Genomic DNA, 72,089 nt, shown 5'->3' with positions numbered 1-72,089 from the left:
AGAATGTTAAGATTAATGTAATAAAAGCAATACCTAGCGGTAATGTGGCAGCAGCTGAGGCGGGGTCTGATCCAGGGAGTACCAGGGTGGTAGCCTGTGACACAGCAGCTGTGCTGTCCTCCGTGGCGCAGTCTCGCTGTCGGCCTGACCCAGCGATCCCGATCAGTACATCCGTTGCTGACAATGCTAATGCTACTTATAATGCTAATATTATTGATTGTGCTAATGTAGCTGATAATGCTAATATTACTGACAATGCTAATGTCACTGGTAATGCTTGCGTTACTAATAATGCTAATATTATTGACAATGCTGGTGTAGTTATCAATGTTACTGACAATGCTAAAATTGCTGATAATGCTAATGTCGCAGATAATGTTAATGTTACCGATAATGCTAATGCTACTGATACGGTTGGAGTAGTTAAAAATGCTGTCTCGGTGTGTACAGATGAGAGGGTGGTTGCGATTGAGCATAAGGAGCGGGGGGGGGGGGGGTAATTTGAGGAGTGAACTCAGCCCGACTCAGGCCAAAATCATTGATACTACATATGGTCCCTTATGCATAACAGACAGAGCCAGGAAAGCGGCTGCTTTAATAGAAAGTGCGTCTAAGACTATGCCTAACATGTTGGTTGGTGGTGATGTACTAGTGAGCAGTTCTGGAGTCTGTATGACAGCCTCAGAAGAGGCAGGCCCTTCATCGCGTCAAAACTTGTGGGGGGGTAGCAGTCTTAGGGTACAGGGAGATATTGTTGTCCAGGGCTCGATTATGAGGTCAAAAGATCCTCTCCCGGGGCCAAGTACAAGTTCTCTCCCGGGGTCAGGCCAGGTAGATCCAAGTTCCCTCCCAGGGCCAAATACAAGTCCTAAGAGTCCTCTCCCGGGGCCAAGTATTCACCCAGGGATGATGTCATATGCGGGTGCAGTATCTAACTTAGGTTTAAGGCCCAGTATGAATACCCAGAATATAGGGCCTGGCCCAACGGCGGCTCAGCCCTTCAGGCGTCGCAACGTTGTACAACTAATATATATGGGGAAAGACCCCCCTAACAGACCAGATTTTTTAAAAATTTTCCTAGAGTCATTTAAGTTTGTCCCAGCGGATCTCTTTGCCTGCATCCACACTGTTAACACTGCGGAGTATGATGTAAGCTTCGTGTCATATCAGGGCCTGCAGACTTTCTGGAGCAGGTGGGGTGGGTGCAGGTCGAGAGATCCATGGGTTAATTATAAGGCTATCGCCATAACTCGCCAGGAGCGAGTTAAAATTACTATATTGGTAAGAAACGAGTCTATACCAGCAGCGGACCTTGGGTTTTGGGTGGGGAGATTTGCAAAGATGGTTTCGCCTCTGGTCAAAGTGCCAGACCCAAGTCATGGCGTCTGGGGTGGCGGATGGTCCACCACAGTAGATCTAAAATGCACGGAGGCTGGCCTAGTACACTTGCCGTCCGCGGCTTTCATTGGTCGCGATAGGATCCAATGTTTCTACCCGGGCCAGCCGAGGATGTGCCACAGATGTGGGGACTTCCGCCACCTCAGTGCCAACTGTCCCCAACAAAAGTGTGGGCATTGTGGGGGCATGGGCCACGAAACCAGGACATGCAACCAAATCAGGTGCAATTTATGTGGCACAATAGGCCACCCCTTCAGTAAGTGCCCCCATGCGGCTCATAACGCCGCGGTTACAGATGAAGAAATAATGAGGGCAGTCGAGGTGGTAGAAAATGTGGAACCAGTGGAGAAACGGGCAGAAGCCATGGAAAGTCCTGCTCCTCCGCCAAATCCCCCGCCCCTTGTAACTAAGTTATCAGTACCTTCGATGGCCAAAGTTCAGACAAATGAATGGTCCAAGCAAAAGAGCAAAAGCAAGAAGAAGGGTACGGGGAAGGAAGGGTTAGTTCTATCAAACAGGTTCCGGTTCTTGTCAAGCGAGGAAGAAAGTATGGAGGAGGGGGAGATTAGGATGAATAGGGAAGGTGCTTTAGTCCAAGCAACCAGGCAAAATAGGAAATCACAAAAGTCAAGGGACCTGCCTTTAGGGGAGATAGCAAAAATAATGAGAAAGACCAGTGTCAGGAAAACTGCTAGGCTCTATTTGAAGGATAAGGTGACAACCCCATCTGGGCCTCCTTCGGTAGAAGACCTAGTTCCCCCCTTGATACAGGATCCCCCCCTGGCCATCCCATAGAAGCCGGCCCCCCTAGTGGGGTGCCAGAGTCCCCGATGGTGAGAGATCGGTCTTCAGGGAGTGACCCGGTCCTTGTTCCTCAGAGTCAGGATCCTCCCGTGTGTCCTGTACCTCCTAATCAGAAACCCCTTGAGGTCCCCCATAGCAAACCCTCTGGTTTGCCTCATGATCCGGTTAAGTTGTTGGGAGCAGGGCCCCTGGGTGGCGGTGATCCTGGTGGATCAACGGGTAGGATGCTAGGGTCAGGCGGAGTCCCTCCCTTGGGGGAAGAAGTTGTCCTCAGGGGGGAGGAGTCTCTGCAGGCAGGCCTTAGTTATAAAAGGTTTGGCTCCTCTGATGAGGATTCAGGGAGGAAAATAAAAAAGAAGTGAGTTGTTACTACTGTCTAAAGCTCTGAAGGATGGCTTCCCAGCCCATTAGATTTGCCACTATTAACGTGGCATCTATTCTTTCCGAACGAGCTCCTTATCTGGCCTTTGATTTTTTCAGCACGGTTGAGGCTGATTTTTTATTTTTGCAGGAGACCAGATTAGGTCAACTAGCCGACCTACATAAAGCCAAAAGAGAGTGGAGGCGTGGGCCCTCCTACTGGTCTCTTGCGGCCAAGCCGTACGGTGGGGTGGCGGTGCTTTTTACCGGCATGATAACCATCCAGCGAGTCATTGAGCTTGAGGTAGGTAGGTGCATGGTGATAGATGTCAAACTGAGGGGGCATGACTTAAGGCTGATTAATATTTATGGACCCCAAACAAAGTGGGGTCGGAAATGCCTCTTCAGCGCCATAAAGCCATACCTTTTTACAGCCCGGCAGATAGTCTTTGGTTGTGATTTTAACACCGTCACTAGGACAAAAGACAGGGGAGGCTCAAGGACTTCTCTGGGCTATGATTCCCTTTTTTTAGTAAGTATGGTCAGGCAGGCTGGTCTGGTGGATGCACACATTCGTCATTTTCCAGACCACACGGGTTTCACTTTTTATAGAGGTAGTTGTAGGTCTAGGATAGATATGTTTTTTGTTAAGGAGAGCTCGAAAACCTTGGCTCCAGAGCTAAGGCCGGTAGAGTTCTCCGACCACGTTTACCTATCTATGTCCTTGAATGCTTCGGAGACTCTTCGGAAGGGTAGGGGTCTTTGGCGCCTGAACTCTAAGCTCCTAGAGGAGGAGTTGATAAGACAGTCTTTTAGGGACTTCTTTGAATCCCAGGAATCACTTTTGGAGGCAGGTTGGAGTAGGTCTGAATGGTGGGAGATGCTGAAGAAAAGGACCCAGAGCTTTTTTCGGGGCCTTGTAGCCAGAAATAACTTGTTAAAAGAGAGCACCTACATGGCACTGAGGAAAAAACTTGGGTTCTTGATCTCTAGCCAGGGGAATAGTGGGGAGATCCCCCGGGTGAAGGCTCAGATGAGAGAGATACAGTATGACCGGTATGCATCCTTGGTTCTGGAGAGGGATTATGGGAGGTACCATTCGCCCGATCCTTTCCAGAGCTGTAGGAACTCGGTAGATGCTAAGGAGGTGAGGGGCCTGCGCGATGCTGAGGGTGTCCTTAGGGAGGAGAAGGAGGGCATTCTTGGTGTTGTGCGGTCCTTCTATTCCGATCTCTTATCGGAGAAGTCACTTGACAAAGAGAGGATGGACCAGTTTTTGAGGGAAACTCCTGGCCTTGGTGATTTTAGCGGCCTGCTTGAGTCCTTGGGCGATGAAATAACGGTGGACGAGGTCAGGATGGCGATAGATGGTTTATCTGTCAAGAAAGCCCCAGGCCCAGATGGTCTTACATCTGAGTTCTTTAAAATCTTTGGGGACATCCTGGCTCCGCGTCTCGTGGAGGTTTTTAATGAGAGCCTGGGCAGAGGTTTATTGCCTCCCTCCATGAGGGTCTCTGCCCTTATCTTACTCTCCAAGGGGAAAGATCAGTCATGTATTGAGAACTGGCGCCCCATCGCTCTTCTCAATACTGACAGGAAGATTCTGGCGAAGGTGCTTTTTAATAGAGTGATGCAGGTTTCCGGCCAGTTGCTCTCTCCTTCTCAGCACTGCACTGTGAAGGGCCGAAGCACTTTCAGTGCTGTCCTGACGGTGCGGGAGGCCTTTGAGCGGTGCCGTGCGGAGAAGTGGGGGAAGTACCTTTTAGCCTTAGATCAGTCGAAGGCTTTTGATAGGGTAAATCATGAGTACCTTTGGGCTCTACTTCTGTGGTATGGTCTTCCAGTGCGGGTGGTGAATTGGCTCCGTACCATTTATAGACAAGCCGAGAGCTTCCCTCTTGTGAATGGTTGGGTGGGTCAGTCCTTTGAGGTCAGCTCTGGAGTAAGACAAGGTTGTCCCCTGAGCCCCCTCCTGTATGTGTTTGCCACAGATCTCTTCGTCAGAAGGGTTGGTGGCAGCTCGTTGGGAGGTGTGCTGTTGGGTCCGGAGTGCCCCTTGAAGGTAGTGGCCTACGCTGATGATGTTACTGTTGTCTTGTCGAGTTCCGCGGAAGCTGAGGAGGTAACGACTCTGGTCCGTGGGTATTCTGAGGCCAGTGGCTCATTAGTAAACCAGGAAAAGTGTTAAGTTTTCTGGATGGGGGAGGAGGGTTGTGAATTCAACCTTCCAGACAGTCTTCCCCGGGCGAGTGAGAAGATCAAAATTTTAGGGATTCATTTCGGCCCTGGTGATTATGCCAAGCAAAATTGGGAGTTAAGGCTGGAGGAAGCTTCCCGGAAGGTAGTGAGCTGGAAGAGGTGGAAACACTCTCTCCGGGAAAGGGTGGACCTGATCAAGACCTTCCTGATCCCGGTATTCCTGTACATCAGCTATGTGTGCCTTTTGCCGAAGTCTTTATGGTCTAGGGTTTATGCAGTTTTTTTCCAGTTACTCTGGCGGAATAGGCTGAATCTGGTCAAGCGGGCTGTGACCTACCGACTGAGGAAGGATGGGGGCCTGGGTATGATTAACCCTGTGCTGTTCTTTATGTCAACCTTTCTGAAGTTGCACCTTAGTAGTCTCCTAGTTGAGACCCCTCCTCAGTGGGTGGGAGGCTTCAGGGTATGGGTGGATCCCTTCCTCAGTGCATGGTATGGGGGAGGCACCGTTAAGAGTTTCCGGGTCCGCCATGGGTATCTCCCGACCTACGTTTCCTTGGGATTGAAGGTGACAAGGCGTTGGGGCTTAGGGGCGGGGGAAGTTGGAAGCTCTTCTAGAAGGGAGTTGGAGAAGAGAGTCCTGCACTCCCACTTTTGGGTTCCGCTGTCACTGAGAGACTGCCCAGGTGATGTGAGTTCGGTGGGGCTTTCCTTGATTAATTCAGAGAGAATCCCGTTGAAGCTTCAGGACATTGCCTGGCTCTCCTTTCACGGGAGACTTTATGTAAGAGGGAACCTCAAGCACAGAAATGCTGATGATCGTGGCTGCCCACGGGAGGAGTGTCTAGGGGTGGAGGAGACTATGGACCATTTCTTGCTCGAGTGTCCCTTTAATGTAAAGGTTTATAAAAGAGTTTCCAGGTCGCTGGGGATCCCCTGCCTTTCGGGGCTTAGTTACCCTGAATGGGTCTACGGGGCATTCAAGGCAAGGTGGAGGGCTTTTGATTTCTGTACACTTTTTTTAGTCAGTTTAGTGGTCAGGTATTTCACGTGGAACGCACGGTGTCAGGTCAAAGTCCTTCCCTGTGAGGTAGTGGTGGAAGATATTCTTCACGAGGTGTGGAAATTGAGGGGCATGGAGGGTCGCCGGATGTCCAATGCTAACTGGCTCAGGCTGTGGCGGAGTCTGAGACCTCCTTAGGGGGTCAAAGTCTGGTGCCTCTCCTTTCTAAGTGGCTTCTCTTGCTGTCCTTTCACCCCATTAGATTTTGTGTGGTGGAAACATTTTTCAAGTATGGCTTACATGCACCTACAACTTGCTTCTTAGTGGGATACGGTGATGTATATGAGTTGGGTTTGTTGTTTGTATGGTGGCACCTTCTTGTTTTATGTGATTTTATCCTTTTATATTTACTGGACTTATGAATTGGGCAAATAGCCCTTCTGGACTTTCGGTTAAGTTAGGCAAATCAGCCTTTGTTTTAGTTGGTCTTTTTTAATATAGGTTGGTGCCACCTTTAGTAAAGTTTATTGGTTTTATTGTTTCATATGTAATGTTATGTTGCAAGTTTTAAATAAAAAACATTAGCAGGACAGAGCACAGGACAAAAGCACCACTGGACTCAGCAGGACAGAGCACTGGACAAAGCACCACTTGACTCAGCAGGACAGAGCACTGGACAAAGTACAAAGAACCACTAAACTAGGGATGTGCACCGGCCACTTTTGGTCTCTCGTGTTTTGTGTTTTGGATTTGGATTTGCTTGAGGTTTTGGGTTTGGATTTGTTTCGCAAAACACCTGACGAAAGGTTTTGGTTCGGATTTAAGGTTTTGGATTCGGATTTATCTTGAAAAAAACATAAAAAGTGTTAAAATCAAGTTTTTTTGGTTTATTTTCACTCCTACGCTATTATTAACCTCAAAAACATTCAATAACAATCATTTCCACTAATTCCCAGTCTATTCTGCAGAATCAGTGAACTTTGTAATATTGCAGTACCAATGGACTTATACTGCAGGATTGTTTTTGGATATTTTTTTTTAATTTATTTTTATAATTATTATTTTTTTTATAACTTTTTTTACATTTTTTCGTGCTGTGCTGTGCTGTGCTGTGCTGTGTTCTGCTCAGTCCAGTGGTCTGTCCTTCTGAGTTCAGTGGTGCTGCTGGGTCCTGTGCTGTGTCCTTCTAAGGGCATTGTTATTTCCCCAGCACAGCACAGCACGAGATATAGCAGGACAGAGGACCACCTAACACAACCTCCCTCTACCCTGATCAATGCCCGAGTGAAGATGGCGGAGGCTAGCGGGGAATTTATAGGATCCGAGTATCGCGAGATCCGACAGCGGGATTATGACTCAGAGACTCGGTTTCAGTTTTGCAATTGGCGGGAATACCCGGATCTGTCTCGGATCCGGCTCGGATCGGCAACGTTCGGGTGGGCTCGGATTTCAGATATCCGAGCCCGCTCATCTCTACACTAAACTGATAAGGAGCTCCCTAACTCCCTCACGAGTGATGACAGCCAGAATGAAGATGGCGCCCGCAAGGTGAGTATTTATGACATCCGAGTCTCGCGAGATCCGACGCGAGACTTGGATGTCATAGCCTCGGTTTGGCTCTGTTTGGCGCCCAGACGTTCCCGAACAGTGCTCGAATCCCGTCGGATCCGCACTGTTCGGGTGGGCTCGGATTTGCGGAATCCGAGCCCGCTCATCCTTATCCATAATGTCACAAATATCTTATAACATCTTGCTTAGTAAATCATATTGTATTATATATACTGTATGTGAGGACTCTATGTACCTTGTATATCATCTTGAAGTTATCCTTGTATCATGTTTTTGTCCCTATACTCCTGATAACTGAGAGAATGGATGAATGAATACTTTATTGATATTTATAATACATTATGTTGAAGTTGATGATGGACTTGCATGTACTTATCGATTAACACGCAATTTGGGGCTACTTGGCTTGGAGGTCCCGAGATTTGTGATACTTGGATGGTATAGTACCTGGCCAAACAAAGGAGTCATGTGGGTATCTCCTGGAGGTGAGGGGTTCAGGCAATGTGTACCACCATGCTGCTTTGCACAGTGCATACACTTTTCAGTCTTCTTAAATTAACATTAGATTATTTTTTTCTTTATTGCAACTAATGTAAATAGTGATTATCGCTAAAGAAAAACATATGAAAAACTAAAAGTTTAAGCCAATCTCCACATGGCATAATAAATAATGAAAAGCAGAATTTAGTTAATCATATTAGTTAATCCTAAATATTGTAATTATGCTTGTAACAAGTCCACTGACATGTTATTCACAACCTCTGTGTGTAACCGTACCTTTTTTTTTTTTTAAATCCAGTATTTTTATTTAAATTTTTTAAGATATGAACATACCAAACAACAAAAAGAAAAGAAAAACAATCGCATACATATCAGACTTAAATGACGGAATTTACAAGATTACAATAAAGCATAATAATAATAAATGTGCTTTATTCATTCAGGATCATACATCGTAAATGCTTATACATAAGTATGTTACACATGCAGGGTTTATTACATGGACTCAGATACTTATTATAAGAACTGCGGTAGCCATACATTTAAGTAAATAGAGCATCTGTACTAGATGACACAGGATAGAATGGAGACTCTAACCATCTGTACCATATATTCTCAAATTTCTTCAGAGCCTGTCTGCTAGTATAAACAAATCTCTCATGTCTTATGGTAGCCTTCCAATTTTTAACCGTGGGACTCGTCGGGGCCAACCACAGTCTCGCTATACAGACCTTAGCCAACATCAAAAACTGTGAAATGTACATTTTTGTCAGTTTATTAACTTTCCCCTTCAATCGGAGCCCAAAGAGACAAGTGGCCGGTGAACTAAGAGACACTTCAATTTCAGTAACCTGAATACATCTCCTGATCCTTCGCCAGAAGATTTGTATACATGAACACTCCCATAGAAGGTGCCAAATGTTAGCATTGAATTGCATTTCGGACAGTTAGGGGTAACATCCAGGCGAAATTTTGCCAATCTTATAGGGGTAAAGTAGGCCCTGTGTAAGATAAACACCTGTATTTGTTGAAATTTTAATGATGAAGTATAACCTTTAGTACTGTCTGTAACCATTCCCCACTCCTTGTCTGATAAAGGGCCAATATCTATTTCCCACTGATTCCTCAAACTATCCAAATCATCTGCAGTGGATTCATACAGAAGACATGAATACATTCGAGAGATCAGACCTCTATAACCCAAGGCCTGTAATTGTTTCCTCAGTGGATCCACCCCAAACACCAATGTCTCCCCTTTAGGGCGTGTCGTAATTGAAGGTAAGAATAAAACATTGTTCTGGGTACAGAGAATTCCCCAACCAACTGTTCGAAGGATTTAAGTACATTTGTGTCATAAAGTTGACCTACTGACACTACACCCAACCGAGACCACTCCCTGGCCCTCTTCACTGTATTCAACTTCTCAAATTTCTTTGCCCCCCATATAGGAGTACATGAATCAATGTCAGTTTGTTTCATTATTTTATTACAGATTGTCCAAATCTTAACTGCCTGAATCAGGAGCGAAGGAGCCCGCATACCAAGCCGCCCCGCCAGCAGTGATTGTAAGGGAGTGTGATTAGAATTAAATTGGTGTACCAACACCCAATGTAGCTCATGATAATCGGGGTCCGAAACCCATGCCCTAAGGTGGACCAACTGAGAGGCAAAATAATATAGTTTCAAGTTAGGAAGTGCAAATCCACCAGAAGATCTGGATCTATACAGCGAGCTGAGCTTGACCTTAGCCCTTCCCCCTCCCCAAACCAATGAAATTAAATAGCTATCAATGCCTTGGAAAATGGAGGGTGGAATATATACAGGTGACTGCTGGAGTATATACAAAAACTTTGGCTGCACCATCATCTTAATTAAATTTATCCTACCTGAGACAGAAAGTGGGAGCTTCTTCCATACATGAGTTTTTTCTTTAATGTATTTGATCTGGGGCCGCAAATTAAGTTCTACATATTCAGCGGGGGTATGAGAGATCCATATTCCCAAGTATTTGAATTTCGATGCCCATTTTAACTGCAAGCCTTCTAGCATTGTCACGCGACACTCCCATCCCAGAGGGAACACGCTAGATTTATCCCAATTAATTTTTAGGCCGGAAAAAAACCCAAATCCATTAACCACCCGCAGTAAATGTTTTAGGGAAGTGTCGTGATCTGAAAGGAACAGCAGCATATCATCTGCATATAATGCCACCTTATCCTCTCTGTGCTCTGATCTAAGTCCCACAATTTCTCTATCATGCCGGATCCTACAGGCCAGCGGCTCTATTGCTAATGCAAACAGGGCCGGAGACAACGGGCAACCCTGTCTAGTACCCTGCTCTAATTGAAATTGTTGAGAAAGATGCCCATTCACACAGACCTGCGCCACTGGATGTGAATACAAAAGTTTAACCCATTTTATAAATTCCGGGCCCACTCCAAATCGGGACAGTACCTCCCACAGGTATGGCCACTCCACCGAGTCAAACACCTTGGCTGCGTCCAAGGACACCACAACTTCGCTCTCAGTAGAGGGTGACCGCACCTGCAGGAGAGTATACAGCCTTCTAAGATTCATAGACGTGGTCTTGCCCGGCATAAATGCCGTCTCATCCGGATGAATTAATTCCAGCACCACTCTACTTAACCTCAAAGCCAGTAATTTTGCCAGAATCTTAACATCATTTGACAAAAGTGAAATCGGGCGGTAGGACTCAGGGTACAACAAATCTTTCCCTGACTTAGGCAGCACCACCACTATTGCCTTTGCCATTGAAGGGGAAAGAGTGCCAGTCTCACCCAGCTCGCTGAATGTATCCAACAACCTAGACACAAAAAAGGGCCAGTGTTTTTTATATAATTCAATTGGGATTCCATCTACTCCAGGGGCTTTACCATTAGGGAATGACATAATAGATATATCAATCTTTTCAAGAGTAAAGGGTGAGTCCAAAAACTTCCTACTATCATCGGAGAGGACAGGAAGGGAGATACCATTCAAATACCGCTGTAACGTATCCATGTCATATCTGACCTGTGACTTATATGTATTAGTATAATATTTATGAAATACCTCAGCAATATCAGGCATCAGATACCTCTTAACCCCACTGTCATCACAGATAACCGGTACTGCCGCATCCGCCCTCTCCGCCCTTGTCAGATAAGCCAGGAAGCTACTATTTCTATCGCCCTCTGCATATCGTACATGCTTAGAAAACAGAAATTTACGTTTGGATTTCTCAAATATATACTCTACCCACTCTCTCTGGGCCAACTGCCATGTTCCCCTTGCAACCTCAGTTTTGTCCGCAATGTATTGTGCTTCTAAGGATTTACACTTTTTCTCTAATATCTGTTCTTTTTGTCTGGACGACTTTTTAATTTCAGCTATGCCAGCAATTAATGTCCCCCTTAGGAAAGCCTTAAAAGCGTCCCAAACTATAGGTGGCCTTGCTGTTACCAGATTATTTACAAAGAAGCCTTCCCACAGTGTCACCAATGTCGCTCCTGTACCCATCAAGGAGAGCCAGAAGGGATTTAATTTCCAAAAGGACTGGCCTCTATCAATTGCAAAATCAATAGATAGGCAGAGGGGCGAGTGGTCAGAAATTCCCCTAGCCCTATATTCCACGCTCCTTACCAGCGGTACCAGAGAGTGTGACAGCAGAGCCAGATCAATTCTTGAAAATGCATTATGTGATGTAGAAAAGCAGGAGAATTGGACATCTTCTGAGTGCTTCAAACGCCATCCATACATCTTCTAACCCCATTTTCTCAACCAGAACAGAAAAAGCCGACTTAGAGTTGCCAACTACAGCATTTTTCTCTCGCCATCTGTCCACCTCTCCATTTATCCCATTATTAAAATCCCCTAAACAAATGGCTGGAATCTCTGGGAACAATGCCATGAATTCTCCACATTTCCTTAACACCTCACCATTCTACGGTGGGGGTATATATACAGCTAACAGAATCACCGGAACCCAATTAATGACAGCCTTCATCAGTACAAACCTTCCCCCTGCATCCACTTGAATTTTTTCCAAGGAGAAGCAGAGACGTTTATGTACCAATATAGAGACCCCTCGAGAATTAGTCGTGTACGTAGAGTGGTATGCCCTACCTACCCATGCTTTTTTAAGGGCAAGTATTCTATTATCGTGTAAGTGAGTCTCCAATAGACAAACAATTTCAGGATCAATTTTTCTAATTTGTCTTAGTACAAGAGAACGTTTCACAGCATTATTTAGGCCCCGTACATTCCAGCTCCTTATCAGATGTACCAGAATACATATAATAGTAGTCCCTCTTATCCCACTACCCCGCATCCCACACCCCTGCAGAGCATACATTGATATACTTATAAGCACATGTAATCCTTGTCTTTATATTTGCGATAACATTAAAACTACCCACAACTTAAATAACTTTAATACTAAACCCACACCCCCACCCTGTATACTCCACCCAACTTAAGTATACCTTAAACCCTAACTAAAGTTACCTTAAGATATTCAGCAGGCCAGCACACTAGCAAAAGAGGTCACCCGCCAACCCGCAAAATACCAGAAGATAGAGGAAGGAAAAGGAAGGAAGGAAAAGGGGTTAATTGGGACAAGAGAGGAAAAGAACGGCCTTAAAGCCATGGGCTCTCCAGCCCATTACATATTCTTTTTTACAGTGGACCTTTCAACATTAGTTTGAAAATCACAGACCCCACCTGAGCAAAATACATTTTTTTTTTTGTACCACAGAAGAGAAATTACATTATGTATAGCAAATACCATGCATAATATCAATGACAAATCAGCAATGTCCAAAGGACTATGAGGAGAGACATAGAAAAGTACTCATCCAGCATCAGCGTCCAGCAGCAGCTAGGCGGTCCAACCAAATTGCAGCCTCTCGGGGAGCCAATCTCCACATGACATAATAAATAATGAAAAGCGGAATTTAGTTTATCCTATTAGTTATCAAGTCCACTGACATGTTATTCACAACCTCTGTGTGTAACAGTACCTTTTACATTATTCAAACTCATGGCAACATGTTCAAAATTATAGTGAATAAAATGTGTTTAATTTGCATGCTCAGACTGCTGTAGATGACTGAATAGAACTCAGAAAACAGAATACTCATTGCGATATTAATAAAATATTCAATTCTGAGATATTTCTACACTAAAATTCTATCACCTGTCACAATGTGTAGACTAACTTTTCTACTGAATTAACTAATTGATATAAAATAAGCTTTTTATTTAAATTAATTAATTGAGCCTATATTAATTCAATCAGAAAGCAAGCAAATATCTCAATGATAAAAAGGGTCAGGTTCACATTTCTTCTATTTGACCTGGATATGCACATGACCAGTGTTGTCTTTTGGCCTATTTTAACATAGACCATCCGCACTGAGCCCTCATCTCTGGCCCCGGTTTGGTGTTGATGTGAGGAGGAGCAGAGTATTCGCCCAATCTCCTTCCCCAAATGTTTTATCACAGCCTGTGGATTCCTCTCCATTGGTTTCACTGGTCTCTATGTGCCTCCCATTAGATATCTATTCCCCCCTGCTCCCTTCCCTAGAGACATGGTGTCCACGTTGATGACCTCACCAACCCTCGGTCAAGAAAACTCTGCCCAGTATTATGGTGAGGAATTATGTCCATGAGCTTGTGGTGCACTGCTGCATAAGTATTTCAGTCATAGCCTCAGAGGCTAAAGAGATTGACAAAAATACATGTCATCCAGGGTAAGCAACTGCCCATTGCTTAAATTTTGTCCATCACAGTGGTCGTACAATTATGGCGATATATTCATGGACTTGATGAAAATTCATCTACATTTCACATAGATCTTCTGATAATTTGCCCATTTATATATAATGCATAAGGCAGCTGCTAATTACCCATTTTTTAAGCCTCTGTACCATGTGGAACTCTGCAATATAAGAGAGTATGCACCATATATGCCTCTGCACCATCTTGGCCCCTGCACTGTCCACTCCTCTGCATCATATATGCCTTAACACCATCTGCGCCACTGCACTATCACAGAGGCCTCTGCACCATATAGGCCTCTAGTCCACTGTAGATCCTACTTATTCAGTTTGTACTGCTCTCCACTGGCATAGCCCATTCTGCATCTTGCGTGGCCCCACTTCAACTGATGCCTCCAACATTTCCCTGTTACCCCTCAAGGCAATTTGTCTTCATATTCTACTCCTACCTTACAATACCAGCAGCTGTATTATCTCACAGATATCAGATAATTATTATCTCACAGATCGCACAGATAATTGTCACTTGCCCTTCCACAAGCTCATAATGTGTGAACATGACCCTCCCTTCTAGATTGTAAGTATGCAAATGCAGGGCCCTTTTTACCCTCTCTCTTTCTCTCTCTCTCTCTGTCATGTCCATTATGGCCTCATCCATTTAGTATGTAACTTGTCCCCAATGCGCTTTATGCATAACGAGAGTACTCATAAGTTGGCTGCCTCAGCTTCAACCCTCTGTTTCATGTATGTGTCTCTTCTTGTCTGAGTTGGCTGCCTCACGTCTACATACTGCTGTATGTCTCTAGTTTTATGTTTTTGTATCATGTGCTTTTTTATTCTGCAATTATAAAGCTCTTTGAGTTCTATTTGGAGAAAGCAAAATATATTATTATTATTATTATTATTATTATTATTATTATTATTATTATTATTATGTTTGCAGAACAAGTTAGCAGTTTGTGTCTTAAAGAGAAATCCATTGTCCGCGTACAAATTTGTACCTGGCCAAATCATGTTGCAAGCGATGCAAATGCATATTTTAAAATACTGACTGCTTTTGCATGTAACATACTGGTCAGCTTTATTTTAACTGTGCAATTTAAAGTTGAGATAAGTTTCGCTCCCAACAATATTGCAACTTGTAGCTGTATTTACTCCTAAATCTGAGGCCCATGGTATCTCCAGTATTCTCATTCTTAAGTCAGGCCTTTGTGCTTACTGATTAGTATTACTTAATATGCCATGTCCTTTCTTTTAGATTTGTTATATGTTGATATTTCATTACTGCATATTATTTTTATCATCGTTTGCAAAGATTAATGAGTGTTATTTTTATGCAAACACAGGAAATCATGGTACACATGTATTTTACTTAGTGAGTGACCAGATTGTATTTTTGCTATACTTAATTAAAATTGTAGTTTCACATTTAAACACAAGATGGCAATCATGTGCTGTTTTAATATTTGCCCTGGACAATAAGGTTGTATAAAGTTTCCATTTTGTTAATTTAGTCATTAAATTATAACTAATTGCGAAATTAACTACTAATAATATCTACAGTGTTAACAATAACTTATCTAGTGTGCCATGTGTCCAGGTTATCCAAGGTCCAAGGACAGTCCGAGTTTTTGCCACTGGAAAGCTTACTTTCATAAAGAACATCAGATTCAGTTTAATGAAATTAGTGGGGGTATCTTTTTTTAGCTGCTTTTCCACATTTGGCTTCTAATATAAATACTGGCTTTTATGGTAACATTGAAATTGTCACAGGAGAGTACGAGCTTTGTGTTCAGCTCTGAACAGACCAAATAAAACAAATCCACAATTTTTACTTTCTAAGGAGAAATGTTCTTCTCTGCATTTTTTATGAAATTAACTATGACATAAACCTTTTGATGATAAGAGTATCATTTATTTTTAAATTGTGTTTTTTTTTTAGTTGTGTTTTTGACTCCCCCGCTTTACCTCATATGTAACAATGGGAGAATAGTGGGGGAAACATATGGCAGACTGAGCTGTTCTCCCCTACTTCTTCTTGCAGCTTTTTCAACCTGTTGCTGATGTATTAAGCTCTGTTGCTGCTTGTCCAGATCTTGGAAAGTAGGGTCCCTGTTTGGAAAAGGGATAGGTACAACTCATCTTCTGAAAAGTTGAGCAAAGAATAAACACTCTAGGCCTCCGTCCCCTCAACCAGCCTTGACCTTAAATCAATTACACCCACATTTAATAAATAGGCCTCCTCCCCCTAACCAGTCACAAGATTAAATTAAAGAGTAGCAGATAAGCACTCTGCTCTGACTGGTTTTCTATCCCGTCAGCCTAGGTTTCTTGCTCTAAACCGACAGACAGGTAAATATGCCAGTCAGAACAACTACTGTGACAGCTGATAAGTGAGGGGAATGATATGAGGTCTGGGTAACAAAGGGAGATGTAGAGGGAAATACATTGAAGAGGGGCAGCCACCACTATGCTAGGAAATGCACTAGATCCCCCATAACCATTTGAAAGGCAACAGAGCTGCTCATCACAATGACAAAATAAGAAATGGCTGAGGAGAAATAGATGTTGCCTGTGCATAGTCTTGTGTGTGATGGGTGTTTTTTAGGAAGGAGATATTGGGTTCATGGGAGAGTTTGGTGTTGGTGGATGCTTGTAATCTTTACCTATACCAACGGCATGACAGAATGACACATGGTCAAACAGCTGAACTACCTCTGGCGCGCTTTACCTTTCCTGACAAAGAAAGTACCTTGATACCACTACTGCAAAGCTATTACTACGGATTTTACAGGCACTTTAGCCATCTGCACTCTTATTGGATAATAATCATGCTGTGGCTGCCATCACTGAATGTATGATAGGATTCTATCAGTCTGCTTTTTAGATTCTCACTGTTTTACTATTATTTATGCTTATCAACATGTGCTCTATCTCTGCATGAGCTGCTAGGCAAGTATGTCTATTGTAGCCACTAGTAACATTATCGAGCCTTGTGCCCTGATTAGCAATTACATTATATATATGCCAACTCTCAAGTGTAAGCATTGCTTGTTATGAGCCTGATTCATTAAGGTAAGCAAAGCAAAAAAAGGATTATATTTGCACCTTGGCACAACCATGCTACATTGGAGGGAGAGGTAAAATTTAAAATATGGTGACAGATTTATAGTTGCGGTAGGGCATGTTCTAGATCAATTTTGAATGTCAGAGTAAAAATAAAGCTATCAATATTGGTGTGCTGCATGAAAAAGCAACCAGTATTTTCCTTATGTGCCATAGTAATATGGTTTCTCATTTTTACTCAAATTTGCAAATTTACTCATTTTTTTTGCTTTGCTTGCCTTAATGAATCAAGCCCTAAAAGTTCAGTTGCAATTACCTTGGTGCTCATTGCCACTGTTTTAATTGTGTTGACTTTGCCTGAATTTTGGAGTTTGAATGAACTCTACCAGCAATGACATTTGCTTTTTTTAACCTTGCCTTAGCCTGCTGTATTTGTAATTTACTGCTCTTGAGCTTTCTAACTGCAGTTTGAATATGAGTTGCTGTAACACAGGAATGTAGGATTAATGCCAAAAAAAGTAATTTTGCTTTTTACTATATATTTTAAATGGTATTTATTTGTTATTAAACATCTGCTTTATTTATGTTTATATAGGTTGCTGAAAAACTTTTTCATGTATTAATTTTCAGTCTCAGATAGGGGTTAATGCTGGTGGAATATGTTTTTATTTTGTTTGATTTTTTTGATATTTTTGAGGCTTCACAGTGCCTCATACCTCCAGCTTCATCCTTAAATCTGAAACATTGGGCCTGATTCATTAGCGGTCTTATCTTGTGTGGAAGTTGCGAAGAGTATTTTAAGAAAAAACAGGGAGATAAGTAAGTAGCGATTCAACAAGGAACAGAAGTCAAGATGCGAACGAAGATGAATCCCTACTTAAGTGACTTTTACAATGGATAAAAATATGCAACATGAAGATAAGAACAACTACGGATCTTAAGAAGTTCTTAACTCATTTTACAAACAGTTTCTTACTTAAAGATAAGTTCGTATTACGAAACGGTAAAAGTGGGAGGTGCAAAGGGTTTGTTTAGAAATGTTAAAACACAATCTGGCGTGTATTGTGCAGAATTGTTGTTACCTAATTATTTGCATTAGCATATATATAATTCTATTACCTGGGACAAATGTATTTAAAGTGTTATTGTTAATATTAATCGCAAACACACACACACACACCAGTCAGAGAAGGGCTAGAGTGCTTTCATCACAGGGTAGGGAGGGTGGTGGGAAGGCCCACATCTTCCTAACGAATGTGTGGAAAGACCACCTCATTCATTGCACTCATAAGAAAGGAAGGATGTTAAAGTTTGGGTATACCTTCTACTCTCCTCACAACCTTCCTTATTACTAAAAATATATGGGAGTTATGATCAGCACATTACCTTAGTGCAGTGTTTCTCAAGTCCAGTCCTCAGGACCCCCTAGCAGTACATGTTTTCCATATCTCCTTGCTGGAGCACAGGTGTATTCATTACTGACTGACACAGTGTAGCAGGTGGTATAATTATTTCACTTGTCATCTGGCAATCCTGCACTGTTAGTGGGTCCTGAGGACTTGAGTTGAGAAACACTGCCTTAGTTGTTAGCACTTCTGTCTTGAAGCACTGGCGTCATGAGTTCGAATACCAAACATGGCCATTTTATCCGTGTGCAATTTGTGGGCTGGAATCATTAAGGAATGGAACAAAAGAGGAACGTTGCCCAAATGTGATTTTTTTTTTTAATTAGCAAAGGTTGAACATTAGGAATGCACATAAGGAAAATAATGGGTTTTTTTCATGTAACACACAAGGAATTGATAGCTTGATTTTTACTCTGACATTCCAAGTTGTACTACGGCATGCTCTACCTCAGTTATAAATATGTCCTCATATTTTAAATGTACCTCCCCTCAAATGCAAATTTCTTAGGCCAAAGTGCATTGAATGACCTTACGCTTGCAGAGGGGGTTGATTTGGAGGGGACAGGCTCTTTTGAGCTAAATGCAAATATTTTCTGCAAAACTTATTCTTCATTTTCCGCTTCTATGTAATGTATGTTAGTTTCCCTAAAAATCAATGCGGCCAACACTTGAGCACCACGGTGGCCTAGTGGATAGCACTTCTGTCTTACAGCACTGGGGTAATGAGTTTGTTTCCCAATCATGGCCTTATCGGTCTGCAGTTTGGGCCTTACCTTCAGGGGAAAGTAAATAACAAAAACAAATTGTCACATGGCCAAAAGCATGTAGCATTGGCGCGGGGAGGTAAATGTACAATGTGGGTACAAAGATAGAATTGGGTTAGTGCTTGACAGAACTGGACATGTCAGTGTATACATAAAGGTGTATGTTTTTGGTGGGCTGTTGAAGTCAAATAATTGGATGAAGTAAACGAAATTGATTAATATTGTTTTACCGTGCAATTGCGATTAATACGCCACGTGTTATGATGCAATCACATTTGTTCATAACACACACATTTACATTCGCACTTACACTTGTAAATGATACACATTTATTAAGGTTCCAATCCCCATTTATTTATTAGTAAAATGAATTGTATATTTATGCATAGATAATACTATAGTAAAGGTATTTATGGCTCAGGTGTTTTAAAAGGTAAAGAGTTTGGTCTCATATTAAAGCTTATTTCACCAGCATTAACCCGGTTTGGACAGAGTAGCGATCGCAAGATACAAGCAACCTGAGATTAAAACTCAAAAGTACTTTGTGTGTGGGTCAGTTTGAACTGGTTATTCAGAGTGAAAACACGTGGACAATAGTTGGGGGAAGTTGTCCCTCGCCCTTTGAAAGAATCAAATGAAGTAACCTTTGACCAGTGCGCAACTGGTATTTTTGATCCTGGACCTATGAAGACCTCACTAAGTGTTATCTGTATACATCATGACATCATCAGTGTTTTTTTCTATACTGAAGCTACATATAAGCATGCTGCCTATTGTTCTCTCTCTCTGATCCTGACTACATGTGACCATGACTGGGTGAAGCACTTAAGGAAAATGTAATGTATTCTGTGTTTTTATACTTTCCTGCTTTATCGTAACACCTTTAATATGTAAAAATGGTTTGCTGAAAATCCTGCTATACTTTGCAATTAAATATCTTTGTGCTTTGGAACCACAACAATCGCATTGGACAATGTTTTATTGGTAAGCGATAAAATAACTTTAATAGGGGTGTACTGTGTGAAAAATATAGTATTTTCCTTTTGTTCCAAAAAATACACTATTTGCTACCCATTGCTTTGTGACACGGTTTTAGCAAAGGTTCCTAGTGACACATTGATAGTGCTTTTACTTTTCTTAACAAATCAGGCCCTCTTGGTCACAGCATGACCAGGCAGCCATTGCGTATTGTTGACATACTAGTACTAGTGCTACTTAGGTTCAACATGACCATCCTTGGACCTATACTGGAACAGTGTCAAGTTTCATTCTGATATGATTATTATCCCACAACACTGCGAAGGGATATATTATTTTCTGTCCATGGGTAGAAATACCTGTGGGAGGGGTGGGGGGTGTCACATCTCCCTAGGGAATGCGGGCCAGTGCTGACTAATCAGCGCTTGGTCGCCATTATGGCAGGGGGACACTATGCTGTGTGAAGCCAATTTAATTTCTTTATGATAGTGAAATAAGGGTTAACAGATTTCCTATTATTTTTTCATTATTCAATTTTACACGTGTTGAAGCTGCATAAGGGGTTTCAATAGTAACATATGGGTTATCCTGGGTTGTCCAAATGTGGTTTTAGGTAAAGTTTGAATTATGGATTCTGACTAACTTTGTTATAAATGTGCTGATGCCTATAAATGTTTGGTAGTTAATATGTAGTAGGAAGAGAAATGTAAGTTTACAAACAAAGTATGGTACTAATGTACTTTCTTTATTAGATATAATGACATGTTGGAATTTTTGGGCAAACTTAAATATCCACCCTAATTGTTTTCTTGATTAGTATAAGAAGTAATCTTTTATATAGATCCACAACAAATGAGAGGCTAAGTTACTTAATTCCGGTATATATGTCCCTTCTTTGTGTATTTATTTGGTGTTAGGTTTTCAATGTTACAAATTTGGAGAATCCTTTGATTATTTACACAGGGGGGGCTCCACCAGATCCATGACCTTATATTACATCAAAAAAAGAAAATTAAAGCTTCTGATATTTGTAGACCCTCATATATAAACCGGTATATGGACCTAAAATTTTATCCATGATTACAGCATGAAAAGTAGAAAACTTTATGATCAACAATTGTAACTAATTTGATATGGTAATATCATTGACCAAAGGCAAAATATTTAATTTAAAATGTGAGTAAGTGTGAAACTAGTGATTTAAAACCCGAATCTCATGGGGACCACACATCATTGTTCCATCATTATCCTATGTGTGCTCTATATAAAAGGTGTCTTTAATCGATCCCTGATATAGCTTAATCTATAGAAGTGTTAATAATTGCAGAATATAAACATCAGTTCCCACTGATGTGCTATCTTTGTGGCTGCAATAAAACACTAGTTTAATTATAATTTCTTAATACTCTTTCAGATGCAGCTGCATACTCTAGACAGTTCAATCCTTTCCCTTCTGAGCAGCTAGCTAAATACAGACATACAAGGTAGACCCAAGACATACAGACCAAAAAACAATGGCCATTAAGGGCCCGGCTATTAAAGCAAATGCATTCTAAGTGTAAGAGGCCAAGTGGAGTTTGGGACGGTTGTGAGTGTGGATTATGTGTAAATATTGTTCTCGAGGCTAAGCTCACCTGGAACAAAGGGATTTCTTTATCAACTCCATCTAAACATATGACAGGTGTGTGCTAGTCTGATTGAACATGACACAAAAATCCATTAATGGGGAGTAACACAGGAGAACTGTTGTAGGAGGCAGTCAGTAGGTATATTAACAGAGACAAGGCAAGGCGCATGTCAGAGGTAGATGTAAGAGGGCGGGAAGGAGAATGTTTGGATATGAGACTTGAGATGTATGCAGGGGTAGTGTGGTGACTGGTTTGGTAGGTAAAGGAGAGTAATTTCATTTGGATGCTGTAGGACACAGGCAGCTAGTGTAGAGATTGGCTAAGTGGTGCGACAGATGTGGAGTGGTGAGAGAGTAAGATATGTGTAGCGACAGCAGTTAGGATGGATTGAAGCATGGATATATGTGTGTCAGGAATGTCAGATTGAATGAGGTAGCAAATGTCACGATGGGACAAGATGCTAGAAGGGATATGAGTTTTTGAAGCAGGTTGACTAAGAAAAGGGCGAATTGTGTCAGTTCTTTACTGGTGGACTGGGAGAGAGTGCAGATGTGAGGAATAAAGCAGAGGGTGGACTCACGTCGGACAGCAATGTGGCGGCCTTGTTAAATTGGGAATTTTGTGTTTTTGTTGACCGTACAGGAGATTCGTGGCAAAGTGTGGACTCTGCCAGGAGATGAAATAATGAAATCTGGTTTGGACATGTGCAACTTCAGGTAGTGTAGGGACATCCATGTGGACAGAGCATAAACAGATTGGTGGACACAACATAGTGGGTGTGGTACAATGTATTTTAGAAAGGATTATGCATTGTACATGGGTGCATTCTTCCCTCACCCCCTTAACAACAGCGATAATGCCGTCGGCATGCTCAATGATGTCATCAGCTGCAGCCGCCTTCTTGCTTCATTATCATTGGCTGCTGTCGGGGTGAAGAGGAGTCTTGTCAGGGTACTCAGCATCGATATGCTGACTACCATCGCAACATAGTACAGAAGGAGCAAGGTCATAGGGAGGTACATAGATTGTCCAGGCCTCAGCTTACAAGTGGTAGTAGAGTGCAAATGAGCTCAATAGTGGGACAAGATAAGGGAGGAAAAATAGAGTAAAAAAAAAAATTATGTCATCCCAAAAAGATAGTGGGAGTTGAGTCGTGTATGTTCCCGAGGTATAGATAATAAAGGATGTATAAGATACGCAGAAAGTGAACCAGGGGCTCAATGTGTCAATGGAGTTAAGTGTGTGTAGGAGTAGAGGGTGTTAAACAGTGTGAAAAGCAACAGAGAGGTACAGGAGAATTCTTATTGAGAAAAGAAAATATTAATATTTAATTGTAAATGAACACATTTTTCTAAACAAAATAACAAAAAATAACTTTAAAACAAACTTTATATAAAATTTACTTTAGTCACAAAATAAAATGTTTAAATTAATTTACCATTTAAATACAAAGCCATGGATGTTGGTTTATTTGCATGAGAAGAGTTGTTGGACTGCAGGTCATGCTGGACCCCAATCTGGCTGTCTTTTTTAACTGTTTAAAATATGATAAAAAAAAAGGAACAACCTTAGGTCACTTTGATTCCAAATATTACTTGCCTGTGTGTACTTTGTAAACACCTGTTCTTTCCAGGTGTAAAATCCACAATTTATGATGCTTAAACTTTAACGCAGGTCCCCCAATAACCTAAAAGGACTAACATTCTTAACTAAAGATACTTACATGCTTGCAAAGGCAACTCCTTCATATCCCGATCCTCTTCCTCCATGACATTATCTTGGCCCTCATCCCTGGCCACACCTCCTTGGTGTTCCATCTTTCAGCTAGGTCAGAAGGTCTGCTGAAATAAATTAGACACATTTAGCTGTTTACTAAAATGATGTCTCTGTTTCTCACTTATCCATAAAATGACAGATAATATAAGGTATCTCCATTAGAACACATTGACAAATCAGTGCCTTAAAATCTATAAACAGACAGAACACTTACTTGATGTACTTGACCAGGTCAGAAAAGAACATTCACATAGTGAGTCAGATATATGATTAACACAGACTATGGTTGATTGCTGATTCATTTCCAGTCAGACATCTTCCAGCTATGGCCTGGTAGTTCATCAATTAAAGCCTTTAGTTGTTTTTTTAGGCTAAGTCAAGCTTCAACATTACTTTTATAAGTGCTATGGCTAGAAAACTCACATCTGATAATATTAGCAAGGGATGAGGCTGCCGTCTCAACCGGAAAAGAAAATATTTGCAGATTTCAAAGGTAAACATTTTTTGAAGTTAAAATTGTCTGATGCATGCATTTGTAAATGTTTATGTTTTGAAAAAATAACCATGGCTTTACTTTCATCACCAAACTGTATTGTATTTTTACGATCTTAAATAATTTCAAAAGTGTGATATAAACCATATTTGACAAAGAATTTGCCTTGCAAATCAGTCTGGAACCTGAAGTGAGCTGCCTCCACAATTTCAGGAGGGCTGGGGATCTGTTTGATAAACATGTAACATGGGGAAGTGCCAAAACACATAAGAATCGTCTTAATGGATATTAGATTGAAACTTGTTTTAAAATTATAATACAGACAACACACACTAAAATGCACATTACATATGAAAGTAGAGATGCACTGTTATTGAGGAACATAAAATATCTTACAAATACAAACTAAACTTTTAAAGTGTCTATAATACAGTAAAAGAAAATATATACCTCTCAATAAAAGTCCACTATACAAATCCGCACCAGTAAACTCCACTATAGACTCCTAACCAAGTTCAAGTGTGCATGAACCAGTCTTTTATAGTGGATTGTAATGAGACAAATATATGCAGGTGTATGGGCCACTGTGGTATCAGATGACAAGATCTGCTGCTTGGTCTATGCAATGCTCTTTACGGCATCTTCTGGGTATTTATATACTGATAACTATAATGATTGAGTTTATTTATGATTGCGATTTATTCTGACATACATTTGCATAGACATTCTTATTTTAAGTAAAAAAAACAAACATGATCCTTCATGACGGTAAATAAGAAGGTGTGTGCAATTGTTCATTTAATTATGTTTATTAACACTTTTGGTTGTCACTAGTCCCTGTGTTGTGTTGTGTTGTGTTGTATGTTTGTTTTGAGCACATAAAACAATTATATCACATGTGTGCCATATGTAATATCTAGCACTTATATCACTTGCAGCCATGGTGTATTGTTGTGCTTGTCGTTGTAGTCTATATAATGTATGTATTTTTCCATCTGTACGTTGCCTTAGTGGTTAGCCATTCCACCTGCCAACAGTGGGGTCATGAGTTTGAATCCTGACTCATGGGCATATCTGTGTGCAATTTGTGTATTCTCCCCATGTTTCTGTGAGTTCCCTCCTATATGTTGCTTATAGAAGAGTATGCTAGGATTTATTTTGTTCCTGCCCATGTTTAGATGGAGTATTGTATCATCTATGTTTATATATGCTTGAGAATTATTAGTCATTGAATTAGCATCAACATTTATTCCCAAAACAAAATTACATATGATACATTCTTCATATCAGAGAATAAGAATGTGTGTGCAATTCTTATTGTTTCTGTTACGATTTTGATGCCTTAGTCAGTATTAGCACAGGCTTACCTAGGGCGCGGAGTCTAACGGCCTTCCGGTCTGCTCCAAGAACCACCGCAAGGTAGTGTGGACTTTGCTGCCGAAGAACTGCAGGTCGCGACCCCCAGATTAGCCTACTGACGTAAGGGAGAAAGTTCTAAGTGATGGCAGGCAGACAAGCAATAAGACAAAGCGGTGCAAGTACAGGCACTAACCGTTAATTCCAGGCGTTGTAGGTCTGGAACAGTAGCCGGTAGATGCACGGAGCCAATGGGTGCGTGGCAGGATATGGGTCCAGAGACACGACCGGGTCGGTACACAGGTGATATCAGATATACGGTGCCAGAGGGAGATCCAGAGAATAGTTGGTAACACAGCCGAGTTGGTACACAGGAGGTATCAGGTATACGGTGCCAGAGGGAGATCCAGAGAATAGTTGGTAACACAGCCGAGTCGGTACACAGGAGGTATCAGGTATACGGTGCCAGAGGGAGATCCAGAGAATAGTTGGTAACACAGCCGGGTCGGTACACAGGAGATCGTCCAGTTCGTGGTGCCAGGGATAAGCCAAAGAATAGTCAGGTCACAGCCAGGTAGGTACACAGGAGTAGGAGGAATAGAGGGATACACAGGGAGCAGATTCACAGGAGTCAGGAACACAGGAACTGTAGCCAGGAACAGGAAACACATTGCTCTGACACAGGCAGCGTGTCAGAGCAGAGAAGATATAGGAGTTTGAATTCCCCGCCCAGGAGTCACATGATCGGCAGCAGGAAGAACCCGAAAGTGCGGCGACGCCATCAGAAGAAGCGCTGTGTCACTCACCAGACTGTGAGTGCTTCTTCCCGTGTGTTTAGGAACCGTGGCCGTCCACCATCCTGAGGGTCTGCGCATGCGCAGCCCTTTCAAAACCTTCAGTACCTGTTCCTTTAACTTAATTGGCTGATCAGGCAACACTCCCTATTTAAAGCACCTGCTGTCCATAACTCGTTGCCTGATCTTGGAGTCTCATTCCCCATGAGCCTCTGAAGGTGTTCCTGTGTTTCCTCGTGTATTCAGCGCTGCTGATTCCTGTGGTTTCCAGACCACTTCTACTCCTGTGGTTTCCAGACCACTTCAACTCTCCTGTGTTTCATCGTGACTGTCAGCTGATTCCTATCCGTTGCCTCCGTGCACTACAGTCTTCAGACCACTTCAACTCTGCTGTGTTTCATCGTGACTGTAGCTGATTCCTATCCGCTGCCTCCGTGCACTACAGTCTTCAGACCACTTCAACTCTGCTGTGTTTCATCGTGACTGTTGCTGATTCCTATCCGCTGCCTCCGTGCACTACAGTCTTCAGACCACTTCAACCCTCCTGTGTTTCATCGTGACTGTTTAGCTGATTCCTATCCGCTGCCTCTGTGCACTACAGTCTTCAGCTCACCTCAACTCTCCTGTGTTTCCTCGAGACTGCACCAGCTGATTCCTATCCGCTGCTCTCCGTGTTCAACAGTTCCAGCTCAGCTCTACTCTCCCGTGTTTCATCGTGACTGCACCTGCTGATTTCTATCCGCTACCTCCGTGTACCTGCAGAGTCCTGCTGGCTGCTACTCCTCAGTTCTACTCGTGTCTGCAGCAGCTGATCCGCTCTCCGTGCTTCTCAGTGTTCCTGCTGGTCTCTACTAGCCAGTCTGCATCGGATCTGCGCCTCACTGCTTTCATCTCGTTTAGACCATCGCTACTCTTCAGGGTCCTCCAGGAGTCCAGTTCTACATACTACTGCTTCCTGAGTATTTGTTCCCCTGCTGGTCTACCTACCTGTGCGCTGCACCTACTTGATTACCGCTTCACCCTCCAGGGACTTCGCATCCTGCCGGCCTCCAGCCGTTCAGGTATCTCTGCACTCCTGTCTGACAGCCTGCTCCTGAACCACGGTATGCATACTTCTCATTGACTGTGCTGGTGTATTGCATATCTTGCTGGACTGAGTTGTTCTCCTCTGGAGCTTACTATCCGCTGAGACTTTTGCCATCATTGACTGTGTTATCTTTTGCCCGGATAGTATCTATGACTTTGTATTATTGCAGTGCTGTTCAGTCATTACTATATTGTGCATGTCATTGTGGATCAAGTTCAAGGTGCCCGTGTATCCTCTGTATTGCAGTCTCTCCCCGTGCTCCTCCTCACATATATATTCAGTGGTACAACTTGCTAGAGGCAGACCACTGATTCCTGTTTCCAGTGTCACCTGTTCCAGTGTCCTCTCACATAGACAGCGGTATAACTTGCTACCGCAGACCACTGACTACCCTCACGTGTCCTTTGTCCATTCAGTTCCTCATGTATTACTACATATATATTACCAGTGCTGCTAGTCATAGACTTTCCCGAGCATCTCTATCATCTGCTGTCTCCTGTTCCGTGATCACCCCGCTACCAGAGTACCATATTACCACCTATACTGCTCTGGTAAGCTTATCACCTGGTGATCCCTGGGTAAAGACTCCTAGTGCCCGTGACACGCTGCACGGATCAGATACCGCTGTCAGACCACGCTGACAGCGCAGCGGAACGGGGATCAGGTAAGTTCTTAACAGTTTCTCATTAAACCTTGATGTTGTCACTAGTGCCTCTGTTTGATTGTATGCTTGCTAGGAGCACTATTAACTAGCACCTATGGCACTTGTGGCCATGGTGCTTGTCGTTCAAGTCTATATAAGTCCCATTGTCCCATAGATTGTAAGCTTGCGAGCAGGGCCCTTTTACCTCTCTGTCTGTATGTATTACCCAGTATTGTCTTATAAATGTTTGTTCCCAATTGTAAAGTGCTACGGAATTTGCTGGTGCTATATAAATAGATGTTGATGATGATGATGATATAATGTATGTATTTTTCCATCTGCACGTTGCCTTAGTCGTTAGCCATTCCACCTGCCAACAGTGGGGTCGTGAGTTCGATTCATGACCCATGTTAGGGAGTATTCCTAAATTTAATTTTTAATTTGTGTGAAGCTACAACAGAAACAAGCTGCTGATCAAAATAAAGTTAATCCAAACAAATAGAAAATATACACAGATACACAACCAAACCAAGGCAAAAATGACATGCAATAAAGCATGTGAAAACGTATTCCACAGAAAAATAAAACCACATTTTAAAATAGAGATACATTATTATGGCTCACAACAGATTGCATACAGATGACAGAAAAAAACTCCAAGTGACCAAAAAAATGTGCAGAAGTCAAAAAATGATAAACAAGTCTTATTATTATTATTATTATTATTATTATTATTATTATTATTATTATTATTATTATTATTATTATTATTACATTATACATCAACCACTTTACATGGCAATTTATTAAAACTGTTCATCTACCATCGATTTTGGGGTAAATTAGTACATTGTATAATTATTGACATTAATAATAAAAATAATTTACAGTAATTTGTTATGAGAGAAGTGTATGCAGGTGCATGTTATGTATATTTAGTCGTGATTAGGGGCATTTTAAACAAACTACAGTTTTTCAACAGTTTAGTGTTATGGCTTATTCAGCGCTGCTGCTATAGCTTTTGTACTTAAACATGACCCCGAGCTTCCTTAAGTGTTAAGCATTTAAGGAAAACGCTAAATACTGCTTCTTATCTATCCTATGGACCTGGAGGTAAATGCCTATTCTTCTAATGTCACTACGATCTCTGCCCATTTCACCACCCTTTTTTCTTAAGAGGTCGGAGAGCTTCTTAAGTGCAATTAAGAATGATTGCGGTCTTAAGCAAAGAAAGATTTCTTTCTTTAGTCACTGATTTTCTAACTGATGTCCCTGTTTTGCGCATGCGCAGAGTGGATTTCCATAAGATCCGCACAAAATTGTCAGGTAAGACAGCTAATGAATCAGGCCCACTATGTTGTTCTTTACAAATATGCACCCATTTAGCACTAATTTGCCTATATCTGTGTGACTAAAATCTTCCCTTTAGACTAATCTAGACAAATTGCTATTTTGTGTTTTGAAGATGGAGATATAGATTTACATGGGGATAACAGCAGACGTCAGTTGCTCAACTAAAAGACTCTGGGCCCCAGTTCAAAACAAGGTCCCCAGCATATTGATCCAACAACTAGACACACAAACACCAAACTCACTCTTCATGGACTGTACAGCTGCCTCAATCTCTAACCCTGCTATGAATTATCTACACCTTGTGCCTGATTCATTAAGCCACGGAAAACAAATATAAATTGTGTTTTTTTTAAAACACAAGTAATTCGGGCTTATGAAGAAATGTCTCTTGTTGAATATGGGTATAGTTACGCACTGCTCTGACAGACAAGACATTGAAGGATACGTCCATTTCATATGTGGCATCTAAAGACCCAGCAGGACACATACAAAAAAAATTATTCATTTAATATCATCTGTCAATAATATTGTCATTAATAAAAAGAACATTAAAAAAAGTTTTATTCCACTCCACCCCCCCCCCCTTGTATAATTAATGGTGCCTGTCACGGGCACTAGGAGTCTTGCCCAGGATCTCACCAGTTGACTATGCTTACCAGAGGGGCGGAGTTTGCACAGCGGTCCTCTGGCAGCAGGGTGAATAGTGGAACGTATATAACAGCAGATGGAGAGAGGATGCCAATGGAATTGATGATAGTCAGTGACTTGCAGCTATACTGGTAAATGAGTCAGCAACTTGCAGTTATATTGGTAGATGAGTCAGCGACTTGCATCTATAGTGGAAAGGCAGGTTTGAACCACGGAGACCAGGGTGGACGTGAGCAGGTGAAGGAAGGTAACAGGAGAGTCAGTGGTCTACGGATAGCAAGTTGTACCACTGCTGTGAAGGGAAGACTTGTCCAGGTGCAGGTAGGTAGCAGGGAAGTCAGTGGTCTGCATACAGCAAGTTGTACCACTGCTGTGGTGAGAAGACTTGTCCAGGTGCAGTTAGGTAGCGGGGAAGTCAGTGGTCTGCGTACAGCAAGTTGTACCACTGCTGTGGTGAGAAGACTTGTCCAGGTGCAGGTAGGTAGCGGGGAAGTCAGTGGTCTGCGTACAGCAAGTTATACCACTGCTGTGATGAGAAGACTTGTCCAGGTGCAGGTAGGTAGCGGGGAAGTCAGTGGTCTGCGTATAGCAAGTTGTACCACTGCTAGTAAGTGAGGAGTAGTTCAGGTGCGGATGAGTGGAGGCATGAAAAGAGTCAATAACGGTATGAAGACACTGAGAGCACAGAGGAACTTGTTCCAAACAGATATGCAGCGTTTACAGCTAATAGTCTATAACGGTATGTATACCGCTGCTGAGTAGAGAGGCTTGCACAAAGCGGATATGCGAGATAATAACTGATAGTCAATCACAGATATGCATATCTTGGCTGAGTAGAGAAGCTTGTTCCAAACTGATATGCAGCGTAACAACAAATAGTCTATAGCGGGTATGGATACCGCTGCTGAGTAGAGAAGCTTGGGATATGCAGGTACAGCAGGAGCGCTGAACGGCTGTAGCGGGTATGGGAACCGCAGATGAGCAGAGCAGGTAATCCAGCAGACAGCTGAGGACACGAGCAGGATACAGGAGTCTGTAGCGGGTATGGGAACCCCAGGTGAGCAGAGCAGGTAATCCAGCAGACAGCTGAGGACACGAGCAGGATACAGGAGTCTATAGCGGGTATGGAAACCTCCGATGAGTAGATTAGGTAATCAGCAGTAAACTGAAGACACTAGCAGAACACAGGAGACACCTTCAGAGACTCACAGGGAATGAGACTCAAGATCAGGCAATGAGATAATGAGCACAGGTGCCTTAAATAGGGAGAGGTGCCTGATCCACCAATTAGATTAAAAGCAAAGGTTATAAGTTCTTGGATGCTGCGCATGCGCAGTGCATCAAGATGGCGGACGGCCGCGGCTCAGGAGAGACGCAGGCAGGAAGGCTAGAGAACCACGCACCAGCGCAGAGGCACTCACGGTCCGGTGAGTGACAGTAGCCCCCCTTTTAAAGGTGGGTACAGAACACTTGGAGCCGGGTTTGCCCGGATACATGGAGTAGAATTTTTTTTGAAGAGCTGGAGCATTGAGATTATCTGCGCGGATCCAAGAACGTTCTTCTGGACCAAAGCCCTTCCAATGCACAAGGAAGCGAAGAACTCCTCGCGAAATTTTAGCATCTAAAATATGAGTAATTTCAAACTCCTCCTCCTGATGAACTTGTACTGGCCGAGGTGCTGAAGGAGGAACAGAGAAAGGGTTGATGATAAGAGGCTTGAGTAATGACACATGGAAGGTGCTGGAGATACGAAGGTTCTTAGGTAATAGTAATTTGAAGCACACCGGATTTATCACCTGAGTGATTTTATATGGACCAATGAAACGGGGAGCGAACTTCATAGACGGAACCTTCAGGCGAATATTTTTGGTAGAAATCCATCCGCGGTCTCCAATCTTAAGTGGTGAAATAGCTCGCCTCTTTTTATCTGCAAAACACTTGTATCTGGCAGATGTATTCTTTAGGCAGGATTTAACCTGAGACCAGATATTTTTGAAACTCTGACATACACTCTCCACTGCAGGAACTTGGGTGGGAGGGAGGGCAGGAAATTCTGGGAAAGATGGATGGTGACCGTATACCACAAAGAATGGACTTTTTGAAGATGACTCGTGATACATGTTGTTATGGGCGAATTCAGCCCATGGAAGTAAATCTACCCAGTTGTCTTGGTTGGCTGAAGAGAACATCCTTATGAAAGTCTCAAGATCTTGGTTGACTCTCTCGGTCTGTCCATTTGATTGAGGATGGTACGAGGATGATAGTGACAATCGAATACCCAAGGTCTTGCAAAGGGCTCACCAGAATCTGGAGACGAATTACACTCCTCTATCCGAAACAATCTCAGATGGACATCCATGAATTTGGAAGATCTCCTTGATAAAATGGTCAGCCAGAGTAGATGAGGAAGGTAAACCGGTCAAAGGACCGAAATGTGCCATTTTCGAAAATCTATCCACCACTACCCAGATGGTATTGCACTTTTTACTCGGAGGAAGATCGGTGACAAAGTCCATCCTAATATGGGTCCAAGGTTTGGAAGGAATGGGTAGTGGTTGAAGTAATCCCGCTGGTGTTCTGCGGGAAGTTTTAAACTGGGAACACGCCTCACACGCGGCCACAAATTCTTTGACATCTCTCCTCATAGAGGGCCACCAGTAGCTTCGAGAAAGGACTTCTAAGGTCTTGCGTTCACCCGAATGTCCAGAAAAGCGTGAGGAATGATACCAGGACAATATTTTCCTCCGAAGAGATGGAGGCATGAGGGTTCTCCCAAATGTTAGCACCTTGGTGGAAGAATTGGCCAGAGTCACACATTTGGGATCTAATATAGGATGATTAGGACCATCTTCAACATCTGAGGACGCCACAAACGCCCGAGACAAGGCGTCTGCTTTTCTATTCTTGGAAGCTGGTTTGAAGGTTATGATAAGTTCAAAACGGGAAAAGAATAGAGACCATCTTGCTTGACGAGGATTCAAACATTGGGCTGACTGCAAATATGACAGGTTTTTGTGATCCGTAAAAATAGTTACAGGATGACGAGCTCCATCCAGCAGATATCTCCACTCCTCTAATGCTGCTTTTATGGCCAACAACTCCTTGTCCCCGATAGTGTAATTTCTCTCCGCAGGTAGAAGGCCTCGAGAGTAGAAGGCACAAGGATGGAATATTTGTTGCTCCGATCTTTGGGATAGTATGGCCTCTAGGCCAACATTAGAGGCGTCTACCTCCAGGAAGAAAGGAAGTGTCACATCAGGCTGTTGAAGAACAGGAGCGGAAGAGAAGGACTCCTTGAGGAACTGGAAAGCTTGAAGGGCCTCCGAGGACCATTGTTTAGTGTTAGCTCCCTTCCGGGTCAGAGCCACTATTGGAGAAGCGATGGATGAAAAACCTTGAATGAAACGTCTGTAGTAGTTTGCAAAACCTAAAAAGCGTTGGATTGCTCCGAGAGTAGTTGGCTGGGGCCAACGTAGTACATCGTTCACCTTTTCAGGATCCATCTTGAGACCAACTCCGGACACAATATATCCCAAGAATGGAATCTGGGATAACTCAAAGGAACATTTTTCTAACTTGCAGAATAAAGAGTTTCTCCGGAGTCTGGAAAGGATCTCTGCCACATGTTGATGATGAGTGGGCAGATCCTGGGAAAAGATTAATATGTCGTCCAGGTAGACGACGACACGGACATACAACAGGTCCCCGAAGATCTCATTCACAAAACCCTGGAAGACAGCGGGGGTGTTACACAACCCGAAGGCATAACTAGATATTCATAGTGGCCATCCCTGGTGTTAAAAGCTGTCTTCCATTCGTCTCCAGACTTGATCCAGATTAAGTTATAAGCGCCTCGAAGATCAAGCTTGGTAAAGATCCGGGCTCCCTTAATGCGATCAAAGAGCTCGGTAATTAGTGGAATAGGATACCGATTTTTGATGGTAATGGCATTGAGTCCACGATAATCTATACAGGGTCGTAATGATCCATCCTTCTTCTTCACAAAAAAAGATCCCTGCTCCAGCGGGAGAGGTGGAAGGTCGGATAAATCCCCGCTGGAGGTTCTCCTTGATATACTCAGATGTTGCTTGAGTTTCTGGTAGCGAGAGTGGATACACACGACCCCTAGGAGGAATCTTGCCAGGTTGTAAGTCAATCGGACAATCCCACGCCCGATGGGGAGGAAGGCGTTCAGACTGAACCTTATTGAATACATCCGTGAAGGAAGCATACCGTGGAGGAAGACCCGGCGGGCAAGGTGAAATGGAAGACTGATGTATTTTGAGTGGAACAACTTGAGAGAGACATCTATGATGACAATCGGGACCCCAGGAAGTGACTTGAGGAGTGTTCTAGTCAATCTGAGGGGAATGAAGTTGAAGCCATGGAAGGCCAACTACGATGGGAGTGGTGGTAACAGAAAGGACCAGTAAAGAAATTTTCTCTTGGTGTAAGGCTCCAATTTGAAGGGTCAATGGAGACGTACTTTGAGTAATGAGTCCATTAATTATACGTGACCCATCGATAGCAGTAACAGCTATAGGTGCTTTTAAAGGAATCACTGGTAGGGACCATTGATTCACTAGGGAACTAGAGATAAAATTTCCAGCAGCTCTAGAATCTAGAAGTGCTTGAGACATAAATGATTTGGTAGCAAAGGAAACAGTAACATCAAAAGCACAGACTTTAGCATCCATAGAACATGGAGAGGACTCCAGGGACCCTAACCTTACCTCTCCAGAACTGGTTAGGGCCTGGCATTTCCTGACCTTCTAGGGCATGAGTTCAGCATGTGAGTAGAGTCAGCACAATAGATACAGAGTCTATTCTTCACTCGTCGCTCTCTCTCTTCAGATGTTAATTTAGAGCGACCACCTCCATGGGTTCTACTGGAGGTGGAAGATGACGAACTTGGGATACTGAGCGGACAGGCGCTTTGGAGGAAGTTACTCTTTCGGAATCTCTCTCACGAAACCTCATGTCTACACGATGGCATCGAGAAATCAAATCGTCCAAGGAGGAGGGTAACTCTTGTGAGGTCAGTGCGTCTTTGATCTTGTCAGCAAGCCCCTGCCAGAAGGCGGCTATCAGCGCCTCAGTGTTCCACTGAAGCTCAGAGGCAAGAATCCGAAATTGTATGACGTACTGAGCTACAGACCGAAATCCTTGGCGTAGTCGGAGAATACTGGATGCTGCAGAAATAACACGACCAGGTTCGTCAAAAATTCTTAGAAACATAGAAATAAACATGGCACTAACTTCCAGTAAGGGGTCATTTCTTTCCCACAGAGAGGAGGCCCATGCGAGAGCATGTCCGGAAAACACAGAGATGAGATAGGCCACTTTGGAACGATGAGTAGAAAAGTTATGAGGTTGGCGTTCGAAATGAATGGAACATTGGTTAAGAAAACCCCTACAGGTTTGGGGTCTCCATCATACTTAGAAGGAGCAGGCAGGTGTAGTGTGGAAGCGGTAGACACCTGGGATGGCACTGGGGGAGAAGATGGAGGTACTGGAGGATCAACAGTAGCTGCTACATTTTGCTCAGGGATTCCTTGGGCGGCTGAAGCCTGACAACATTGAAACAACTGTTGCTGTCGAAAATCTTCTTGTTCAATCCAAGTGTCTAGGTACAGCAGCATCTCTTTAGCTGTTGGTTCCGATCCTGGGTCTGTCATGGCCTGATCTTACTGTGACGGGCACTAGGAGACTTGCCCAGGATCTCACAAGTTGACTATACTTACCAGAGGGGCGGAGTTTGCACAGCGGTCCTCTGGCAGCAGGGTGAATAGTGGAATGTATATAACAGCAGATGGAGAGAGGATGCCAATGGAATTGATGATAGTTAGTGACTTGCAGCTATACTGGTAAATGAGTCAGTGACTTGCAGCTATATTGGTAGATGAGTCAGCGACTTGCATCTATAGTGGAAAGGCAGGTTTGAACCACGGAGACCAGGGTGGACGTGAGCAGGTGAAGGAAGGTAACAGGAGAGTCAGTGGTCTGCGGATAGCAAGATGTACCACTGCTGTGAAGGGAAGACTTGCCCAGGTGCAGGTAGGTAGCGGGGAAGTCAGTGGTCTGCGTACAGCAAGTTGTACCACTGCTGTGGTGAGAAGACTTGTCCAGGTGCAGGTAGGTAGCGGGGAAGTCAGTGGTCTGCGTACAGCAAGTTGTACCACTGCTGTGATGAGAAGACTTGTCCAGGTGCAGGTAGGTAGCGGGGAAGTCAGTGGTCTGCGTATAGCAAGTTGTACCACTGCTAGTAAGTGAGGAGTAGTTCAGGTGCAGATGAGTGGAGGCATGAAAAGAGTCAATAATGGTATGAAGACACTGAGAGCACAGAGGAACTTGTTCCAAACAGATATGCAGCGTTTACAGCTAATAGTCTATAACGGTATGTATACCGCTGCTGAGTAGAGAGGCTTGCACAAAGCGGATATGCGAGATAATAACTGATAGTCAATCACAAGTATGCATATCTTGGCTGAGTAGAGAAGCTTGTTCCAAACTGATATGCAGCGTAACAACAAATAGTCTATAGCGGGTATGGATACCGCTGCTGAGTAGAGAAGCTTGTCCTAGGCGGATATGCGAAGTAACAGTTGATAGTCAATAACAAGTAAACATACCGCTGATGGGTAGAGAAGCTTGTCCACGAGGATATGCAGGTACAGCGGGAGCGCTGAACGGCTGTAGCGGGTATGGGAACCGCAGATGAGCAGAGCAGGTAATCCAGCAGACAGCTGAGGACACGAGCAGGATACAGGAGTCTGTAGCGGGTATGGAAACCTCCGATGAGTAGATTAGGTAATCAGCAGGAAACTGAAGACACTAGCAGAACACAGGAGACACCTTCAGAGACTCACAGGGAATGAGACTCAAGATCAGGCAACGAGATAATGAGCACAGGTGCCTTAAATAGGGAGAGGTGCCTGATCCACCAATTAGATTAAAAGCAAAGGTCATAAGTTCTTGGATGCTGCGCATGCGCAGTGCATAAAGATGGCGGATGGTCGCGGCTCAGGACAGACGCCGGCAAGAAGGCTAGAGAACCACGCACCAGCGCAGAGGCACTCACGGTCCGGTGAGTGACAGTGCCATATAAATAAATGATGATGATGATGATGTTAATGATGTTATGAATTTCTATTGTACCTAAAAGACATATTTACAGTTGTTGCTGATTGCAAACACATGTTCTAGCCAGGGCCAGATTAAGACACTCTAGGCCCCTGGGCTAGGGGTACTGTGAGGCCCCCATTTGTCAAGCGACGTATGCCCAATACGATATTACTGGGGGCCCCCCCAGTAATATCTGATTGGGCATACGTCGCTTGACAAATGTTTATTTTAATATACCTACTCTGTATTTTTAAAAACCAAAAAGGATATCTATGGATTAATGTACCTTATGTATGTTCAACAATTTGTAGGAGTGCAATATTTTGAAAGCAAATGATTTTATTAAGGTTAAAACAATGCCAACTGGTTTTAGCATAGGTAAATAATAAATGGTTGTTACAATTATAACCAGTTAGCATTGTTTTAACCTTAATAAACCACTATTTGTTTTTGAACTATTGCACTATTGCACAGCGTGTGGGCAATAAGCACTATGAGACCAGCCAGGACCATGCACAGCTCACTCCTTAGAGAGTGGCCTTTTTGGAACTAGTTTCCACCACATCCAGACAATGTTAGTCTCCTAGTGGAATTTGTCATTCGGTTTCACTCTCATTAAAAAAACACTAACACAACGCCAGTAGGAACCTGGCCTGTATCTTTGTATTTTTATAAAATACAATTTTTATTAAATTAATATTGCATATTAAGGAATATCACTTAATGTATTAATGTAATCAAATACATCTTTATAATATAAACATGATATTGTTAGCACTTACAATCTTTATTATATATTTTTTTTATATTATAAAACATTAATTAGCACTTTTTAAGAAATAAGAACACCATTTTCATTACATTAATTGTATTTTCAGGGATTTTGGTTAGGAATAAAATATATGCAGAGCACACACATGACTGTACTTTATGATGTGTTTTTTTCTATATCAGAGTGCTCTGGGACCCTTCTTTGTACCAATGTCTTTCTCCTTAACATATACAACTTACTTTTCAGACATTTCAACAGGAACAGGTCTGGTTACTTCCTGTGTCACATTCTGTCTGCTGTCTGCCTCCAACAGCTGCACAGGGAGAGGCTGCTTCAAGTGCCGGGAAATGGCGGGGGGGGGGGGGGGGAGTACACACTGTTCCTACCAGGGGGCGGTGATTGGCAGCAGCAGAAACCAATTAGGGAGTTGCACAGTGACATCAGTGACTCCCTAATTGGTTGCTTTTCTGGGTACCAGGGAGACAGAGGAATTAAAAGTCTCTGCAATAAGCTGTAAATTTTCTGGAGTGCCCAAGCACCAACGGAGCTGGTGCCCTCGCTGACCCCTACACCCTCCCCCCAAAAAAGAGAGGAGATGCAGTCTCAATATTGATACTGCCCTGTCTGTAATGTACAGCAGGCTGCAGTATGCTAAAGTTTTGGTCCGTGGAGGAGGGGTGCCTTCACTGACAGCGATCGCTGGCAGTATGAAAGATATATATATATATAACGCTGCCGGCAGATCTTAGCTGCCTGAGGCCCCTGGGCTATAGCCCATAAAGCCCTGCTGTTAATCCGGCCCTGGTTCTAGCATGCATATGTGACCGTTTTATTATCAACTGCCACTTACACCTGACTTGTATCTGGTGCAAGTAATATGACAGGAAAATGCGTACCTTAGAGATGCCGAAAGCTTGAATCGGAAACTTCCCCATGTGGACATTTACTTACTGTACATTTACTATGTGCATATACCCATTCCGCACCACGTTACGCCCAAGAAATCGTAGGCTGCGGTAAGGATCTTTTGTGCTTGAGGATAAATTGGATGTCCATGCATTTACTGGTGTATAGACAGGTTCCTGGCATGTGCAGTGCGATTTCACGCAGAAGATGGCACGTATTGGCATTAATGTTCCTTAATGAATTAGGCTCTTCTGTCTTGTTTCCTTCATACCTGTTCACCAATTTCATGTCTGCCTCCTCATGCCAATGTAGCATATATGGGTTGCTGCTAGGCCGTTGTGCGCATGAGCTCTACAGCATTTCCTAGAGCTGTTACATCTATTGCAATGCAACAAAGAAATAGACCAAAAACCCATAATAGTGGTGTTGTTCTTTTTCTCCTGATTTGGTTTTCTTATTGGAGATTTATATTAAAATATTTTATACTGGATCTGCAAGTGGATAGCTGAATCAGGGCAATGTTACAAATCTTACTAAACTCCATTTGCAAAGTACTTTTTACAATGAGCACTTGCAAATGCCTGGAGAACGTTTAATCCGAATGGATCTGAAGGCTAGATGTAGGAGAAGTTGTTTTAATGAACAGATGGAATAGAGTAGGGATGTGCACCGGCGACTTTTGGTGTCTCGTGTTTTGTGTTTTGGATTGGGATTTTCTTGAGGTTTTGGGTTCGGATTTGTTTCGCAAAACACCTGCCGAAAGGTTTTGGTTCGGATTTAAGGTTTTGGATTCGGATTTTTTTTGAAAAAAGCATAAGAAGTTCAAAAATCAAGTTTTTGGGCTTATTTTCACTCCTACGCTATTATTAACCTCAATAACATTCAATAACAATCATTTCCACTAATTTACAGTGTATTCTGAACACCTCACAATATTGTTATTAGTCCAAAACGTTGCAACGAGGTATCTTTCTGGACTGCGTAGTGGAGTGGTCCCCACAATATAATAAGAAAACCATCAACTGGTCTTAATTACACCAAAAATTGTACCTGGACTGCGTAGAGGAGTGGTGACCACAATATAATTTAAAAACCCTGAACTGGTCTGAATCGCACCAACAAATGTACCTGGACTGCGTAGAGGAATGGTCACCACAATATAATTTAAAAACCCTGAACTGGTCTGAATCGCACCAACAAATGTACCTGGACTGCGTAGAGGAGTGGTCACCACAATATAATTTAAAAATCCTGAACTGGTCTGAATCGCACCAAAAAATGTACCTGGACTGCGTAGAGGAGTGGTCACCACAATATAATTTAACAACCCTCAACAGGTCTGAATCGCACCAAAAAATGTACCTGGACTGCGTAGAGGAGTGGTCACCACAATATAATTTAAAAACCCTCAACTGGTCTGAATCACACCAAAAAATGTACCTGGACTGCGTAGAGGAGTGGTCACCACAATATAATTTAAAAACCCTGAACTGGTCTGAATCGCACCAAAAAATGTACCTGGACTGCGTAGAGGAGTGGTCCCTACAATATAATTAAAAAACCCTCCACGGGTCTGAATTCCAAAAAAAAAGTTTCGTGACTGTGTAGTTTGGTGGCCCCGGTACACAATTTTTTACCGGGGCCACAATATAATTAAAAAACCCTCCACGGGTCTGAATTCCACCAAAAAAGTTTATGGACTGCATAGTGTAGAGTTCACCACAATATTATTTAAAAATTTTGCAGCAACAGTCAACGTTGTTTAATATCTGATACACCTCTATCTGGACTGCATAGTGGAGTGGCCCCGGTACTAAATTTGGTATCGGGGCCACAATACCTCCTCCAACTTCCAAGTGTTGTGTTTATAACATATAAACACTACAGTAATTCTAGCACGTCAATACCTCTTGTTTTAAATAATGACAGGGCATTTTACTTTTGGTTTAATTTTTGAATTTGTTGACATTTTGTTTTACTTTTTGAACATGGCAAACGACTGTTGAATGGTCACATAATGCCAAAAAAAGAGTTGCAAGATGGAATTCTCCTTGGGCCCTTCCACCCACCCTTATGTTGTTGAAATAGGACATGCACACTATAACAAACCAATCATTTCAGCGACAGGGCCTACCAAACAACTGTGGCTGAAATGATTGGTTTGTTTGGGCCCCCACACCAAAAAAAAATTCATCTCTCCCTGTACAAACTAAACAGGCTCTACTGAGGAAAGATGTCGTCCTCATCCTCAACCTCTGATTCCTCTCCCCCTACAGTGTGTACTTCCTCCTCCTCACACATTATCAATTCGTCCCCGCTGGACTCCACAACCACAGGTCCCTCTGTACTATCTGGAGGGCAGTGCTGTACTTCATTGAGGAATTGATTATTCATTTTTATAAACATCATTTTTTCAACGTTGTGAGGAAGCAACCTACTTCGTCGCTCACTGACCAGGTTCCCCGCTGACCTAAAAACTCTTTCCGAGTACACACTCATGTAAAATAGAGCCAGTTTGTACAGGGGGTTCCAAACTGCCTTTTTTTCCTGCCAGTAACAATATGGACTGTCTGACATGTCTATTTGGATGGTGTCAGCAAAAAAATCCTCCACCATTTTTTCAATTGTTACAGCATCCAATGCAGCGACAGTAGACATGTCTGCAATGGTTGGCAGGTCCTTCAGTCCGGACCAGATGTTATCAGCATCCCCGCCAACGGCTCTTTTAGGAAAACTGAGCTTTTTCCTCGCAGCCATAGATGTGGAAGAAAATGAGGGTGGAGCTGTTGGCATGTCACGGTCCTCTTCAGAGGACAATCTCCTGACCAGAAGGTCTTTGCTTCGCTGTAGACTTGTGTCCGCCGGAAACAGAGACACAACATACGCTTTAAACCGAGGATCGAGCACGGTGGCCAGAATGTATTCTTCTGACTTTAAAAGAGTGACCACCCTCGGATCCTGGCAAAGCGTACGAAGGGCTACATCCACAAGAGCTACATGCTTAGTGTAATCGCAATGATTTACCAGCTCCTCCCTCACTTTCTCCAGCTGCTTCTGCAACAGCCTGATCAGGGGAATGACCTTACTCAAGCTGGCAGTGTCGGAACTGACTTCTCGTGTGGCAAGTTCAAACGGCTGGAGAACCTTGCACAACACGGAAATCAGTCTCCACTGCGCTTGACTCAGGCGCATCCCCACTCCTTTGCCTATGTCGTAGGTGGCTGTGTAGGCCTGAATGGCCTTTTGCTGCTCCTCCATCCTCTGCAGCATATAGAGGGTGGAGTTCCAGCGCGTCACAACCTGTTGTTTGAGGTGATGGCAGGGCAGGTTCATGCTTTTTTGATGTGCCTCTAGTCTGCGGTAGGCACTGGCTGAATGCCGAAAGTGTCCAGCAATTTTGCGCGCCACCGCAAGCATCTCTCTGCACCACCAAATTAATGGTGTGCTCAAAACATGGGACGTGCTGGAAATTGCCCATATTTAATGCCCGCACAATGTTACTGGCATTGTCTGATACCACAAATCCCCATGAGAGTCTAAGTAGAGTAAGCCACTGGGAGATAATTTCCCTCAGTTTCTCTAATATGTTGTCAGCGTTGTGCCTCTTATTAAAGCCTGTAATACACAATGTTGCCTGCCTTTGCACGAGCAGCCATTTTGTAGATGCTGCTACTGATGCAGCTGTTGCTGTTGCTGTGGAAGGGGATGCATCTACCCAGTGGGCTGTCACAGTCATATAGTCCTTCGTTTGCCCAGAACCACTTGTCCACATGTCCGTGGTTAAGTGGACAGTGGGTACAACCGCATTTTTTAGAGCACTGAAGACACTTGATCGTACTTCTCTGTACATTTTTGGTATCGCCTGCCTAGTGAAGTGGAATTTCGACGGGATTTTTTACCGGGGACACAATACCTTCATCAACCCTCTAAATCCCACTCCACTGATGGCGGACACCGGGCGCATGTCTAACACCAACATTGCAGTTACAGCCGCAGTTATACGCTTTGCAATAGGGTGACTACTATCGTATTTTGTGGTCATGGCAAACGACTGTTGGACGGTCAATTGTTTTGTGAAAGACTTAGCGGTCTTACGACTTCCCCTCTGGGAAGATGACCGACTAACAGCAGCAACAGCAGCAGTGGCAGTAGTAGGCGTACCGCTGCAGGATTCCTCGGATGAATCCCGTATTGAAGAGGACTCAGTCTGGCTGCTGACTTGGGCTGCAGGACTGAATCTAATGGAGATCGTGGAGGAAGTTGACGAGGAGGGTGTTGCTGGTGTGTATCCAACTGGACCACGGGATTTAGGTGTCCCTGTACCGATGAGGGTCCTAGCTCCAGTTCCTGAACTAACCACTGAACTATGAAGGTTATTCAGGTGACGTATAAGGGAGGATGTTCCTAGGTGGGCAAGATCCTTACCCCTGCTTATTTGAGCTTTACATAAGCTACATATGGCCATACATTGGTTGTCCGGATTTGGATAAAAATAACTCCAGACCGAAGAGGTGCATTTTTTGGTCTTCTAAACAGGCATGATGATGGGCTTTTTCATCTCATGGACATCAGCTGTTTCACCCCCTGGTGCCTCATTTTCAATAACCACATCACCATCCTCATCATCAAGTTCCTCTACAGCGCCAGAAACATCATCAATAGCCTCCTCCCGAGCCACCTCTTCCCGTACAGTGATAGGAAGGTCAGGCTTGACAACCACCAACACCCTTGGACTCGCCTTGGGGATTTGTGATAATTTCTCTTTAGAAGGCAGAGTTGTTTGCTGTTTTGTTGCTGACAGCATAACTCTCTTCAATTTTTTGTAGGGGGGGAGGAGGAGGAGGGCTAAGATCCTTGGGTGAAGCTGAACCACTAGTCATGAACACGGGCCAGGGCCTAAGCCGTTCCTTGCCACTCCGTGTCGTAAATGGCATATTGGCAACTTTACGTTTCTCTGCAGATGATTTTAAGTTTCTTTTTTTGCTACTTTTACTTAACTTGGGCTTTTTGGATTTTACATGCCCTGTACTAGGAGATTGGGCATCGGGCTTGGAAGACGACGTTGATGGCATTTCATTGTCTATGTCATGACTAGTGGCAGCAGCTTCAGCATTAGGAGGAAGTGGGTCTTGATCTTTCCCTACTTTATCCTCCAAATTTTTGGTCTCCATTATATGTAGCACAAGATACTGCAGAATGTGTGAACTTGGTAATATTGCAGTACCAATGGACTTATACTGCTGGATTGGTTTTGCAAATTTTGTTATAATTACTTTTTTTTTTCTATTTTTTTTTTATAAGTTTTTTTTAATTTTTTAAACACTAGGATTGGTTTTGCAAATTTTGTTGTAATTAATTTTTTTTTAATTATTTTTTTTTAGAATTTTTTAAAATTTTTTAAACACTTGGGAATAATGGGGAAATAACTATGCCCTTAGAAGCACAGAGCACAGGACACAGCACCACTGGACTGAACAGGACACAGCACAGGACCCAGCAGCACCACTGAACTCAGAAGGACAGAGCACAGGACACAGCACCACTGGACTGATACTGCAGAACACAACACAGCACAGCACAGCACAGAACTAAACAGCACAGCACGAGATCTACCAGGACAGAGGACCACCTAACACACCCTCCCTCTACCCTGATCAATGCCCGAGTGAAGATGGCGGCGACTAGCGGGGAATTTATAGGATCCGAGTTTCGCGAGATCCGACAGCGGGATTATGACTCCGAGCCTCGGTTTCAGCTTTTCAATTGGCGCCAATACCCGGATCTGTCTCGGATCCGACTCGGATCGGAAACGTTCGGGTGGGCTCGGATTCACGAAATCCGAGTGCGCTCATCTCTAGTTTAGAGGGGTTTTGGAAACTACACTTTGCTTGACATTCGAACTTGACATTTTCTCGGTTTGACTTTAAGGTACATTATTGTATGTAATAATGAATGCCACAAAACGTATAGCTATTTTGAGACTGATGCTAAATCATTGTTGATATTTTTGCTAAAATTGCAGTTCAGTTATATGCCACTATTTGTAATTATATAGTATTTGCCATCCTTTGTAATGCTTTTAAAATTTTCAGATAAAACCCTCATACATGATTTGTACATTGTGAAAGTTTGATAATAAAGTATAAAGTGAAGGAAGGCTAGTTATTGAAAGTGACATATTACTGTTACCATTACTGTAAAAATGTCATGCAAAATTGTGCTCTACAATAGTGATGGGCAACAGACAGCCCCTACTTCTTCAGAGTGAAAGAGCTGTGATTCCTGTGTACTACGTTAATGCTAGATAAGGAATTTTTAGGCAGTGTTTTATTAGCCATTTGAAGAATAGAGGGGGACCTGGAGATTTTAGTGTAGTCTGATGAACACTGAAAACTGCCACCTCTCCTGTTTATGGGTGACCTATGGCACAGTACAAAGTCACTGGAGACTTTTCATTCCATTGCCAACCCTATAATGTGTATTTCAGCACTAAAAATTGCCACCTCTCCTGTTTCTGGGTGAGCTATGGCACAGTACAATGGTACTGGAGACTTTTAATTCCACTGCCAGCCTATAATGTGTACTTCAGCATTGAAAATTGACATCTCTCCTGTTTGTGGGTGAGCTATTGCACAGCACAGTGTCACTGGAGACTTTTAACTCCACTGCCAGCCCTATAATGTTTCTTTCAGCACTGAAAAATGCCGCCTCTCCTGTTTCTGGGTGAGCTATGACACAGTAGAATGTAACTGGAGCCTTTGAAGAACACTGCCAGCCGTATAATTTGTCTGTTTGCACTGAAAACTGCCACCTCTTCTGTTTCTGTGTGAGCTATGTCACAGCACAATGTCACTGTGACCCCTCCTCTTTCTCTTTCATTAATGACCCTGCCCAACTGCCCTGGAGAATGCCAACAACCCTGCTAACCCTTCAGTATCTCTCTGTGAAATGGCGCTGGATCTCCGTGGAGGGCGGTACTTATAGAATACAAAACCCATGAGATCCGACGATGCAGCAATAACGTTTTGCCTCGTTTTCACTTCCGAGGGTGAAACTACAGAGCTGCCTCGGGTCGGTACTCGGATCAGTGAAGTTCGGGTGGGCCTGGTTCTCAGAGAACCGAGCCCGCTGCACATTCAAATCTGCCTGGGTCCTTCAAGGCAGCTGTCAGAAGAGTAGCCAGGAGAAGAAGGCAGAAACAAGAGGAGAAAATAAGTTGAGAGGGTAAGTACACAAAAATGGGGGTGGCGGCAAGAGAAAGGATGCTACACAAAAAAATGGGGGGGTAGGATACCACACAGAAAATGGAGTGGGGGAAAAGAGAAAGGATACAGCACAGAAAATGGAGGGTGGGGTGTAGAAGACAAAGGATGCCACACAGTATTGCAGCTACTGTGCTCTTCTGTATAATCCAATAATTATTCCTAAAGAATATTTATATAAACTAACAGTATATAAAAATATAATTTAGTGGTGTTAATATGTTCACTCTGTGGCATAATATGATTTGGGGACACTATTGTGGCATAATATGATTTTTGGGCACTACTGTATAGCATAATATGATTTGGGGGCACTATTGAGGCATAATATGAAATGGGGCACTTTTGTGGCATAATATGATTTGGGGGTACAACTGTATGGCATAATATGATTTGTGGGCTCTATGGTGGCTTAATATCAATTGAGGGCACGTACTCAGGCATGAGGGAAGGGGGAGAGTGTTAATATAATGTGTAAGGTAGGCTATTAATTTAATGGTGGAGTTTAGATGGGGGCTAATAATTTGATTGGTGCTATTTTATTTGTGGGGTGATGTGGGTCAATTTAATTTAATATTGGGGCCTAGCAATTTAAGAAGGGATAATTGGACCTTTAAGTTAATGATGGGGTGGTTTGGGGCTATTAATTGAAAGTGGGGCTGTTAGGGAAAAAAATAACGTATATTTATTAAATGTGAATATTAATTATTTAATTGCAGTGATGGTTGAGGGAAATATTTAAATGTTATATAATTTATTGCTGGGGTTATTTGGAGGGAAGGAAATAGGTTTATTTATCATCATCATCAGCAGCTATTTATATTAAATGTGAATACTAGTATTTTAATGTTGGGGCTGGAGGGAGGCCTAACTATAAAACATGGGTTGCATTGATTAAACACCAGAACTGGTTGGAGTTTTCTAAATTACATGTATATATTTTGTTTTTCAAAATAGGGCCTCCAACATTCCAGGACCCCGACAAGCAGCAATTAAAGACACCAGCAGACACAGGTGGTGAAAGTGACAAGACAGGTAATAGTGACCAGGACAATCTGCCAACTGTCCTGAATCTGGTGGGGAAGTCCTGGTTGGGTGGTTGTCCGACTACAAGGACAGTTGGGAGGTATGTTCCACTTTACACTGTACTGCTTGTGAAGGCAGAGCTGCGTGCAACTAACAGTAATGCACACAGTATTGCCTGTGTATTTGTCTAACATTTGTCTAAAATGATAACCATGTTACTGTCACGAATCTGAATGGTTTTGTAGATCCCTTACCTCTGTCTACAGAAGTTGCCCAGGAGTGTGGAGTCTAACGGGTAGGAGGCATTCACCAGGGATCCCCGCAAGGGGATATGGACTCCGCTGCTCCTATTCCGCATGTCGCGGTCTCCCAGACAAGAACTAACAGAGGGTAGTGGAGGCAACACACAATGAACCAAGGGTTGTTACTGTTCACAGGATAAAGTTCACAGCTCATAAACTTAAGTAATAATAGTAATAAAACACTGGAGATAGTGGTAGTGCTGCAGTATAATGTATTGACTGATGGTACAATAGAAACAAATAATATATATATCGGCAGATACTAGACACACAACAATTGGACTACAGGCAGAATGCAGATCACATCATGCTACTTTATAGTAGAGATGAGCGCACTCGGATTTATGAAATCCGAGCCCACCCGAACGTTGCCGATCCGAGTCGGATCCGAGACAGATCCGGGTATGGGCGCCAAATTCAAATCTGAAACTGAGGCTCTGACTCATAATCCCGTTGTCGGATCTCGCGATACTCGGATCCTATAAATTCCCCGCTAGTCGCCGCCATCTTCACTCGGGCATTGATCAGGGTAGAGGGAGGGTGTGTTAGGTGGTCCTCTGTCCTGCTATATCTCGTGCTGTTCAGTTCAGTGCTGGGCTGTGCTGTGCTCAGTCCAGTGGTGCTGTGTCCTGTGCTCTGTGCTTCTAAGGGCATAGTTATTTCCCCAATATTCCCCTGTGTTTAAAAAAATAAAAAAAAGTTATTTAAAAAAAATACCAAAAACTAATTTAATTTTTTTTTAATTACCACAAAATTTGCACAACCAATCCTGCAGTATAAGCCCATTGCTACTGCAATATTACCAAGTTCACACATTCAGCAGTAAAAGTCCAGTGGTACTGCAATATTACAAAGTTCACACATTCTGCAGTATCAGTCCAGTGGTGCTGTGTCCTGTGCTCTGTCCTACTGAGTTCCGTAGTGCTGCTGGGTCCTGTGCTGTGTCCTGTTTAGTCCAGTGGTGCTGTGACCTGTGCTCTGTGCTTCTAAGGGCATAGTTATTTCCCCATTATTCCCAAGTTTTTAAAAAATAAAAAAAAAGTTAAAAAAAAAATTAAAATTAAAAATTAAAAAAAAATATATAATTATAACCAAATTTACAAAACCAATCCTGCAGTATAAGCCCATTGGTACTGCAATATTACCAAGTTCACACATTCAGCAGTAAAAGTCCAGTGGTACTGCAATATTATAAAGTTCACACATTCTGCAGTATCAGTCCAGTGGTGCTGTGTCCTGTGCTCTGTCCTGCTGAGTTCCGTAGTGCTGCTGGGTCCTGTGCTGTGTCCTGTTCAGTCCAGTGGTGCTGTGTCCTGTGCTCTGTGCTTCTAAGGGCATAGTTATTTCCTCATTATTCCCAAGTTTTTAAAAAATAAAAAAAAAGTTATAAAAAATATTAAAATAAATTTTTTTTAAAAAAAAGTAATTATAACCAAATTTGCAAAACCAATCCAGCAGTATAAGTCCATTGGTACTGCAATATTACCAAGTTCACACATTCTGCAGTATCTTGTGCTACATATAATTAGGGATGAGCGCACTCGGATTTATGAAATCCGAGCCCACCCGAACGTTGCCGATCCGAGTCGGATCCGAGACAGATCCGGGTATTGGCGCCAAATTCAAATCTGAAACTGAGGCTCTGACTCATAATCCCGTTGTCGGATCTCGCGATACTCGGATCCTATAAATTCCCCGCTAGTCGCCGCCATCTTCACTCGGGCATTGATCAGGGTAGAGGGAGGGTGTGTTAGGTGGTCCTCTGTCCTGGTAGATCTCGTGCTGTGCTGTTTAGTTCTGTGCTGTGCTGTTTAGTTCTGTGCTGTGCTGTGTTCTGCAGTATCAGTCCAGTGGTGCTGTGTGCTGTGCTCTGTCCTTCTGAGGTCAGTGGTGCTGCTGGGTCCTGTGCTGTGTCCTGTTCAGTCCAGTGGTGCTGTGTCCTGTGCTCTGTGCTTCTAAGGGCATAGTTATTTCCCCAATATTCCCCTGTGTTTAAAAAAATAAAAAAAAGTTATTTAAAAAAATACCAAAAACTAATTTAATTTTTTTTAATTACCACAAAATTTGCACAACCAATCCTGCAGTATAAGCCCATTGGTACTGCAATATTACCAAGTTCACACATTCAGCAGTAAAAGTCCAGTGGTACTGCAATATTACAAAGTTCACACATTCTGCAGTATCAGTCCAGTGGTGCTGTGTCCTGTGCTCTGTCCTGCTGAGTTCCGTAGTGCTGCTGGGTCCTGTGCCGTGTCCTGTTCAGTCCAGTGGTGCTGTGTCCTGTGCTCTGTGCTTCTAAGGGCATAGTTATTTCCCCATTATTCCCAAGTTTTTAAAAAATAAAAAAAAAGTAAAAAAAAAAAAAATTAAAAAAAATAAATATAATTATAACCAAATTTGAAAAACCAATCCAGCAGTATAAGTCCATTGGTACTGCAATATTACCAAGTTCACACATTCTGCAGTATCTTGTGCTACATATAATGGAGACCAAAAATTTGGAGGATAAAGTAGGGAAAGATCAAGACCCACTTCCTCCTAATGCTGAAGCTGCTGCCACTAGTCATGACATAGACGATGAAATGCCATCAACGTCGTCTGGCAAGCACGATGCCCAATCTCCTAGTACAGGGCATGTAAAATCCAAAAAGCCCAAGTTCTCAAAAAACAGCAAAAAAAGAAACTTAAAATCATCTGAGGAGAAACGTAAAGTTGGCAACATGCCAATTACGACAAGTAGTGGCAAGGAACGGCTTAGGCCCTGTCCCGTGTTCATGACTAGTGGTCCAGCTTCACCCAAGGATCTAAGCCCTCCTCCCCCCCCTACAAAAAATTTAAGAGAGTTATGCTGTCAGCAACAACAACAAAACAGCAAAGAACTCTGCCTTCTAAACAGATGACATCACAAATCCCCAAGGCGAGTCCAAGGGTGTTGTTGGTTGTGAACCCTGACCTTCCCATCACTGTACGGGAAGAGGTGACTCCATCCAGCATTTGCAGCACGCCCTCTGCATATGCTGGAAGGATCACCCACAGTCCAGTTACAGATTTGGCTAATGAAGGTGTGAATGTTGTACACTGGGAGGAGGATATTGATGTAGCTGGCGCTGAGGAGGTTGTTGATGATTATGATGCAGACAGATACCAAATTGCATTTCTCAATTTCTATTTATATTCTAGATTATATAACGGCTGAAAAGTTTTCTGTTTTACTCCTAGTGGAGAGGGGATCTGATGCAGACAGATACCAAACGGCCTTTGTCCATTTCTTTGTATATTTGAATTGCTAGTTCTACAGTCTATGCAGGCTGCTTTATTTATATTCAACTACAAGTGTAGGGCGGGGGGGGGGGGGGGGGGGGCATAGATAGCCACCAAAGTAACGTGGTCCATTTAATTTCACTTTCTAGCTCCACAGTCTGTGCAGCCTGCTTTTTTTTATCTTCAAAGAATTTATATTTACAAGCCTTGCAATCTAAATTAACTAGAGGTAGTGACGTGGTAGAACTCCAAAAGGCAGTTTGGAAGCCCCTGTACAAACTGGCTCTATTTTTTAACTGAGTTGTCCCCCCTCCAGTGTGTACTCGGAAAGAGTTTTTAGTGCAGCGGGGAACCTGGTCAGTGAGCGGCGAAGGAGGTTGCTTCCTCACAACGTTGAAAAAATGATGTTTATAAAAATGAATAATCAATTCCTCAATGAAGTACAGCACTGCCCTCCAGACAGTACAGAGGGACTGTGGTTGTGGAGTCCAGCGGGGACGAATTGATAATGTGTGAGGAGGAGGAAGTACACACTGTAGGGGGAGAGGAATCAGAGGTTGAGGATAAGGACGACATCTTTCCTCAGTAGAGCCTGTTTAGTTTGTACAGGGAGAGATGAATTGTTTTATTGGTGTGGGGGCCCAAACAAACCAATCATTTCAGCCACAGTTGTTTGGTAGGCCCTGTCGCTGAAATGATTAGTTTGTTAAAGTGTGCATGTCCTATTTCAACAACATAAGGGTGGGTGGGAGGGCCCAAGGACAATTCCATCTTGCAACTTTTTTTTTGGCATTATGTGACCATTCAACAGTCGTTTGCCATGTTCAAAAAGTAAAAGAAAATGCCAACAAATTCAATAAATTAAATCATAAGTTAAATGCCCTGTCATTATTTAAAACAAGAGGTTTTGACGTGCTAGAATTAGTGTAGTGTTAAGATGTTATAAACACTACACTTGGAAATTGGAGGAGGTAATCTGGCCCCGGTATCAAATTGGGTACCGGGGCCACCCCACTACGCAGTCCAGATACTTGTTTGGTGGAATTCAGACCAGTTGAGGGTGTATTTATTTTATTGTGGCCCCGGTATCAAAATGGGTACCGGGGCCACCCCACTACGCAGTCCAGATACTTGTTTGGTGGAATTCAGACCAGTTGAGGTTTTTATTATTATATTGTGGGGACCACTCTATCTATACCACACTACAACTCTATACCACTCTATTTAATACTTTAATTCTATTTAATACTTTAATTCTATTTAATACTTTAATTCTATTACTAATTACCATAAAGAGGAACTGCCGCTTCTATTTAATACTTTAATTCTATTAGTAGTTACCATAAAGAGGAACAAAATAAACCAATTTTACCAAAAGTATAATATGACTTAGACTTACAAACACTACACTTGAAAGATGGTGCCTTTAAATGAAAAAGTCAGTCTTCATTGCACGACTATGTGCAACAGGGACAGTTTTTTGGTTTACAAAGTCAACCAATAACACTTCGACCCTGTCTGTCTTTAACATACTTGATGGGATCTCAATGACAAATTGTCTGTACCATGTTTGGAGGAGGTATTGTGGCCCCGGTATCAAATTGGGTACCGGGGCCACCCCACTACGCAGTCCAGATACTTGTTTGGTGGAATTCAGACCAGTTGAGGGTGTATTTATTTTATTGTGGCCCCGGCACCAAATTTACTACCGGGGCCACTCCACTGTGCAGTCCATATTTAGGTGTATCATATATTAAACAACGGTGACAGTTGATGCCCAATTTTTTAATTATATTGTGGCCTCGGTACCAAATTGTGTACCGGGGCCACCACACTACGCAGTCCATACCCTTTTTTGGTGGAATTCTGACACGTGGAGGGTTTTTTAATTATATTGTGGCCTCGGTACCAAATTGTGTACCGGGGCCACCACACTACGCAGTCAAGATAGATAGATGCGTATCATAGATAAAGTACATTCAGTGGTGTGGGGCAAATTGAAAAATATTCAAAATGCACTAACATTATCAAAAACAAGAGGTTGTCACACGCTAAAACTCCAACATGTATATGATGGAGAGGATGGAGGAGCAGCCGTATGTGTAGTGTAATGCAGACCTGTTGAAGGTTTTTTATATATTTTATTGTGGTGCCCAGTGCCCACTCCTCTACGCAGTCCAGGTACATTTATTGGTGCGAATCATAAAAGTTCAGGGTTTTTAATATATATTGTGGTGACCCACTCCTCTACGCAGTCCAGGTACATTTATTGGTGCGATTCATAAAAGTTCAGGGTTTTTAATATATTGTGGTGACCCACTCCTCTACGCAGTTCAGGTACATTTATTGGTGCGATTCATAAAAGTTCAGGGTTTTTAATATATTGTGGTGGCCCACTCCTCTACGCAGTCCAGGTACATTTATTGGTGCGAATCATAAAAGTTCAGGGTTTTTAATATATATTGTGGTGACCCACTCCTCTACGCAGTCCAGGTACATTTATTGGTGCGATTCATAAAAGTTCAGGGTTTTTAATATATTGTGGTGACCCACTCCTCTACGCAGTCCAGGTACATTTATTGGTGCGATTCATAAAAGTTCAGGGTTTTTAATATATTGTGGTGGCCCACTCCTCTACGCAGTCCAGGTACATTTATTGGTGCGAATCATAAAAGTTCAGGGTTTTTAATATATATTGTGGTGACCCACTCCTCTACGCAGTCCAGGTACATTTATTGGTGCGATTCATAAAAGTTCAGGGTTTTTAATATATTGTGGTGACCCACTCCTCTACGCAGTCCAGGTACATTTATTGGTGCGATTCATAAAAGTTCAGGGTTTTTAATATATTGTGGTGACCCACTCCTCTACGCAGTCCAGGTACATTTATTGGTGCGATTCATAAAAGTTCAGGGTTTTTAATATATTGTGGTGACCCACTCCTCTACGCAGTCCAGGTACATTTATTGGTGCGATTCATAAAAGTTCAGGGTTTTTAATATATTGTGGTGACCCACTCCTCTACGCAGTCCAGGTACATTTATTGGTGCGATTCATAAAAGTTCAGGGTTTTTAATATATTGTGGTGACCCACTCCTCTACGCAGTCCAGGTACATTTATTGGTGCGAATCAAAGACCTGCTGGTCAGGAGGTTGTCCTCTGAAGAGGACCGTGACATGCCAACAGCTCCACCCTCATTTTCTTCCACATCTATGGCTGCGAGGAAAAAGCTCAGTTTTCCCAAAAGAGGCGCTGGCGGGGATGCTGATAACATCTGGTCCGGACTGAAGGACCTGCCAACCATTGCAGACATGTCTACTCTCGCTGCATTGGATGCTGTCACAATAGAAAAAATTGTGGATGATTACTTTGCTGACACCATCCAAGTAGACATGTCAGACAGTCCATATTGTTACTGGCAGGAAAAAAAGGCAGTTTGGAAGCCCCTGTACAAACTGGCTCTATTTTACCTGAGTTGTCCCCCCTCCAGTGTGTACTCGGAAAGAGTTTTTAGTGCAGCGGGGAACCTGGTCAGTGAGCGGCGAAGGAGGTTGCTTTCTCATAACGTTGAAAAAATGATGTTTATAAAAATGAATAATCAATTCCTCAATGAAGTACAGCACTGCCCTCCAGATAGTACAGAGGGACCTGTGGTTGTGGAGTCCAGCGGGGACGAATTAATAATGTGTGATGAGGAGGAAGTACACACTGTAGGGGGAGAGGAATCAGAGGTTGAGGATGAGGACGACATCTTGCCTCAGTAGAGCCTGTTTAGTCTGTACAGGGAGAGATAAATAGCTTTTTTGGTGTGGGGGCCCAAACAAACCAATCATTTCAGCCAAAGTTGTTTGGTAGGCCCTGTCGCTGAAATGATTGGTTTGTTAAAGTGTGCATGTCCTATTTCAACAACATAAGGGTGGGTGTGAGGGCCCAATGACAATTCCATCTTGGAACTTTTTTTTTTTGCATTATATGACCAATCAACAGTCGTTTGCCATGTTCAAAAAGTAAAACCAAATTTAAACAAATTCAAGAAATTAAACGAAAAGTAAAATGCCCTGTCATAATTTAAAGCAAGAGGTATTGACGTGCTCTAAAACTACTGTATTGTTGTTTATATTTTATAAACACTACACTTGAAAGCTTGAGTCTTTCAATGAAAAAGTAACTGTCCATTACACGAATATTTGCAACAGGGACAATTTTAGGGTTAAGAAAGTCAACTAATAACACTTCGACGCTGTCTGTCTTTATAAACACTACACTTGGAAGTTGGAGGAGGTATTGTGGACCCGGCACCAAATTTACTACCGGGGCCACTCCACTGTGCAGTCCATATTTAGGTGTATCAGATATTAAACAACGGTGACAGTTGATGCCCAATTTTTTAATTATATTGTTGGCACTGTAAAAAATTGTGTTCCGGGCACACCACACTACGCAGTCCATACCCTTTTTTGGTGGAATTCTGACCCGTGGAGGGTTTTTTAATTATATTGTGGCCTCGGTACCAAATTGTGTACCGGGGCCACCACACTACGCAGTCAAGATAGATAGATGCGTATCATAGATAAAGTACATTCAGTGGTGTGGGGCAAATTGAAAAATATTCAAAATGCACTGACATTATCAAAAACAAGAGGTTTTCACACGCTGAAACTCCAACATGTATATGATGGAGAGGATAGAGGAGCAGCCGTATGTGCAGTGTAATGCAGACCTGTTGAAGGTTTTTTTATATATTTTATTGTGGTGCCCAGTGCCCACTACTCTACGCAGTCCAGATACTATTTTTGGGTGTAATTCTGACCTGTTGAAGGTTTTTTATATATTATATTGTGGTGGCCAGTGGCCAGTCCTCTATGCAGTCCAGATACTATTTTTGGGTGTAATTCTGACCTGTTGAAGGTTTTCTATATATTATATTGTGGTGGCCAGTGGCCAGTCCTCTATGCAGTCCAGATACTATTTTTGGGTGTAATTCAGACCTGTTGAAGGTTTTCTATATATTTTTTATTGTGGTGCCCAGTGCCCACTACTCTACGCAGTCCAGATACTATTTTTGGGTGTAATTCTGACCTGTTGAAGGTTTTCTATATATTATATTGTGGTGGCCAGTGGCCAGTCCTCTACGCAGTCCAGATACTATTTTTGGTTGTAATTCAGACCTGTTGAAGGTTTTCTATATATTTTTTATTGTGGTGCCCAGTGCCCACTACTCTACGCAGTCCAGATACTATTTTTGGGTGTAATTCTGACCTGTTGAAGGTTTTCTATATATTATATTGTGGTGGCCAATGGCCAGTCCTCTATGCAGTCCAGATACTATTTTTGGGTTTAATTCAGACCTGTTGAAGGTTTTCTATATATTTTTTATTGTGGTGCCCAGTGCCCACTACTCTACGCAGTCCAGATACTGTTTTTGGGTTTAATTCAGACCTGTTGAAGGTTTTCTATATATTTTTTATTGTGGTGCCCAGTGCCCACTACTCTACGCAGTCCAGATACTATTTTTGGATGTAATTCTGACCTGTTGAAGGTTTTCTATATATTATATTGGGGTGGCCAGTGGCCAGTCCTCTATGCAGTCCGGATACTTGTTTGGTGGAATTCAGACCAGTTGAGGGTGTATTTATTTTATTGTGGCCCCGGTATCAAATTGGGTACCGGGGCCACCCACTACACAGTCCAGATACTTGTTTGGTGGAATTCAGACCAGTTGAGGGTTTTATTATTATATTGTGGGGACCACACTACCACTCTATACCACTCTATTTAATACTTTAATTCTATTTAATACTTTAATTCTATTAGTAGTTACCATAAAGAGGAACAAAATAAACCAATTTTACCAAAAGTATAATATGACTTACAAACACTACACTTGAAAGATGGTGACTTTAAATGAAAAAGTCAGTCTTCATTGCACGACTATGTGCAACAGGGACAGTTTTTTGGTTTACAAAGTCAACCAATAACACTTCGACCCTGTCTGTCTTTAACATACTTGATGGGATCTCAATGACGAATGGTCTGTACCATGTTTGGAGGAGGTATTGTGGCCCCGTTACCAAATTGGGTACCGGGGCCACTCCACTATGCAGTCCAGATAGAGGTGTATCAGATATTAAACAACATTGACTGTTGCTGCAAAAATTTTAAATAATATTGTGGGGAACACTACACTACGCAGTCCATAAACTTTTTGAGTGGAATTCAGACCTGTGTAGGGTTTTTTAATAATATTGTGGTGACCCACTCCTCTACGCAGTCCAGGTACATTATTGGTGCGAATCATACAAGTTGATGGTTTTCTTATTATATATATTGTGGTGACCCACTCCTCTACGCAGTCCAGGTACATTATTGGTGCGAATCATACAAGTTCAGGGTTTTTAATTTAAATTGTGGTGACCCACTCCTCTACGCAGTCCAGGTACATTATTGGTGCGAATCATACAAGTTGATGGTTTTCTTATTATATATATTGTGGTGACCCACTCCTCTACGCAGTCCAGGTACATTATTGGTGCGAATCATACAAGTTCAGGGTTTTTAATTTATATTGTGGTGACCCACTCCTCTACGCAGTCCAGGTACATTATTGGTGCGAATCATACAAGTTCAGGGTTTTTAATTTATATTGTGGTGACCCACTCCTCTACGCAGTCCAGGTACATTATTCGGTGCGATTCATACCAGTTGATGGTTTTCTTATTATATATATTGTGGTGACCCACTCCTCTACGCAGTCCAGGTACATTATTGGTGCGAATCATACAAGTTCAGGGTTTTTAATTTATATTGTGGTGACCCACTCCTCTACGCAGTCCAGGTACATGTTTTGGTGCGATTAAGACCAGTTGATGGTTTTCTTATTATATTGTGGGGACCACTCCACTACGCAGTCCAGAAAGATAGCTCGTTGCAACGTTTTGGACTAAGAACTATGTTGTGAGGTGTTCAGAATACACGGTAAATTAGTGGAAATGCTTGTTATTGAATGTTATTGAGGTCAATAATAGCGTAGGTGTGAAAATAAGCCCAAAAAATTGATTTTTAAATTTTTTATGCTTTTTTCAAAAAAAATCTGAATCCAAAACCTTAAATCCGAACCAAAACCTTTCGGCAGGTGTTTTGCGAAACAAATCCGAACCCAAAACTTCGAGAAAATCCGGATCCAAAACACAAAACACGAGACCTCAAAAGTCGCCCGTGCACATCCCTACTTTATAGTTGGTAACTTTTGACAACTGCATGGGATGAGTAAAACAATAGTTCAAACGTAAAGATGATAAACAGAGAATATGTAGATCCAATAATGTAACACACGGCAGATAAATGTGAATCACTGGTACAGCAGTAGTCCCAACAGAATGAAAATGTAGAACTGCTGATCCGAAGACAGAGATGATTCTACGTAGCAGGTGAGTTACAGGTATCACGGTAATTCTCAGGATGGAAAAGCAATAAACGTTGAACTTATTGGTTCTACAAGTAGCAAACCCAAATGATGAAGATAAACATAAAGAACGTCAGACAGTTCGTTACCTAGAAGTAGCGAGGAATGAGGAGGATCCAAGCTGTGTGTAGAACTACTGATGACAGGAATCTTCAGTAATAGAATTATTAATGAATCAATAGCGCTGTTGGATCAGCCGAGTAGACTTGGGAACTTGAGTCGTAGAATTAGCCACGGATGCAGCAGACCACTCACAGAAGAACTTCAGCGTGCAGGTAACAGCGAATAAGAATAACCAATGAGACCAGCGTGGAACTACAAGTAACAGGCACCCTTGGCAGCAGACAGTAGTAGTTTAGTGTGCCGATGAATAACGGAGAGGAGTTTCAATTGAACCCAGCATGGAAGTACAAACGACAGGAGTGCAGAAATAGCCGCAGGGCTGCAATCGACTCACAGTGGTAGTTCAGCGTGCATGTTTAACAGCAGCGAGGAGTTTCAGATGAGACCAACGAGGAACTACAAATAACAGGCACTCTTGGCAGCAGACAGTAGTAGTTCAGCGAGCAGGTAACAGCAGCGAGAAGTTCAGCAAGAAGGTAACAGCAACGAGAAGTTTAGCAGAGGATAAACGGCAGGTCAAGTAATGGCAGCCAGAACCTAATGCAGACTGAGTAACACGAAGAACAGGCAATGAGCCAAGGACCATGGATAGTTTAAATAATACTCCAGAACCAAAGAGAAAATCGAGAGGAGGTCCAAAACAAGGTAGCAAGGAACATCTGAGTAAAAGTAGTGTCTTAGAAGCAGGAGTAGACTCAATCACAGTTTCTAGAGGAAAGTCACAATGCCGGAACCTATCTATGGTAGCGGTGTGTGACAGTTACATAATAGGGGCCCCCTGTCTTAAATACCCCAGACCCCCCGAGCATTAATCCAGCTCTGTTAAAAGGAGGGAGCTGATAGCTGCTCCCAGTCCCTATATAGAACACAACCTGCAGAGCAAGCCGAGGAGCTTTAAGTCTTACAAGATTTGATAATCTTGTGAAACTAAGAGCTTCCCTGCTCACTCTAAGTAAGTTCTCACCCTGATGGATGACAGCAGCACCAGAAGCATAGATAAGTACAGTGGGCTGGGGGTGTCATAATGTGCCGGGGAGGAAGGGGGGTGGCATGATGTGGCTGGGAGAGCGTGATAAATGTAATGTTTTATTATAATGTATGTATCAATGCCCCATGTTGGCTACACCCACAACACAATGTCTTCACGCCCTTTCTGGTGCCGCTGCTGGAACTAGATGGGCCTGTGTACTTTAAATGCCAGGGCTGATTTTTAGTCCCAGTCCGGCCCTGGAGAGATCCATTGGGGTTAAATTGTTATCCACAGGTTAAAGCAAAGTTTCAGCTGGACACACGAAGCTTATTTACTTGTACAATATGAAATCCGTAATCGATATCTCCCAGCAACTGTAGAGATAAACAACTTGCAATTCTCTCCTCAGCAACCATTTTAGGCAGTTTCACAATAGACTTAAACTGATGCAATATAGACAAACTCTTGTGACAAATGATTTCGCTCTATGTCCCTTGCACACCGCATCAGCTTGCACAAAAAAATGCAGCAGATTCGGCTGGAACACTGGAACTCTTCCTTCAGACAGCACTATAACACCTCTCAATAGCAATATTACAGTTCCAGTCAGAGATTTTAAAAACACAGCTTGATGTCTCATGTTACACTTTAATAACTTCAACATAGAAAAGCAAAATAAACCACAAACTTGCAGTGGTAAGTTAGGTCTTTTCATGTTTCTCCAAATGTGATTATGGGCTGGATTTTAAATTTGGCTTTTACATACTTTGACTGCAAACATCCCTCAAGACAACAGTTCAGTAATATCATTCAGTGGCTCTATGTGGGAAGATCTCTCATTACCCCAGGCAGCAGTCATACAGCATAACTTACAGCCAGCAGCTACAACCCACTACCTTCCAACAGTTTGTTTTTGGCTCCTCCCCATTTCCCCAAAGAATCTCCTGAAGTCTACTAGTGCATTTTGACACTAAAAAGCCCATTTTTCGCAGACTTTTGCAACTTTTTACTGTGTCTACCCGTCTCTGCATGCTTCTAGAGCAGTTGGCGGCTTTAGTGAGCAGCCTAGAGCTGTAGTTTGCAGCTTGCCCACTCTAAAATAGCCAATGCAATTTGCAAAGAACTTTCCAGAGGTAGTCAGGAATATGGAATTCTCTGAGTGAGTGCATGTAGCAATATACCTGTGATTTGCAGGGAGTTACATTTACTCAAGGTGAGATCTTACCAATGACCGATAAAGTGGTAATATAACTTAACTGGTACTTGCACTCCTGTGATTACTATAAGTCACAGATGAGGCTAAACCATGCAGCATTATAGGAGAAAAATGAAAAGGTTTACATGATTAAAGGGGGTGGTCATAAAGTCTATTTGAAGAACATTTTATCATATGCATTGTCAGATAGATCCGCAAACCTGCAAAGTTAAGCACAGGAAAGTGAAGTGCGCGTGATTGGTAAATGATCCTTATAGAAGGATATCATCAATTCCATTTCACATTAATGACAGTCCAAGCATCGCATACTGTCTGTAATCAGGGGTCAGTAAATCATTTTCAAAGGGTGCTCCACCTTTGCTGTTCACAAATCTTAAGATATGTTATATGTTATGAACCATATTATGATGCTAACACTCTGACACTTGAAGTTACCATAAAATCCTCTGAGGACCACATGCCAGATTCAATTGATACAGTAATATCATAGGAAGGTCACTTTACTGCACTTTGCTCTCTCTGCTCTGGTATCACAGTATCATTACTAAATAAGTGATTATTGTAGATTGATACATGGACAAATATATGGTATTTGCTACAAAATATTATTTTCATGCTCACAGTAGACCATTGATACTGGATTTATGAGTAGGCACTGCATACTTCAGTTCAACACTGTATATTGCTACAAAGGTTACATATACGGTCAAACTCTCATTTTCGTTATTTTAAGGGACCATAAAAAATTAGTTGGCAGTTTGACCAAAGTGTTGATACCCAGATACATCTTCCCTTTGGCCTCCGGTTTGCCAGTGCACTTGAAGGAGCATATTTACTCTCAACTCTTGGGATACACCTCTGCAAACTAGAAGTGCACCTGAATTGTGGGTAAGAGGAAAAATAAGTCACGCTGTGCAATTGCTCCATAAGACTGCAACCTACTACCACTTTAGATTTAAATTTTGATTTTAGATAATAAATTAACAACTGTAATCAGGATTGGAGTTAGAGAATTAAGAATCCTAGATAAAACTTCAGCCCATGCCCGCTCACCCTGCCTCTGGAGATAACATGAGCGTGACACGGTCAACATTTATTATCATTGTTTAATAATGTAATCATAGTATAATAATAATATATTTTTCTTCAGAATTGTAAACTTAAACATAGCTTCTCATATTTCTTTAGCAGATACAAAATTAAAGTTAATTTTAATAAAGTATTTTGGAAATCATAGAAAACAAAGAGTGTTTTGAAAACCATGGATCCCATTCTGAAGCACACTGATCCTTGGTTTTGCATAGATGTGCTTAGATGGTCTGACCTGCGCACATCATGGTGCACGCCTACTTTCCGCTCCCTGGATACATCTCTGCAAACTTAAAGTGCGTCATTGTTTAGGGTAGGAAGAAAAATCTGAAGAGGTCCATTGTGCTAAAGTGTACATGTCACATCAAAGTCCAATCTGCTACTTCTTTTATAGAACCACATCTTTTATTGTCTAACATTTCTAATTTTTCTCCTGAAATATTACTCCACTTAGTCTCATTTTGGCTTAAATTAATCATGAGAGTGCACTGTCACCGGGACTGACTTTATTACATGTAGCACATTTGTGTGTTCCCATTAAAATTAAAGAATGAGGTCCAATCTCTCCTAGCTGAGGGTTGGTGCAAAATCCAAGTGATTTTATGGACATTCAGGAGTTTTCGTGAAGTTAAAATGGCTGTATACCATTCTGCCAAAGAACAATCACCCCTAAAAATGTATGCTTCCTGTCTTTCTATCTCATTTGAATAATCTTGATTCCCAAACTGAAACCTCTTTTTTGCAGTGATCTGCAAAACACAGTACATTGCATTGAATACCCTATGACCGCACAACTATTCCCAACAGGTGGTGCAAATTTCTGCTTCCTCACAAGTGCAAACATCATGTGCTTTGTTTTAAACCTAGTCGCAAATCAAGGAGCAACGCATCACCAAAGAAGATTTTGCACTCTGGCTCTTTTGTTGTTATGGCCACCAGTGCGGCATAAACTCATAGAACAAGTAGAAGAGGTCTTCACCTTTAGCAGCCGCCTTTCCCGTAGAGACTGGTTATGCTCACAGGTACTCTGATGCCCCCAGTTCTTATGCTCAGAGTAGTATGAGTTTATGCTAACAAGGCAGCGCACAGGTACAGGGGGTAGCACACGGAGTAGTGGCAGGCCAGAGCACCAGAGAGTCAGGTACAGACAGAAGGGTCAAGGTCACAGGCACAGGTTCAGGATCCAGGGACAGGCGATAGGTCAGGGTCACTAACAGAGGTTCAGAATCCGGGTACAGACAATAGATCAGGGTCAGAAGCACATGTTCAGAATCCAGGAACAGGCAAAGTTCATACACCAGTAATCAATCACAGGTTTCAACATCAAAGATAGGAACAGGAGCAGACAGCATTACTGGATCATAACGCTATAATTAAAGAGTTTTAAGAGCCAATCAGGACAGAGGAGGACAGGGCTGACAATCAGCCTCAAGAGGCAGCTAATTAATTACTAGCTAGAACTAGCATAGGTAATAACATAACCAGGAAGCATGTATAAAAATATAATTGAACCAGTTTAAATCATATGAGAGCTCCCGCTGGAGTTGGAGGATGTCCCTACACCCTCCTACATCTATGCCACAAGGATAATCCCAAAGAATAATAGCAGAGCATAGAAACTAGAGCACGCCCCTGGCTGCTAGATCACGCTAGGATGCGGTGTACTGCCACGGCTAGTGACATTTGTGCACTATATATGTGGATATAGTCATACTTTGTACCATTATCCACATAATAAAACAATATTATTTCTATTATTCTGTGATGCATCTTTTAATGGTATCAAGTAATTTCATAAATATTTTTTCTATCTTTCCAGCTGCAGGTGTCACTGTCTCCATTGCTGTCTGCAGATAAGCGGTTTCCGTACACAGCAGCTACAAAATTGATACTGTATATGTAGGAGAAATGAATAAATCAAACTGTATTATTAACTCATACTAACAACAAATAAAACTTCTTATTACACTAACACAAATAATCATTATAGAAAGAAATAAATACTTCTTGTTAGTTTGTATATAAAAATGATATTTGGATATCACCATTTAATGGATCATTAATTATAGTGGATTAATACAGGGCAGAACACTATATCACCAGGACCCACAGGAATATTTTTGGAAAGGCTTGGCAATGCAGTCTGTCATTCCCCAACCGCAGCTCTGTTCTTCTGAGCATGTTTGTGAGCTTGCACATGCGCAGTGAAGCCTCCATTTAGGCTGCCATCATAGTATAGTAAAGTAGCATTGCCCCATTTTGTTTTTCTTTATTAGCATATCACATTCTTAGGCAGTTAAACAGTAAAAAAGTAAAACAGCACAGTGGCAGCACAGTGGCCTAGTGGTTAGCACTTCTGCCTCACAGAGCTGGGGTCATGAGTTCAATTCCCGACCATGCCCTTATCTGTGTGGAGTTTGTATGTTCTTCCTGTGTTTGCGTGGGTTTCCTCCAGGTGCTCCGGTTTCTTCCCAGACTCCAAAAACATACTGCTAGGTTAATTGGCTGCTATCAAAAATTTACCCTAGTCCCTCTCTGTCTGTCTGTGTTTGAGTGTGTGTCTATATTAGGGAATTTAGACTGTAAGTTCCAATGGGGCAGGGACTGATGTGAATGAGTTCTCTGTACAGCGCTGCAGAATTAGTGGCACTATATAAATAAATGATGATGATGAAAACATTACTATAAATCTTAGAACATTTAGTGGTCTATTATTTGCCCAGTTTAGCACAAGGACAAGTGCATAGGAAATTCAAAGAAAAAAGAATAAAAAAAAAGCAGTAGAATTGAATATTCAAGGAATTGAAGGGGATTTTTTTGAAAAGCCAACAAAATGTTTCCAGTGAAAATGTCTCCACCAAAATGTCTACAGAATTAAAGTTGACACAGTTAAAAGGTCGACAGTCAGAATTTCTACATGTTCATAATGTCTACACAGTTAGAAGGTCGACATGTAAAATGTAAACAAAAGCCAGCTTGCCAGCCACCACAAACAGTTTAACCAAAACTAGTGCTGCGAGCCTAGGCTGGTACTAGCAAAGTCGAGGGGACAAAAATCATTGGGTCCGCCCGATTTTACTACTACCCGTACTAGGCTTTGCCAGCCTAGGCTGCTGGCACTATAGAAACATAGGGTCCCCCTGCCATAATGCCAAACCAACCACCGGATAGACAACACAGTGCTGGATTCCATAGGGAGATTAGGTCTGTACAATAAAATGCAGACCTCCCCCACAAGGTGCACATAGTCTCGTGTTTATAGCACTGGGTTGAATTGAAATGGGGGAAGGAGGTAAACGAAAAAAGAAAAATTATTAATTATAAAGGGCTTCAACAGAGATTCATGGAAAACATTAAGGATGCATAGAAATGCTGCTAACTCCAACCTGAAGGCCACTTTGACTGCTCGCAAACTTTTTAAAGGTCCAATATATATAAAGGAGAAAATTTAATTCTGGGGACTTTCAGTTTTAAATGTTGAGAAGATAACCATACTCCATCTCCAGAAGACAATTTTGAAGCCTTGTATCTCTTGTAACGAGCTGTAGCTCTTTGAAGGCTGAACTTGAGGGAAACCCAGATGTCTGAGAATTTTGAAATAAGTGGATCAACTGCCAAGACATCTGAGTGAGGGAGCACAGGTAGAGTAGGTAGAGGGGGGTGGCACCCATATACAGCGAAGACAGGTGATATAGAGGAAGCCTCATGATAAAGATTGTTGTGGGCGAATTCATCCCAAGGCAAAAGATCCATCCAGCAGTCCTGACTGAAATATACATTTATAGGTATTGTTAAGGGCAGAGTAGCATGATTTTCTCAACTGCTAGAACCACTTTGTGAGATATTCACCTTTAGCAGCCCACTTTCCGAGGAACTTGTTACGTTCCACAGTACTTGATTGTCCCCAGGACTTAGACACGGGTAGTATCAGTTTTTGATTTTGATCTAGCACCTGCCTGGGGGAAAGGAGAGACCATAGTAGGAGGTAATGAGCAACCTGGGTATTTTAGAATAACTCTGAGCCAGGCAGGCAAGGGTTAATATAGAGTAGTCTGGCACATGCCTGATGGAGTGGACAGCTCACGGTAACAAATGGTGAGCAACCAGAATATGTTTGATATAACTCAGAGTTAGACAGGCAAGGATCAGAAGCAGAGAAGGCAGCTGAATCCTTTAAACGAGCCAGGGGTCAGGGCAAATATGAGAGCAAATCAGTTTAACAAAGCCAAGAGTCAGGAGTGGAGAAGACAGCAATTCCTATAAACTACCCGGGTCAAACACTGATAGCAGAACAGGTCAGGATACAAGACCCACTAGGTCAAGCAAGAACTATCACCAGCATTGGTATGCTGTCAATTTATAAAGGAAATAGCACCAATTAGAACTGAAGGATGATTAGCTGCATGAGTGTGGTAGGTGATTGCACACCTGAATCTGCCAGACCGATATCTGAAAGAAACTTGTAGCTATTTGCCTAGCAACCAGCTGAATCAGTGAACTGAAGGAATGACCCTACACATAATATTAACAGTAATTGCACAGATGATAGATCAAACAAACAAGAGAGTGCCTATGTCACTCACCGGACTGTGAGTGTCATTTCTCCTGTGTTCATGAACCGTGGCCGTCCACCATCCTGAGGGTCTGTGCATGTGCAGCCCTTATGAAACCTTCAGTACCTGTTGCTTTTAATTGATTGGATGATCAGGCAACCCTCCCTATTTAAACCACCTGTGATCATTACCTGGTTGCCTGATCTTGGAGTCTCATTCCCCATGAGCCTCTGAAGGTGTTCCTGTGTTTCCTCGTGTATTCAGCTCCAGCTGATTCCTGTCTACTACGTTTGTGGTTTCCAGACCACTTCAACTCTCCTGTGTTCATCGTGCCTGCACTCAGCTGATTCCTATCTGCTACTACTGCCGGATTCCTGTCCGCCTCAACTCTCCTGTGTTCAGCGTGTCAGCTCTCCACTGATTCCTATCTGCTTCTGCTGCCGGATTCCAGACCGCCTCTACTCTCCTGTGTTCAGCGTACCTTCCCTCCGCTGCCTCCGCTACTCTGCCGGATTCCAGACAGCTTCAACTCTCCCGTGTTCATCATGTTTCCAGTTTTACTTACTACTGCTTCCTGAGTATTGCTCCGTGGATTACCGGTTACCTTCCGTGCGCTGCACTAACCTGATTACCGCTTCAAACCTCCAGTGGTCTCTCCTCCTGCCGACGTTCAGCCGTTCAGGTATCCCTGCACGTCTCCTTGACAGCCTGCTCTCCTGAACCGCGGTATGCATACTTTCCATTGACTTTGCTATTGTATTGCATATCCGTCTGGACTGTGTTGTGTTCATCTCCGAAGTCTTCTATCTACTGAAGCTATTGTTACTATTGACTTTGTTTCCTATTACCTGGATCGCTATAGTGACTTTGTATACTTCAAGCAGCGCTTGTCAGTTATTATTGTATTGTGGATATCATCGTGGGATCAAGTTCCGTGTGCCCCGTGTATCCTCTGCATTACATTCATCTCCTCGTGTCCCTCCTCACATATATATAGCAGTGGTACATCTTGCTATTGCAGACCACTGACTCCTGTTTCCCATTGGCACCAGTTTCAGGTATCCTCTCACATAAGCAGTGGTACAACTTGCTGTAAGCAGACCACTGACTTCCCCGTTACCTACTTGCACCTGGAATCCATTCCTTCACTATAGACAGTGGTACAACTTGCTATACACAGACCACTGACTTTCACTACCTCCTCTCTACTCCTGGACATTCTTCCTCACTATAGCAGTGGTACAACTTGCTGTACGCAGACCACTGACTCTCCTCACATTTTCTTGTCCATCTGGTTCCTCGTGTACATACATCTAGTCATTACCAGTTGCTACTAGTCATAGACTTTCCTTGAGCATTCTTTCACCATCTGCTGATTCTCCTGTTCCGTTGTCACCCTGCTACCAGAGGACCATAGTACCAGCTATATTACTCTGGTAAGAACATCATCTGGTGATATCCTGGGCAAAGACTCCTAGTGCCCGTGACAGACTTTTTTTTGACAGGTAGTTTTCGAGGTCTTGGTTAAATCTTTAGGTTTGTCCCTTAGATTGAGGATGCAGAAAAATTTAGTTTTATGTTCTTACACAGTGCTCGCCAAAATTTGGAAGCAAATTGAGTTCCTTGATGAGTAAAAATTTTAATGGACAAATATGCAGAAGAAAAATTTGGCAGATAAAGATAGCGGTCATCTTGGAAAATTGGTCCACTACAACCCATATGGCATTGTATCCCTTGGATGGGGGAAGGACAGTGATAAAGTCCGGAGATAAGTGAGTCCAAGGTTTATCTGGGATAGGTAAAAGTAAAAAAGGGCCAGCAGGTCTCTAAAGAGGGTAAATATAGTATTAATGGCATAATAATGGAAACTGCTTAAGAGAAAAGGGATCCAGGAGTCACTATTTCAAGTGACTTATAGGCAGATAAGCAGTGTAACAAAACAATGAGGAAGGCAAGTCAGATACTTGGTTGCATAGGGAGAGGAATCAGTAGCAGAATGAAGGAAGTAATAATGCCACTGTATAGAATACTGTGTTCAATTCTGGAGGCCATATCTCCAGAAGGATATAAATACATTAGAAACTGCACAAAGAAGGGCAACTAAAATGGTGCATTGCCTACAACAGAAAACTTACCCGGAAAGACTCAAAGATCTTAATATGTATAATTTGGAGCAGAGAAGGGAAAGGGGGGACATAACAGAAACTTTCAAATATATCAAAGGTTTGATCAATGTACAGGAGGGAAGCATTCTTCAAAGAAAGAGAAGTACTAGAACACGAGGACATGCACGGAAACTGGAGAGAAGTATGTTCAGAGAAAATTTGAGGAAAAACTACTTCACAGAAAGGGTCGTGAATAAGTGGAATAACCTCCCATCAGAGGTGGTCAAGGCTAATACAGTAGAGCAGTTTAAACATGCTTGGGATAGACATAAGAATATTCTTATAAAGAATAAAGGATCAAAAAGGGTTTAAGGTATCATAGGTTAATAAAAAATGGGCAGACTGGATGGGCCAAGAGGTTCTTATCTGCCATCAAATTCTATGTTTCTATGTTTAGGCACTTTATAAGATGATTTTAATTATTTTCCTGTCTCTCCACATGCCCACTCAGCTGTCTTAAAAGTTCATAGGGAGATGAATTACAAGTGGAATGTCATACTTCAAACTGGCGAATTAGGAATCATGTTCGTCAGTCAGGATTGGCACTGGCAGTCTAACAGACTCCCCAGTCTTCACCATTAATGCAAGGTGTCATGAACTTTGCTGCCGTGAGCTCCCAAGACATGGCCCTCTAACTGGCACATGATGTGACTAGTTAGGACAGTGGTTCTTAACCTTGTTGGAAGTACTGAACCCCGCAAGTTTCATATGTGCATTCACTGAGACCTTCATAGTTGGAAAAATAAAAAGGTTTTTTTCTTCAAATTTAAAACATAGAGATATATATTTTATTAGTGCACAAATTGACCATGCATCAGTTGCACATAAAATCACTGTGTTCAAAGAGCAAAACATGAATGTCACAAAAAACATAACTCAATAAATATTTACTGCAAATCAATGTGACTGTTGCCTTTTAGATACAAGTTCAGAAATGCGCGGCTTCACCTTGGCAGGTGCCACTCTCATATCATTTTCGCAACAAAGTCTGTTCCTTTACTTCGTTTTTATGTCTACCATCCTCGAAAAGGATTGCTCGCAATGATATGTTGTAACAAACGGTATGAGTATCTCAAGGGCTTTCTTAGCAATAAGAGGGTACGGTACGATTTGGTGACACCAAAACGTTGAGAGTGTTGTTGTTCTGAAGAATTGCTGTTGAACCTGGCTCTGCTGAAGTTCAATGATTTTGTCGAGGTACTCATCATTGACATCTGCTGTCGCAACACTAAACGTGAACGGCCGTCTCACCCATGCTGGATATAACTCTCTGATGGGGAAGTATCCGTTGAGAGACTTTGCGAGCTCATCTAAGTGCATGGCAATTGCTTGCTTCATTTCTCCAGGTACAGAAATGTCTCCGATTCCAAACTCATCTTTGATCTTACTTACACAGTCGTCCAGCAGAGGAAAGTTTGCGAAATTATCATTCTCTGTTCATCGTTTCCATAAAGGTAGCTTTTTTGAAAAGCCTTCAGGTTTTCTTCCGCTTCAATGATGTTGACTCCACCCCCCTGCATCTGTTGATTGAGATTATTGAGAGCATCGAAGATATCGGCCATGTACGCCAAAATGAGAATGAACTCAGAATTTTTCAAAGAAATCTGCATGACAATGTTGATGCTCTCAGAAAAACAGGGCTAATTCCACACGCATGGCAAAAACACGATTCAGCAACTTTCCCCGGGATAACCACCGAATGTTAGAATGGTACTGAAGTACCTTGAATTCAGAGCCCATTTCATTACACAGCTCTTTGAAGATGTGGTGCTTCAGAGCACTATTTCGCACATAGTTAACACATTCCCCTACAATTTTTAATACTTCTGCCAGTTTTGGAGGCAAGGTTTTCGTTGCCAACGCATGCCTGTGCAGAACACAGTGGGTAACAATGATGTGTGGTGCAGCAACTTCCACCAGTGCACCAAAACCAGACTTTCGTCCCAGCATGGCTGGAGCTCCGTCCGAACAAATTGCAGAAACCATATCCCACGAAAGTTCATTGTCTCTGAAGAAGTAATCTACAAGTTACTTCACGTTGGCTGCCTTAGTTGTTGTGTAAGAGGCTTACAAAATAAAAAATCTTCCTTTATCATTTCATCTTTCACATAGCGTACAAATACAACAAGCTGGCTTAGATTGGAAACATCAGTGGTCTCGTCGAGTTGGAGGCTGAATTTTGCTGGGCTTGAAATCAGATCTGCAACTATTTGAGCAAAGATGTCATTGCTCATGTCATCTATTCTGATGCTGTTGGTGTCATTTGAAAGAGAAATTTGGGACAACTTATTTTCAAAAGCATTTCCCAGCATGATATTCGCCATCTTCAGCGCAGCTGGTTTTACGAGTATTTCACCAATAGTGTGTGGTTTTCCCTGCTTTGCGATCAGGTCGCAACTTCGCATAATGCTGTTAAGATCAGTTTGTAGATGGTGTCGAAGTCAGCAAATTGGATAAAGTCATTTCAATTAAAGTCTAGCAAACTTGGTTGTCTTTGTCTGAAAAGATGCGTACGGTACGCTATGACGTACAAGGGCACGCTACGGCGTGAAAGGGCGTACGCATCCACTACACGTGGCAACAACAGTAATCGGTCTTTTACCATACATTCGCACAAACACGCATACTTATAAAATAGTACACATTAATGGTAATTGCAACACATAGTCAGTTATGTCGAAATATAGTAGTATTTATATGTTATATCAGAGTTACATGCATATTAGTGAAATACACGGAATGGGTTAAAGGAATAACATCATGAGTGGTATCATAATGAACCTTATTACATATCCTACTGTTTGGTTCACTCTGCGAGGGAATCGCAGAGTGCATACGCAAGTTATGAATGATAGGGAATTATGAACTACTTAAGACTAAGGAATCCAGGCGGGAAGAGCAGAGCATACCCCCTGCAGAGATGACCCCCTCCTTTGGATTCCTTAGGATGAACCAGCCAATGATTGACGACCCCTTGGACATTCCTGAGACCCGGACCAATAGATGCAAGTTATACCATCTTCATTGTATTACTGTATTTGATTGTGTATATAAGCAGCAGCTTGTGATCCAGAGGGCAGACATCTTGTCCCCAGACTTCAGGATTGAATGACTGCACTGGATCCAGAGCGCCTGCGATAAGTAACGGCTGTATTCACTATTACTTCGCTTGAGCATATTTTTCCACTTATTGCGAATAAACCTTTGTGCTTTGGAAACACAAATCGAGGTTCGACAATCGTTATTGGTTAGCGACGATACGCACATTAACAATTTGGGGGCTCGTGAGCTTTGGAGGTTTCGTTGCCGATGATACGCAAGACCAACGGATTTCGGTTCCTCAACAAAGGGTGGAGACGCGTCATAAACGGGTAAGAACGCACGGTGTTCAAAACCTGAATTTTACTCTGTGTTGCGAAACCGAATGTCCGTTTTGCATTATCTAGGGCACGCTAACTAGAACCTAGGGACAAAAGAAAAAACTGTTTCTTTTTTTTCTGTCATTGTGCGTTTTAACTGTATTGCATTGTTTAGCGTATGTGTACTTCCTGCTGTGCGTACGCGAACTTCCGGTAAACTTGCCACGTGGTTAAACAATCGTGTTGATAGTTATTATACATGCATAGTATAATTACTTGTGAAAGCCTCTGAGACATTATTACTATTGTTGGGAACTTTTGATTTTCTGCGCAGAAAAGGTGTATAGTGTGTGATGTTGTAACGTAGATACACTGTTTTATTGTTGAGGTGCTCAGTTGCTGTCTGACGAGGCGGATTGCCCAACTGAAGGACGGTATACAGGGCAGATATACCGAATGCGAAAACTGGGTTTTCGCAAAGCGCTACCAATAGATCGCAAGGTTTGCTAATAATTAGTATTGGTAGGCAGTGCGATCCGGTCGCACCGTTTGTGCGAATTGGTGAAGCAGCTAGGAGGAATTATACTGGAAAGGCAGGTTGATTGTATCGACTGTGCGCTCCCAGCGATAATAAACTCAGCAGATTTTTGTGGTTGAGCCAGGGTATCGAGGAGCTGATAGCCCTTGGGGCCCACAGTGATATTTCTGTATTAGGGACCCTCGCCAGGGGCGAGAAAAGCGAGTGAGCGCGGCTAAAGGAAATACGTTCACCGAGTATTATAGATCTCTAGCGGTGAGTATAGCAACAGAGTTGAAATTATTAGGTGGAAAGAACAGAGCATTGCGGTGTGTCTGTATTTCACATTTGGCCGGAAGGAACAGAGCATTGCG

The 72,089-nt window shown here is 42.5% G+C and overlaps 1 long non-coding RNA gene across 1 annotated transcript; it reads right to left on the bottom strand.

The window, feature by feature from the left end:
* Window positions 1-22,869: 22,869 nt before the first annotated feature.
* LOC142100132 (uncharacterized) lies at window positions 22,870-37,840 on the bottom strand. Its single transcript, XR_012678726.1, has 3 exons — window positions 37,743-37,840; window positions 23,180-23,297; window positions 22,870-22,990 (listed from the first exon to the last, which is right to left on the bottom strand). It is a non-coding gene; the product is annotated as an uncharacterized LOC142100132 (long non-coding RNA).
* Between the last annotated feature and the right edge of the window lie 34,249 nt (window positions 37,841-72,089).

Source organism: Mixophyes fleayi, chromosome 8 (assembly GCF_038048845.1).
Source record: "Mixophyes fleayi isolate aMixFle1 chromosome 8, aMixFle1.hap1, whole genome shotgun sequence".
Lineage (NCBI taxonomy): Eukaryota > Metazoa > Chordata > Amphibia > Anura > Limnodynastidae > Mixophyes > Mixophyes fleayi.
Note: the sequence above shows the minus strand (reverse complement) of the source record. Positions and strands in the feature narration are given on the sequence as shown.